Raw genomic sequence first — 72,089 nt, forward strand, 5'->3', positions numbered from 1 at the left:
AGTGATGGTTTTTGAGTGATGGTTTAACTACTGCCAACATGAAGAACTGTGTGGTCAATGTTGCATTGTCTAACTTAGCTTTGAAAATTCCAATTCTGTGGCTATAGAGGTGTGGGAAGTTTGATCAGCCATATAGCCAGCAACACTAAGTAGAGGGCTAAAAGTGTTAATGATGAAATGTGAATTGGCTGGTGACAGAGTTAATGTTTATCCAAATTCAGCATATAAATTTGACATGTGCTCAAATAGTGTTTAAGAACAAAGAGGATCTTAGAGAAGCCAACAGAGCCCCAATACTGTATGAAGAGGCAGTAACTCAGCTACTAGTCGCCCTAAAGCTCCCTGGTGCTTTGGCTGTGATTAGATGTCTTGATCACCAGAAAACAGACACATTAACACCTAAATGAAACAACATGTTAGAGCTTTACTATGCACTTCTTAAATTGATAGCTAGGTAAAGATAAGTAAAGCTTTCTCTTTATAACAGCATTTGAGACAAACATTTCAAAGTACTCCACAAAATAAAGCAATGAATTGGAATTTGTTAAGGAAGAGGTCAACTGGGTACAAATATTAACTTTAGTACTAAGGTGCATGTAGTTGGAATTAACAAGACTAAAACAACTAACATTGCATGGCATACTCACAAAGGTCCATAGATAAGTCCTCATAAAGGGCCTGTAGAGGTAACTGTGAACACAACTAATGCAGTCTGCAAAGCTATCTTTCTGCAGGTGGAGATGGCATCTGGATAACAGACGGAGATGCAGAGGTCCTGGAGCAGGTGCTGGTGATCTGATCACCAGCAAGGGGACAACGGAGTGAAACAGGCTGCTCCAGAAAGCTGAACCATGACCCATCCAGTAGCTGGTGAATCTGCTGCAGAGCCTACAGCCCAGGTGGAGCTGTACAGTGCCCAAACCAGCTTCCAAATGATGGATGTGCAAGATCAACTACTACCCATTGCCGACCCTGACTTTAATCAAGAGTAGGACCAAGTCGTCTCAAGTAAGCTATGCGAGATCCAGCAGTCAAGAAGTACCAAGAGAGACTTTTCTCGGACTCATAAATTGGTTGAAATATGGGACTGAAAAAGGGACACAAGTTGAGTAAAGTCTGAAGCTGACTGCAGAGAAATATCAGCCTTGAACTAACAAGGGACGTTTCAAAGCCCACACTGAGAAGTTGTTCAGAAGAAGAAGCTGCACCTGATCAAGATGAAATCCAAAATTGGGAAAATTGTTTAATTGTATTATTTTTAATGTCACTTATGGTGTTGTGTAATCCTCTACTGATGTGTTTTATGCCTTACTTTCACTTTCCTGTAATTAGGCAGGTTTTTAAGTTTCTTGAGTATTCTGTTAGGGATACTGTGTAGCATGATTTGCAAATTAAGAGGAATCACTTTGTCTTAAATTAATTGACTAAAAGAAATGGAATGTTGGGAAAATGTTGACTATGAGGTTTTTGGTGGAAGGAAGGGCCTATTCAACTGAGCAACAACTGTGTGGGATCTTTATACAAATTTTTATGTTCTATTTAGAGCTTGCTTTTACGTATGTTAGCAAAAAAACAGCGCACGCATTAGTTTTCACGTTTTTTGTTCTTCTTTAGTTATGGGGTCTTTTAGGTGGTACCTCCAGGTACCACAGGGGGGAATGTGGTGGATTTTTGTGTGATATGTATAACTATGTAACTATATACACTATATATCTATGTGCACTGAACATATATATTTTAATTTTCATGTAGAGTCTTAAGCACAAGACATCTTTGCTTCATCGAGGTTTATTAAGTTGGTACTGTAACAGGGCAGTTAATGCTGTTGAGAGTTCGCCTGAATAACTCACTCTCCAGCTCTGGTAACTAACCTCCTCCAATACACACTCAACGTCTTTCATGCAGCACAACCAAAACAGTAACATTGTAACAGAGATCCTGAACACATCACAATAAAATATCATACGATATAAACACACACACACACACACACACACACAATAAATGTTACATGGTAGCAGAGATACTGAAAACAACATAATGAGATCACTGTCATGTACACACACACACTATAAACCTACACTGGAGTGCTTATTTTTATGTAATGCATTTAACTCATATGTTTGATGTAGTTAGGCCAAGTATTTTTCACATTAATATCATAAGATTATCATAAAAACTATGCTATTTGCTGTACTAATGTGTGACCTTTGACCGTGTCATGACCTATTGTGATAAGCCAGAGCAAGGGGTACTCAGAGTCCTGACTGGCCTTTGGCCAAGACCTAGGCCGCTACCTGACCCCAGCAGCTGTGCTGGGCGTGTGGGAAAGTTACCCAGCAGCAGGGGGCGGGGATACTGGTCCCTATATTAGGGGACCAGAGGACGCCCCCAGGGCTCTTTTCCTCCTGCTGCTGCTACCTGTCCGTCTCTGTGTTGCTCTACTGTCTGTGCTTAAGGCTGTACACCCTGGGGTTTTGCTTTGCTTGCTTTCTGCTTTGTAATTTTCTTGCTAAATGTCTGTATGTATTTTTCCTGCTGTTCATATGATTCAGTGTATTAAACTCTGTTCCAAGAATTCTACTCTTTTACAGAGCATCTTTTTGAGTGTCTTGGTTTTAATTGGATTTGGATCTCCACATCGTTGGTGGGAGAAGGTTATCAGGATGGCTTCAAAATTTGCGACCACAGTCCACTCTGTGGAGGAACCATGAAGAATTAGTTCAACACAGGATAAAGATCCAAATAACTTCATCTGAATCAAGTTTGTCAAGTTTTAAACTCTCAGATTGTGAACATATCAGTAATTTTCAGTCTGTTTTCATGGACGTCCTTTCAGTGGTGATGTCAGGGATGATTTTGAAGAAGCTCATTAAACTGAACCATCAGCAGATCACTGCTCCAAAACCAGAACATGATCCGAGGTCTCTCCACCACCAGAACACCAGCTTTACTAACGTGGTAGATCAGTGTAGTACAGATCAATAACTGATGAGTCATTTTATCAAAATCACTGAGTGCTTCACATCTGACCCTCTGATGTTTCTGTGGACATTTTGCATATTTAATGAATGTGTGAAAGTTTTACATTCATTCTATGAATACAGTGAAATGTTGTGTTATAGTCATCATGTTTTTTCCAGCATCATAAATTCTTAAGTTCAGAAAATTAGATTCTTTTTTCACAGCTGAAAAACAACAACATTTATTCTCTATTGAAATCTGCATCGTCCACTCCAAAGGTCACAATCTGAAGGTAACATCTGGTTTTGTTCCCTGTGATTAACTCTGAGCATCAGTATGGTGGGATTTATCCACTACATCCACACCACTGTGGTTCAGTGTTGTCCTGATGGAGTAACAGCAGCCAGTATGATCCAGGCTTTAGCTGCTGGGTCTCTGTGTGACCTCTCAGACTGTTTAACAGATCAGACACAAAGAGAATCAGAGCAGCTCTTTAAAGACAAACATGAACCCACTCAGGTCACACTTTCCCCACAGATATGAGCATCACTGTCCTCAAACAGCAAATGACCAAGTCTAACATTTGGATCTTTTCTCTTTCATTGTTTTCTTTTTAATGAATCTTTGTAACAATCTGAGGATGTTTCAGGTCAGATTTATCCAGGAAGCACAAACATGTAAAGGAGTCATCACAGCTCTCTGACCTCGTTGGTCCAGGTTCACCACTGAAGAGTGGAGGGTCACCTTTGGACCGGTCACTCCTCACAGACGGACAGCTGGACCCTGCAGACTGTGACCTCTGACCTCTGCAGACACAAACATGATTGAAGCAGCTGTGATCACACAGACTGTAGATGATGCAGCTGTTTCCTGTCAGTAACATCCTCTTAGATTAGAGTTCAGCTTTTTACAGGAAAACTGGACAAAACTGATTTTGTTACAAATTCATTTTCATTTCCTCTCAGCTCACAAACACAGTCAGAAAATCAACCAGAATCAACACTGATTATAATGTCAGAGCAGAATTATTTCTGTTACTCAGTGAGTTCAGCTCTCTGACCTCGTTGTTCCAGGTTTACCACTCAAGTCTGGAGGTTCATCTTTGGACCGGTCACTCCTCACAGACGGACAGCTGGACCCTGCAGACTCTGCTCTGTCCTCCTCTTCCTCCATCATCATCTTCAGTCAGTCTGAGAGGTAAACCACAAACACTCAGTGAGTTCACATTAACAGGAGTAACTGAGTTACAGTCGCTGACCTCTGACCTGTCATGTAACCTAGAAACCAGGTCAATATGTCTGTAGGTTCAGTCATCCAGGTCATGTGATCTAAGGAGCTTGGAAAGAAAAGAGAGACTTCAAGTTTCTTGAAGACATTTCATCAGAGAAGCTTCGTCAGTTCTAAAACCAAACGGTGGAGAGTCCCAGATATTTAAACCTGAGACGGAAAGAAAGCATTGATCATTTGATGAGTCACATGATCAGTGGTGGGTCAACAATATAAACACTTATTTCAAGGAGGAAACTGAGAGCCTTTTCACCAGGAGCACAAACATCAGGAGCACAGACATCTGGAGCACAGACATCTGGAGCACAGACATCTGAAGCACAAACATCTGGAGCACAAACATCTGGAGCAGCATGTCGATGCTGTTGGTTGAGACCCTGAAGACTGAAGTCCAGGCAGCTCCAGCAATGATCCACTGATGTGTTTTTACTCCATGTATGAATGTTGTTATTGACAGAGATGAAGTTTGTGTGTCAGTGATGCAGTGACTGTTGTTGTTACCTGTACAGGCTGGTTAGACTCTATGAAACCGATCATACAGATCTCTGCATGTTAGAAGAGACTATTAAAGGTCATGAATGAGACAAAGGCAGGGAGGCGTCCTTTACAGCTCAACAGCAGAGAGAACAGCCAGCACCTCTACATTTATCACATCATACAGCACATGTATGATACTGACAGGGATGAGAAGAATTTAGTGATTCCATCATTGATATTACTTATTGATTCTCAGTAGCTTTGCTCTGACAGTCACCACCATCACTGAGCAGCATATCAAAGACATTTGTGCACATTAACTGCATGTTGTGGGTCAAATGTTTGTGCATGTTGGAGGCATTTCCTCTTTGTTGTGATCAGTGTTGGTCATTACTCAAAAAAGTCATTATTACACATATTTCACAGAACACTTTAATTAAAAGTAATGGAGTACGTTACCTAATTACTCCATGTAACAACATAAAGCTGAGGTACAGCCCCACACACCAACACAGATCCTGATGAGGTCACGTGATCTTTCCCTGAGTGTTTATGAACACAAAGATGAAACAGCACAAAGACACTTCAAAGTGATTCTACTGTAGAAACATGAACAGGTAGAAACCTGCAGCCTGACTGCTCATCACTGTGTTACCTGTTCAAGTTCAGCAGCAGCAGCTCACTTTATCACGGTCGGTGCTGATCTGGGGTCAGTGTTTACTCAGCTCTAACGTCACTCTGGGTTCTTGGCTAGCTTAGCGTTAGCATGCTGTCAGGTGTCTGGTGTGTAAATATTAATCACAGCGACAGTAAAGGAGGTAATGGGCTGTGACGTCATCACGTACGCTGCGTCCTCTGTGGACTGACTGAACTCACAAAGTACAAACTATAAGTACACAAACACGAACGTAGCTCAGAGTGAGGACACACTCGGCCTCGTTGGTCCAGCTGTGAGTCCGTTACCGTGAACTATGGAGCGGCAGATTTGTGCTGAACTAAGCTGCACACAGCTGATGTTAGCCAGGAAAACATTACACACTGACTTTAATACAAACACACACAGTTTGTTGTGTGAAGAAATCAAACATGAGCTGAACAAACAGTAAAGTTCCTAAAGACAAAATGTTAAAGGAGGAAACAAAGCAAACTTACAGTTTCGTCACACACCAACAACGAGCTCCACTGCACGAAGTTCAGGAAGTGAAAGTAAACCTTGAGCCTAATGCGGCGTTTGCGGACACTCGGGAGCATCGAAACACTGTGCTGCGCTCATATAAACCTCGGAAATTCCCAACCTCTGGCAGGCTGTGATTTATTCCTGCTGGTTTTCCTGTTTAAAACACAAACATCTGTCATCACTTTGTTGTTCTTCCTTCTGCAGCGTTTGAATATTTCAGCACTAAACTGATGTTTCTTCAAAGCTCGTTTCAACCTGTTGAAGTCATGAATGAAAGTGCAGACTGAGTGGAAGAGCCAAAGTGAATGTTTATGTTTTGTTTGTTATGGTGGCGCAGGTCTTTAGATTGTCCTGCACCTCAGGGGCCTGTTCTTCGTACCTCGCTAAGTAAGTTAGCCGGATTTGAATGTTGACGATTTCGCGTGATCTTGGATCGTTCGGTTCTCGGAAGCTCATCTGGGACTTGCTGTCATAGCAACAGAGCCGTAAGCGTAAACCTGCTCGGGAGCAGGTTTACTTTATGTAAACAGGATTAGATCGCGGCCACTCAGGTATGTCCGCTGCATTTATACGAAAGGAACAGTGATATTTCGCCACTGTTTTACCATAAATAAATATTATCAATGTAACTAAAGATAATGCAGTATTTGATGCTTTATTGATTTCATACAGATACATACAGGTCATTTCAGAAAAAAAGGGAAATGTATTATTAATCATTCTATTACATGTATTTCATCATTCCAGATGTAATTCATATTTTAGAGTAGTAATAGTAAATTACTACGTGCAATCAAGATCAGAGACCACGCTACAAAAGCGAAGGTGGAGTTGGGAAGTCTGTTGCAGCCATGTCCTGTCCGTTTGTACGCGAGCAACCCATTGCGGAAGGTGCAAGATTGATAAGGAGGGTTTACAGAATTCAGCGTAGATTGCGGGATAGACGGGATCCTTTAGCTCAGCGCGACAGTGTGCTCATAGAGAGATATCGATTCTCCCGTGAGGGTATTATTTACTTTTCTCTCTCTCTCTCTCTCTCGATATATATATATCTCCCAACTTACTGTGCATGCTTCAGTCACCCCTTGCATGGGAACAGGTAAAAGTGATGGAGTGTTATGTCAAACTACACACAAAACAACCCACAATGTCAATATATGGCACAGTACGTAAAGGGGTGTGACGAGGGGGTGCAGGACCACCACCTGTCTTTATGTGCTCTGCCCTTTTCTTGGTTGCTGTTATAAACAAACAAACAGATTATTTCAGGGTCTCTTGTCATAGACTAAAAGCAATATAAGTGATAAATATTACCATTCTGTAGAATATTCTTATATTTCACTTTTACTTGTTCCCATGTTCTAGTGGGTCCTGTTGTGGCTCTAATGTGGAAGAGGATATGGTGTAATATGATATAATGTGGTATAATATAATATCACATGATATAATGTAATATCATGGATCACTTACGAGTGTAATTTGTCAGCAACTTTCTGCCAGCCCTCTCTCCTTGCTTTTGCAGCCTTTGCAGTGTTCTCCTGCGTTTTAATCAAACTCTGAAACTCCTGATATCCCAAAATCAAGAGTTCTTGCTCTGCTGCCGAAAAATACTGAGCGCGCTCCTTCCACATCTTCGCCGACCAATCACAGGGTTGCCGATCAATGTTTCTACTATCGATGCGTAGCCCCTTTTAAGCCACCCAGTGATCTCAGATTACTTCATCCAGCTATACTAATCGTCAACAACAGGTGCGTTCGGAGAACCGGATTAGCGAGCTCACGGTTAGCGCGATGATTTGATCTTGGATGTGTCATTTGATCTTGGATGTAGTAAGCGAGGTACGAAGAACAGGCCCCAGGTAATTGCATGGGGGCGTGGTCACATGTTATTTACCCGATGCTGGTGCTCTCAACAGAGACGTTGGATGTGTGGGTTTTTGCATGTCATTTGACGTCACCTTTCAGTCCCGTTCTCAAATGATATAAGTTCATAGATGCGCTATTTGGTTTGAATGAAGCAAAAAGTTTGTTGTTTTTGTTTTGAAATAAATACACAAACACAAGTGCGGCTCAGGGGCCTGTTCTTCGTACCTCGCTTACTACATCCAAGATCAAATGACACATCCAAGATCAAATCATCGCGCTAACTTTGAGCTCGCTAATCCGGTTCTCCGAACGCACCTGTTGTTGACGATTAGTATAGCTGGATGAAGTAATCTGAGATCACTGGGTGGCTTAAAAGGGGCTACGCATCGATAGTAGAAACATTGATCGGCAACCCTGTGATTGGTCGGCAAAGATGTCGAAGGAGCGCGCGCAGTATCTCACGGCAGCAGAGCAAGAACTCTTGATTGAGGGATATCAGGAGTTTCAGAGTTTAATTAAAACGCAGGGGAACACTGCAAAGGCTGCAAAAGCAAGGAGAGAGGGCTGGCAGAAAGTTGCTGACAAATTAAACTCGTAAGTGATCCATGATATTACATTATATCATGTGATATTATATTATACCACATTATATTATATTACATCATATCCTCTTTTACATTAGAGCCACAACAGGACCAACTAGAACATGGGAAAAAGTAAAAGTGAAATATAAGAATGTGCTACAGAATGGTAATATTTATCACTTATATTGCTTTTAGTCTATGACAAGAGACCCTGGAATAATCTGTTTGTTTATAACAGCAACCAAGAAAAGGGCAGAGCAAATAAAGACAGGTGGTGGTCCTGCACCCCCTCGTCACACCCCTTTTTGTACTGTGACATTTATTGACATTGTGGGTTTTTATGTGTGTAGTTTGAATAACACTCCATCACTTTTACCTGTTCCCATGCAAGGAGTGACTGAAGCATGCACAGTAAGTCGGGAGTAAGTACAGTACAGTAAGTATATATATATATATATATAGAGAGAGAGAGAGAGAGAGAGAGAGAGGGAGAGAGAGAGAGAGAGAAAGGGGGAGGAAGAAAGTAAATAATACCCTCACGGGAGAATCGATATCTCTCTATGAGCACACCGTCGCGCTGAGCTAAAGGATCCTGTCTATCCCGCAATATACGCTAAATTCTGTAAACTCTCCTTATCAATCTTGCACCTTCCTTGCTCGCGTACAAACGGACAGGACATGGCTGCGACAGACTTCCCAAATCCACCTTCGCTTTTATAGCCGTGGTCTCTCATCTTGATTGCACGTAGTAATTTACTATTACTACTCTAAAATATGAATTACATCTGACATGATCTACTACATGTAATAGAATGGTTAATAGTACATTTCCCTTTTTTTCGGAAATGACCTGTATGTATCTGTATGCAATCAATAAAAGAATCAAATACATTATCTTTAGTTACATTGATAATATTTATTTATGGTAAAACAGTGGAGAAATATCGCTGTTGCTTTCGTATAACTGCAGCGGACATACCTGAGTGGCCGCGATCTAATCCTGTTTACATAAAGTAAACCTGCTCCCGAGCAGGCTTACTCTTACGGATCTGTTGCTATGACAGCAAGTCCCAGATGAGCTTCGGAGAACCGAACGATCCAAGATCACGCGAAATCGTCAACATTCAAATCCGGCTAACTTACTTAGCGAGGTACAAAGAACAGGCCCCAGTTTGGCTTATTGGAGACGAGTCACAGCTCAGACCAACTCAGCCAGCAGCAGCTTTATTTGTGGATGGAAGTCGCAACACTGAGAGTGGATCACATGATGTTTAAGGTGTGTCATGTGACATGTTCAGTATTGTCACATGTCTAGATTGTCCCTGATATCATAACTGCTCAAACGCTGATTATATTTGAAGAATTCTTACTGATGGCAGCAAAGTTTGAATGGAGCTCTCTGTCTGTGCTGATTTGTCGCCCTCTGGAGGTCAAAGCACAAACTGCATGATGTCACTGTAACCACCACAGTGACAGGAAGTGTTTTTAAATGATGAAACATGTCAGTGATGCTGATAGTGTGTTCATCACAGACGCTCAGGCTTCATGTTGACATGAATCAAAGTGAAAGCAGAGAAACTGGAATGAATCAGGTGTTGTAGAAGATGGAGAAACAGGTTGGAGAGAGGATGCTGCTCCTTCTTTGAGATCAAACATGTCGTGTTGTTCACGTGCTGTCAGCGTGACGCAAAGAAACCATGGAAACAAAGTGTGAGTGAAATCAGTCCAAAGTAACAGAGTGAAGAGCAGCAGATGAAGCACAGAGGACACAAAAAGGAAGGAAAGAAGGAAACAAGGTCCGTCTGTGTCCTTTCAAACAAACAAACATCAGCGTCCAGGACTGAAACATGAATCCACATATTTATACACATATTTATTTAATGAGAATAAAACAAGAATATTTATAATCCATCAACAATAATCAGGCCTGGGATCCTCCTGGTTACAAACAGGGTCCAGGACTGGGACTCTCAGGTGGATCCTGCAGGGTCTGGTTCAGGAAAAGGTGGAGACCAACAGAAACAGTTTTAGTAGAAAGGTATGATTTCATTTATTTGAAGAGATCAGAGCATTATTCTGATTATTAAGCTTAAGTCAAATATACTAATGTGCACGGCGCCGTGACACTTAATGATCTGTTATTGTACATTTGTCACATGTGTGTATTTGTTGTTGTGTTGTTGCTGCCATGATGCATCACATGGGACCATCACACTACCACCACCATATGTGACTGTTGCTATGAGGCTCCTTTTCATTGATGCTGTGTTAGTTTCAGATGTAACAGGACTCAAAGCTGTCAGAAAGCTTTTGTCTCATCAGTCCACAGAGTCTTTCCCAAACGGGATCATCAACATGTTGTTGGACAGTGTGAGACCATCCTTTGTGTTCTTCTTGGTCTGCAGTGGTTTTCTCCTTGGACTCCATGGATTCTCTTTCTTATTGTTCAATGATGACCTTAACTGAGGCCTGCAGCTCTTTCATGTTGTTCTGGGCTCTTTGTGAGCTCCTGGATGTCGATGTGCTCTTGGAGTCATGTTGGTGCCACTGGCTCCTGGGAAGGTTCCCACTGTTCCACACTTTCAGCATTTGTGTCTAATGGCTCTCACCGTGGTTCAACAGAGTCCCAAAGCCTTAGAAATGGCTGTGAACCCTGTGCAGACTGACAGCTGTGACTCTGTCAGCTGATTGTGTAGATGGTGGCATTATGTGTTGCTGTTTGACATCTTTCAGCCTCTTTCTCACACGGGTTCTGTAGAAGTTGATGAGTCTGTTGATCCAACAGGTCTTCTAGTAATCAGGCTGAGTGTGTTTGTCAAACTCAGCTTTAGAAACAAATGTGCTTCATCACAGTTCATTCATGATTGAAGCAGAGGGGCAGTTACTTTTGCACACAGTTCAGGTAGGTTGGGATAATCTTTGTGCCTTAATCAATGACATCATCATTTATTTACTTGTGTTATCTTTGTCTAACAGGAACATTTGTGTGATAAAAACAGTCAGAAATGACTGAGTGAAAAGACTTTTTCACACCACTGTGTGTGATCGTTGCCCCTGGGAGAGTTCACTTATCTGCAATGAGAGGTGTGATCAACACGAGTGTCACATGACTCACAGCTGTGCATGCAGTGGCAAAAGGCTGAGTGTGCCATCAGTCTGTACTCAGTCCTCACTCTGAGCCTCACATCTTCCTGCTGCTTCATGAGAGCAGAGCTGAACTTCCTGCTGTGGGAGAGACGAGAGGATCCTGGTGCAAGAAGCACAAATGATGCAGTTTGTTTCCTGTTTTCACTCAAAGTGTCTAAAACCAGATTTTCATCCTGCCTGTTATTAAACATGATTTATTCATCACACTTTCTTCAAACTGTGAAGAATCAAAGTTAAAGTTCAAAGTTGGTCCTTTTCATTGATGCTGTGAACATGAATGTGTGTGAAAGGTGTACTTGTGTGTTATCACAGCTTCTTACCTGCAGCTCACAGACAAACATGTATTGGGTCTCAGCCTGGTCACCTGACAGAAACATGGTAGAAAAACATGAAAGTGTCATTTCTCTGAGTCACTGATTGAAACATCAGCTTGTATGAACTGTTCAGTCTGATGGATCCTCTGAAGTGTATCAGTGAGCTGTTGGAGTAAAGCTTAGTTAGACTTGGACCTGGTTGGTAGTCGTCATAGATCTGGACCACGGCTGGCTTCAGGTCGTCCACTGGGAGCTCCTGGATGATCTCTGTGGTTGATCGTGTGTCCTTTGATAACTGGACGAGACAGAAACAATCGCAGACACAGTTTGTACCAAAGATCATCATCTGGTGTCCCCACTGTGGACTTCTCTGACCTCCTCTAAGGACACCAGAACAGGATCTTCCTTTGGTTCAACACGACTCACCAGGAGGCCACGTTTGAGCTGTGAGGAGATGACATCATCACACTGATCACATGACGTGTTGGTAGAGTCTGGCTGTGTCCGAATTCAGGGGAAGGATGCTTAAAATGCCATATTCGGAGGCAATGACGTCACAGCAACGCGATGAGGACTGTCCGAATTCAAAGAGTACTCAAAATGTGGCGACAAATGCGTCCTACTTTGCCCTGAATTCTAAGGATGGTCCGATGTATCCTTCATGTCCTACTATATCCCAGGAGTCATTGCGGGTCATAGAGGAGATTTGTTTCTGATAACAATGGTGGTCGAAGCAGGAGAGGAAAACACTTTCAAATGTAAGTATATGAAAATCTGGTTGTACAAAAGTTAAATTGTTATAGCGGTCGTTTTGTTAAGCTTTGGGCATCTGCATAGACATGTTTCTTTTCTTTAAAATAACCGTAAACCAGCTTGTATCGGGGGTCCCGCGATTTTTCATGTATTGCCGCTTACATACAGCTAATTTTGATTTTTTCGAATTGGTGATATGTTGTGGGGAACAAAGACCAAACGGCTTAATTTATTAAAACGAGGAGAAAACGATCACCTCTTCACTGGGGTGAAGAATTGGGCCGCTACGGCGTGGATATACAAGAATAAATCAATGTACACATCATATTCGTATGAGTACGGTCCTATTAACCTTCATGCTCTACAGCAGCGGTCCCCAACCTTTTTGCGCCACAGACCGGTTTATGTCAGACACGGAGCCTTTAAGGTATCGCGGATAAATACAACCACATAAAATGATCCGACCAAGACAAAAACTGTGGTATTTTGTAAATATAATAATAAACGTGAATGTACTGTGTAACTGTGTAACTTTATTAGCAGCGTCCTCCTGAAAATGCGCCAATATTGACAGTAACATCCTCCTCTCTGCCGCTTAATGCTCTCTGGTCGCTATGGTAACGTGTAAATATTTCTTTCAAAATAAGACACACAACTACAACACAGGAAAAGACCCAGGGAAACCGAGTTAACGATAAAACCCCTGAAAACCATAAATTTCACACCGGAGCCTTAACTCTCGTGGCCCGGTACCAAATGACTCACGGACCGCTGCTGTACAGAACCTGTGATGTCCAGACGGTGTTCCTCTGGTGTTCTGCTGTGACAACCTTTGGGCTTAGGGATTAACATAGTTGCCATGGTGTCCTTTCTTCTCTTATTTGTTGTGTGTGATCAGGACAATTCTGGAGAACATGGGCCTGCAGGGGAAAGTCACCCCCTTGCAGGCCAGAAGACATGAGATAACTTTAAAGAATACAAAGTACATATGTGTGTTATCAAGAAGATAATTCTTAAGAACACAAGTTAATAAATGTGCAATTACTAAGAGTTGTTGTGGTGTTTTTTTTTGCCTGCTGTCATTTTTGATTTCCTCTGCCTTTAGGATTGCAAGTATCCAGGCTCAGGAGAGGGGGTCAGTGGGAAGCCCACTGCTGCTACTTGGCCCTGGTTTGCCCTCATGGATGAGGTGATAGGACAGATGCCTTCCATTAAGCCTCCTGTCCTAATGTCCTCTCTCCCTGAGGACACTCCAGGGCCAAGCGCAGCAGTGGGTGACCAAAACGACAGCGATGACGAAGCGGCTCAGCCACCTACGACAGGGAGAAAGAGGAAAAGAGACAGGGATGATGAGCTGCTAGACCTCATCACAGAGGACATGAGGCAGCAAAGAGGGGCTGAGGAGAGGAGAGCAGGGAGAGGATGGACAGACTGTTTTCACTTCTAGAAAGATTAGTTCCCAAATGAGTTATGTATTGAGAAATGTATTTATTTGAATATATTTGTTACATTGTTATATGTGTTGCATTAGTTTAAAGGTTTTATGTTATTAATAAATTGATTCAAACAAACAGTAATTGTCACTGAACTCAATTTGATTTACAGGCATTTGTAACACGTATGAACACAACGCTAACTTTGAACAATATTACTTGGATATTTATTTGATAGCAATAAAGTAAATAACAATAACAATTAAACAATAATATTTCAAATACACAGTATGTAAAGATGAAAAAACAACATTTTCAGTTGTTCACACAGGATTAACCTGAGTGACCTGTTCCTGGACCGTTTCTTTAACAACTGTAATAGATTACAGGAAGTCTCTGGCAGTGTTGCTGAATCTGCCCGAGCAAGATCAGACATGGATGAGCTGCTGCAACTGAGACCTGCGCTTTGTCTTTTCTGGTCAGCGAGTGGAGAATCACACAGGGTGGTCTGCAAAGAGCTTTAGGATGCTTCCTCCCACTGTCCACTGCATCGTCCATCCACAGGGTTTGCAGGGCTCACTCATGGCTGCCACACCACTAAGATGTTTACAGAGATATGCAAGCAGGAGATGGTGGATGCTATATTATTAGTATTGTGGTGGACCACTAGAGGGCTCCACTCACACCCAGTGTTGAGGAAGTGTGTTCCTCTGTTTTGTGGCGCGATATGAGCAGTTGATGCGAGAGACTAATAAAGAAGGAGTGAGAACTGAGAGCTCTGTGTCGTTGATGCTTACCTCCACATTGGTGACCCCTGACTCGAGCATGCAACGGGCCGCAGATAACGCAGACTCCGCTATGGATGCATCAGCGGCCGCCGGTCCTCCGCCTCCTGTTGCAGCTACGCTCGCTGTGGCGCTGAAACTGCCGGACTTTTGGCTCCATGACCCCCCGTCATGGTTCGTACACGTGGAGGCTGAGTTCGCCCTTCGCGGCATCTCGGCTAACGACACGAAGTATCACCATGTGGTGGCCTCGCTCGACCCGCTGGCCACCCGTCGCAGTATAATACTTGTTACTCTGTAGCAGACAACAGTTTGATAAAGTGCTATGTAAAAAACAAACAAAAGATTAGATTCTATACATTTCAAAGATATTTAGTTTATATATTTTATATGATACAGTACATGTGTAAGAATGACCGATGTTGTGCCAAAAAATGATCGTCTGCCAAAAACTGATTTCCGGTTTTTGCCCTAAACTGATTGCTCGTATTTAACCTGCTATGAATAACTTGTTGGTCTATAATACGTGAAACATGTCAAATGTGTCCCTCATTAATGATATCAAGTCACTCTGAGCCACCAGCAACATTCCTGTAACAAGGTAGAAGCTGCAATCAGTTTTTGGCAGTGACTTTTATATATCCTTTATTTATCCAGTTCCCAAACAATCTTGTTGACATTAGAAATTTATTTTTTTAAGAGTAATCTGGCCAAGAGGACAGCAGACAGCGCAACAAATATATCAGTTGTACCTACATTATAACCAGAGTTATAAAGATACTTGAACAACAGGTAATTATTGTATATATAAAACCCCTTAGTAAACCATGTTCACCGAAGTCTATTTACCAACATACATAAAGATATTACACATATTGCACTCGGAAACATTGGAAATCAGTTTTGGCAGGCGAACACTTTTTTGGCACAACGCCAGCGATATTTCAATTATCCGTGTAATTAGCTAAGTAATTCCTAAATGCCTGTAGATTAATGTAAATTATTTTACCTGGATATGTTTGTCTCTGATGAGCCTAAGGTACAAAACGTGCGGGCGACGACGATAAGGTTTTTCTAGCTCCCCGAGAAATAAAATTGTCCAAACAACGGAGCAACATTTCTGGGTCCATTTTAAAGTTTTCGCGCTGTGGCGCTAGCGATCGGGAAAAACACGCAAGTAAGGGCGGAGTTGAAGGCTAGGAGGCTGTCCACAGCCCATCTGTTATGTTGGATACTCATTGTTTGTTCAATAAAGTTTCTATGGAGAAAAAAAGGGGGGCTGTCCACAGCCTCTCACTTCCTGACTACCCGTCTGTCTAAGGACACTACCTTGTGACGTAGGTAGGTAGTGTCCTTATGAGCATCCTTCCCCTGAATTCGGACACAGCCTCTGTCTAATTACTCACACTGTGGGGAACATCCAGGACCACCATGTTTGTAGTTTTCTCCTTCCCACTGTAGCTGTGTTTGAACAGTGTGTGCACACATGCTCTTCATCACCCACAGTGACTCCACGCTGGTACAGACTCTCCTCTAACCTGTCACATACTTACAGGGATGTATTTCCACAGTCAGTCTGGCTCTGGCAGACTCACCTGTGGGCTCCACCTCTGTGTGGACTTTCACACTGAGAGTGGGGACATCAGCAGGTGCTGGGATGTTGTAGGTGCACAAATCTGGGAAACAAACAGAACCAATCACAGCTCAGTGCAGCCTGCTGTCACTTTTCTACACCGTGACACTTTTATATTTATATCTCTATATTTATCTCTTTATCTTCATATTTTTCATCAATATCTGTGTTTCTCATTTTCTATCAGTGCCTGATGTTTGTTGTGTGTTTGCTGCTCCGACAGCTCAGTTTCCCTCTGGGATGAAGAAAGTTTCTCTGATTCTCATGTAGACACAAAGTGACTTTATTGATTTTTAATTTAGTGTAAACAGAATTGTACTGTGTGCAGTTCTTACTGTCAGCTCTAATGTTGTCTATGAAAACACATTTATTACATGTGAAAATGCTTCTTTAGCGTTTTATAAGTACAAAGAAACAAAGAAAGCCTGTTTGACACCAACCAGGACCTGGTCACATGATGCTGTCACTGAGCTGCACTGAAGCACATGCAGCTTCACCTCCAGCCTGTATTTTCCTGACACGTCCTGCAGCGCCTCCTCCTGGTGGAGCAGTTTGTTACCCTGATCAAATGTCAGCTGACTGCTGGAGCCTGAACTGTCCCTGTGCTCCACCCTTCAGGACTGAACACCAGAGTGGAGCAGAGAGCCTGAAGAGCCTCCACTGTGTCCTACAGGATGGATTCATGTTGACATGAAGTTCAAACTGCCTGTGTCACTTCAACACACTCTCACAAAGAGTTTCTAAGCTTCATTTCCTGGTTAAATAAAGGTTAAACAGGTTAAATATGTTTAACAGAGACGATCTCAGAGAAACAAAGTAGAGAAATCACAGGTAGAAACTTACAGACTGCAGCTGAGCTGTTATTTACAGGCTGTTACGTGTAGTTGGTGCACAGAAGGCTGTTCTGTTAAAACAACACATTTTTAGACCAAAGTCAATTTCATCTTGTAAATAAAGAATAAAAACATCCCTGCCTGCTAAAACAAGTCTGCATATCTGAGAGAAAAGCAACAACATGAAAGCTTCAGGATTATTTCTTCTGATTTGGTCCAAGACTGTAGATGAACTCAAAGATCAGCTTCATGCTGTTCGGGTGGTGTCATACCTGGGTGGAGGAGAAGCCTCCGTAATAGTTCTGCTGCCCAGTCAGCCACCTGATAATACCAGAGGCATATCCCAGATCCTCAGCAGTCGGGGAGGCGCTGAGTTTGGCCAACAGCACATAAGAACTGATCTCCACTGACAGGGAGGCTGATGTTTCTGCTGCTGTCTGAGACCAGCAGAGGAAACCTCCTACAAACACAATAACAGTCACAGTGATGCTAATAAAGCCTGAATGATGTCCTGCTAAAGGATGACTCACCTTCCCTCACTGCACCTGTGTCTAAGTGCTGCAGAAGGTGACGCGGGTCTCCACGTCTCCTGCAGGTGAACACAGAGGCCAGCAGAGCTTTAGCTGCTGCTCAGGTCACTGAGAGACTCCTGAGACAAGCCAGGCTCTGGATCATCACAGGATCCTTTAAAAGATCACAACAAACAACTTTAATGGACAAACAGAAATATTCTTTCATTAAACCCAGTGTGAGAACAAAAGCAGGCAGAGTTCCTGATTCAGTGACTCAAACAACAAAGACAAAACTCCAAAACACAAACTTAACAACGTGGTGTTTGCTGTACAGCGAGGAATGCCCAGACCTCTACATTGGAGAGACCAAACAGCCACTTCACAAGCGCACAACATAGAAGAGCCACCTCCACAGGACAAGACTCAGCTGTCCATCTGCATCTAAAGGGCACAATGAGCTCACCCGAAACCCTGGCTGATTAGGTCCCACACCCGTTTTTTTTTATTTTTTAAAGTATTTGTTTGAAATTAGTATTCATAAAAAACACATTATTTGTGCCTTTCTGAATACCGTATTCGGGTTCGGCTCTACTCCTAGTTGGGATTATTGTCCTTTGCTGATGCATGCATTGTACAGCCATGAGGAGCCTTAATAATGCAGCTGCATTATTTATCCACCATAACAGAGGTTAGTGTTCAGCTCTGTCACCACTCTGGCCACATGTTGCCACACTTGTACTTCCAGCTCTGAGCTGCTGCTGCTGAACACGTTACTTTTGTAATTATGTCTCCAAGCAGCATCACAGCTTTCAAAGAAGAAAAAAGCATTATTTCCTGATAATGTCTGATGTGCTTGTACAAGATGTAAAGACTGGTAGTTTGAGGAAATCCTTTCAGAAACATATTTGCTTGCACAGAGCAGTGAGCCTTCTTGGTTTCCTTGTAGATTAAAAACAGGATTGGAGTGATGAGGTACACGGTGCTGCACGGCTGTCTATGGGACGACCTGTACATCAGAACCACATCAGCCCAGACCCAGACATCTACCAGCACAAGTACAGAGCCTTTATCTCACATGTCTGAGCATTCGTTCACCTTCATCTGTTTGTTCTTATTGACGACTCTTCATCCAGTCCACCTCAAACACAGTGGGTGTGTTGATGAGAATGGGAGTTACCTTATGGAGCTGTTATTGCAGTAAAACTGTTTGTGTGTATTTCAGTCCATATGAATTCACTGAGCTCTGTGTGGAGATCCTTGTGTACATATTGAAACCTGTCTGTTCTCACTCAGCCAGGCTTTACAATCAGCTGTTTTTGTTTTTAATACGTGACCTTTGCTAAAGTTCATCCAAAGGTGCAAATGATGTGTGACAGGATGTAAAGATGTGTTTGCAGAGTTGTCTGTACTTTACTTTCTCAACCTTTGGAAACATCCTCTATAGACTTAACCCGTTTCATCTTTAAAACTTAGGCCTGGTTTCTTCGCCCCCTTTAACGGGTAGCGCACTGTGTTTGGGCAATTTACATAATATAGAAATCCTGCAACAATTCCTAAAGTCACTCTCATCACTTTTACGCTCCCATTATAACCTGTGTCTAACAAGCTTTTGATCTTCTTTGCAATGTAAACAACTAGGTGTCTTTGTGCTCTGTTCTTCTCCTTTCTCTGGTTGGTTCCATTCGGTCTCGGGCTTCCAGGATTCTCGCCACCCCTGTGGTCGCTGTGGTCAGCTTGGTCCTGGACATTGTTACTGACATAAAGCTGCTCTCTGCAGCCATGTTTGACCTTTGTAGGACTACAGTAATGGAGGATTTGGAGGCTGAACTCGGCTCTGTAACACTTTTTGTAGTGAACTGATGAAAGCTGTGTCTCAGATGGATGTTAGTCCAACACATCAGACACGACCTCTGCAGCTCTCAGTTGATGTGCACATGAATGATTTGTGTTTCCTCTGCAGGTAGAAAGTGTGTGTGAGCTGAATTGAGCAGCATGGATCAGTGTGAGGACAGAGAGGAGGGAGTCCCTCCCTCTAAAAGCACTCTGTGTGGGGAACATGAGAGCCAGACCAAAGCTCAGAGGTGAGATGACCATCTCTAACTGTCCATGACTCTTCTCCATGTCACAGCTCAGCACTCACATCACTGCTCCATCATTATTCACAGGAACCCACCTGGACCTCCACCCAGCTCTGTGTCCTGTAAGAGTGAAACGTCTAGAGGTTTCCTCATTGATTTTAAAGTGTCTGCTGCACAGAGGTGAGTAAGATGAACTCTCTGATTTAAATGATTTTGGTGTTTCCTGGTTTCTAAAATGCATCTCTGTAGGAGAGCAGTGTCTCCAAGCACACACAGGCTCAGCTGTAACTGTTATTTTATCTAGTTTAAGACACATTTGGACACAATTGGCTGTTTTTAACTATTTATTTTTATCAGAGGTGTAAATTTAGAGCTCACACATCTGGATCCTAAACTATGATAGAAACAGCTGCTAGCAGTGGCTAGTTTGACTTTAGCCTGGTGGCTAAGCTAGCAGAAACATGCCAGCTGTGCTCTGTGAGGATGATACGCTGCTCTAGAAAGCAAACAAAGGTTTGCAGAGCTTAAAGAAAAAAGCTTCATAGACGTGATGCACACACAGTCTAAAACATTGGCTCGCTCAGCACAGCCCTCCAGGACACAGCTGTGTGGCTCCGCCCACCTGTCCTCACCCTCCTCTTGCTCCACGCCACACAACAATGGTCCTGGGCTGAAGTGGTCGTCCCCAGTCAGAAGAAGGACTCAGAGCTGTTTCTGAACCACACCACAGGACATGTTTGCAGACTCCTTAGCCTTAGCACCTGACTCCAGATACAGAGCTGCTAACACAGGTTTTATTGACACTTTTAATCTGTTTGTAAAATCATTCCTCTCTTTTGGAAACCAACATCCCAACTGCTTAGGAAGTCAAATCCTAACAGCTTTTGTGCATTCACTTGATTTTGCATTAGATAATATGCAATGCATAGATATTAGTGTCACTGAGCACTGTTTTATGTCTGTTTGATGTCCCAGACAACAAGGAACGAGCCCAAACCTACATACACATGTACTTTTAACTACTCCAGTGCAGCTGAACTCACAGTATCGAGAACCACCGTCACTTGGACTCCTTCAACACAATACCTGGGGAGCCATGTTCTAACCTGAATTGAAATTAAAATAAATACATTAACAATTGATTCTGTTTTGCAGTGTGAGTCAGTAAGTGACTGGCTGCTCCAGCCAATAATGCGATTCACATTTGTATATGCGCAGCTAATCAACGTCGTTGACAGGCTATGACAGCGTCCTTATGTGCCAACACCGGTGTTTTAGCTAGCAAAGCGGCGTGGCTGATGTGGAGTGAAGCCACGTTAATGACAACGTTTACAATCATTGGAGATGTGAGCAGGACAGACGGAACAACTGACGGGAAAAGTGTGGACTTTATACCGGTTTTTAAATTGTGTTGATCGGCCACGTAAAACCAGAGTTATGATAAAAATATCTGCAATGTTTGTTTTTCCTGAATACTATCGTTGTTTATATTTACTGCGGGAAGAAACAGTAAAAACAGCGTTTTATAAGGAAAACGCTCGAAAGCACTCTCCGCCTGTGAGCAAAAACAAAACCAAAAAACCCCCCACCCTTTCCTATTGGTCGAAAAATGTACCATGTCGACCAATTAAAAAATGATATGGCAACATGGCATCTAGTTGTTTAGGAAGGGGGGAAGTTTTAGGAGTGACGGCGGTGTTCTGAGATGTGAGAGATTTGAGACGTTTAGCGTGTTTGGAGTCTAAAGTTAGTGTGTTGTTGTCAGGCGTGTCATGTGTGGAGGCGAGGAAGAGATGACCCAAACGCTGGACTCACGGTGCAGGATAATGGTGTTTTATTGTAGGTAGGCTGGATGAACAGAACATGAACTGAAATGACTGACTGGGTGACTGGACTGAACTGAACATACATGCGGAGAGACGACATCAACATCAATGACACAACACTGGACTGGTGGAACTGAGGAATATAAATACACATACAATAGTGATTAGAAACCGGTGAGTACACAGCTGAACATAATGAACTAATGATAAAAGGGAAGAGGACTGAACATAATGCACACAGACCAAGGCTAACACAATAAAACAAGAAGTGGAACAGGCAGAAGATAAACAGTGAACGTGAACTGAAAATACTGGGTCAACGACCCAGAAACCCTGACAGTTGTCTTGTGTAGTTAGTGTGTAGTGTAGTCAATAGTTTTGTTGTGTGTGTCAGAACAATGAGGCGACTGCTGAGTGTTACAGGTGTTACAGGAGTGATACATCTCCTGTTGTCAGGCCTGCAGGTATCAGGCTGTTGTTCTCCTTTATCTCATAGTGGACAGAAATTATTTTTTGGAGTCGCACAAATAATTTGTGTGACATCAGATTTGATGCAGAACAGCTGATTGTTCTGTAAATATTTAGCCATGACGTGTTTATTTAAAAAATGCCTTGGCTGCATTTTTATGTAAACAGCTGCAAAAAACTTTGTTTTACTTTTTTGAAGAAGTAACTATATAATTAATTGCCCAGCATTGGTCATTATTTACTAATTTTTGCAGACAGAGAGTTACAGGACTCTCTCCCAGACCACAGACTCAGACTCAGACTCATAATACAAGTCAGAGCTTTATATAAAATAAAAAGAAAGTTGTGTTTTCAAAATTGGATTTCAAGTTATTTTTCCTTCCAATAGTGTTAACATACTACACAGGTCATGAGTGGGATAAAGCAGTTAATTAAAAGTAGTCTAACATAAATGTAAATGCTGTAATTTGATTATTTTAATAAACCATGTAACTTGGATGGATTCGACGCTGGAGTGACCACAGTGCACATGTCTGATGTTGCTCACAGTGGTCCAAGGGACACTCAGGGAGTTTGTGTGTTCGCTCAGACACATGAAACATTAGAGGGAACATTGCTGAGGAGACTCTGACAGATTTAGGATTATTTAATGAAGCTTCTTCCCGAGTCCTGCAGGATGTTTATGAATCTGGACATTTTGTCTGTATTTAATTCATCACTTCTGACTGGTTCGGTCCCTGTTTATTTGGAATAAACAATAATAATATTCAACAAGAAACTGGATCAATTTGAATGATACTGAGATATTAGAAATGAGTGAAACTGCATTGATCAGAACTGCAGCTGAAGAAATATCGGTTAGCCTGGATCAGCTCCTTCAGGGAGAACTTGTTGCTGACACAGATCAGGATCAAACTAAATCTAAGTGGACGGGAGACAGATTTCTTTCTGTTTTTGTCTATCCTTGGATTGTGAGTCATAAATTAATCTGCTCTGGAAATTGTGTGTATATTTCTGTGTCTTCTATTTGCCATAAACCAACAGACTGAAGTGTTTGATGTTGTCACACTCGTCTTTTATTTGAAGGATTCCAGTTACAAACTGCTCCTGCAAATCTAGACTCTGGTCCCAGCTCTCTGTGAATGATTCACATATTTATCCCTGTTATATGTATTTATACATGTCTCTCGCTCACATTCTGCTGTGGCTGCTGTGGAAACTGAATCACCCGGAGGAACCCACCCGAGGGAGAAATCAAGTTTCACCTAATAGAATCTAAATCTATCTAATGATTGAGTCCATGTGTTTGGTATCTGAGCTGTAACCAGCTTCATCTGCAGCCTTCTCTTCCACTGACCCAGAGGAATTCCTTTATCCTATAAAACATGTGGAACATTTAAACTGGTGCTGCTCCCAGTAGGACCATCAATATTCCTGCACACTGTAAATGACTGGACTAGTTTGGAGTTTCCTTCTCCTCATGCTCAGCCTGCAAACCAGTTTTTCTTTGAGATGAAGGAGATATTTGAAATCTTCATCAGCTTCTATGGCCGCAGCAAATGAAAAGCACATTTTTCTAACAGGATCTGTGGAAGACCTGCTGAACCTGGTCTGCAGACGGTCCCATTCATTTTAAAGTGCAGCCTGTGTCTGCTGCAGAGCGCTGAGCTGTTAGTAACATGAACTCTTTAACTGCTTGATGTTGTTGGATAGAAACTGCAAACACGTCGTTCCCTCAATCCCAGTGAAACTGTCTCTTTAAAACAAGCCTTTGGTTTGGAAACAGCTGAAAATCCACTTCAGCAAACAGGAAGTGAAACATTTAAAAACATTTGATTCTAACATGAATTAAAGCAGAAACCGACTGAAATCCAACAAACAAAGTAACTCAGAATAGAAAGATAGTGTTGCTTTGTACAGAGGGTTAGGAGGAGGGGTTCAAAACTAAACATCATTTCACAGAGTTCACAAATAAACTCACGTTTTTATCTTTGAAGATCATCATAAAGTAGAATTGATGGTCCAGCAGACAACAGCAGGAGGTTTGAGCCCTTCTGATGCAGCAGAAACAGGATTTGGAGGAAGATGTTAATAGATTAGAAAGAATTGTAGACTGTGAATCAATGCAAGTCTTTCTAGATAGACAGATCTTTAATAATCCCTCAGGTAGGTTCCTCTGGGACAGTCACAGATAGAGACTCCAATTCTGACGTCCTTTGAAAGTTTTCATCACTCGTCATGTACACAGATGTTAATTCTACATATTCCTAGTACTGAACTCTAAATCAATATGAAGAAAATGCTCCTACTAATCTGCATATATGTTGATATCAAATCCTTTTCCAGCACATGGATAAATCTCTATAAATCTTTCAGTCTGATCAGAATGGGCACAGTGTTGTTATTGCAGCACTCCCTGATGTTTGAAAAGCTAAATGTCCATTTTAAAGTGCTCGTGTGTAGGATTGTGTTTCCTTCCTTTGTGCAGTTCTTACAGTAAACATGTTTGAATGTTTCCTGTTCCCCTGATGCTTCTTCCTGTTGGATAAAGTTGGTTTGAATAACATGTTCTTATAGGTTTCAATGAACTTCAAACTGGGATCCACTTACAAAACTGTCTCATTTTATTGGAACGATCCACATTTGCATCCATTCACGGTACATTTGACATCTGAACACGTTTGTACACATGATGAAAGCACAGATGGTGTTTGTGTGTCCTTCTTAAACTTAGTGTGAATGTTTCATCATGTAGAACTACTTAGAACAAAGTCTTTGGGAACATTTGGAGAACACGTTTAGGAAAGTAACATCCTGGTAGAACATTTTCTTAAAGCAAAGCAGAGCTGCAACATGACTGTGAGGATTCACAATAATAAAGTCAGAATACTTTATTATTATGAAGACTAAAGTGCACCTTAATGCTGCCAATGAATACACATGTTCTTTGTGAAAGCATGAGCACAGCTGACATGCACCACACTGACCCCACTCGCCCCATTTCTTCATCCACTTCTTGCTCTTGTGCTTGAAATGAGACGCAGACGCAGCAAAAGTCAGAGGCTCTAAAATCCACAAAAAGGGGGCTTGTTAGATCAGGATATTGATGTGATCCATAGAAAACATGGATAATACACCACTTTATTTGAAGACATCTGTAGCACTGCCTCAGGATGTTTCCACAGACTCACAAAGGTCAGCAGCACATGTAGTTGGGACGATTCTTCAGTCGCACAAACTACACAATGATTTTCCTCCAATTAGGACTTTTCACTTGCAGAAATGGTCCTGTGTGATTTCTAGGTTGTGAAGGGCCTTTCAGAAAGGTACGATTTAAACCAGCCAAGAGCACTACCCTTAATGCCTACCATAAGTTCTAGCCTTGTTAAAAGGATATTGTGGTCCACTAAATCAAACACTGAGGACAAATCCAATAAAACTTAAACCCCTGAGCGCCCTGAATCAGCGATTAAAAGGAAAACTGAAGACTCTCGACAATGTCGTTTCTATACTATGACGGCATTTGAACCCAGACTGCAATGTGATGCTCAGTGATGCTATTCGCATCTAGATAGGCCTGTAGTTGCAAAAGGATTATTTTCTCTAAAATTTTAGCCAAGAAAGAATGTTTGGAAATCGGCCTATAGTTTTGCAGGGTCATTTTGGTCAAGGCTACTTTCTTTAAGAACAGGTTGCACTACCGCATGTTTAAAAGTGGTTGGGACACAACCCGAAAGCAATGATAAGTTAATTAAGGATAGAATACTAGGCCCAATGACATTAAAACCCTCCTTGATGATGCGAGGTGAGAGGATGTCATGTACAGAGTTTGAATTTTTCAGATGCTCAGTTATCCCCTTCAGGGTAGAGAGTGACACCGGCTCAAACCGCTGGAAGGATGAGGTGTATCCCGAAGCAGAAATTTGATTAAACACAGGAGAAAGTGGAACTCTAAGAGAACGATTTGTTTTTCTGTAAAGTGTTTTAAAAAGTGTTCGCAGAGAGCCGAGGAAGCCACTCTCAGAACAACAGGGCGAGGATTAACCACTGAGTTAAAGGTTTTAAATAACATACGAGGATTATGACTATTAGCTGTAATAATAGCTGACATAAAAGCTGCTTTAGCCATCTTAACAGACTTCTGATATCTCAAACGGCTCATACATAGGATGTCAAAGGACAATCCCATTAAAAAAGAAATCAAACATTTGGATTTATTTTAATGAGCTCAGACTTGTTGAAAATGCAGAGGAGCTGGTTGTGAACTGAGCTTCAGAGAAACAACTCAGCACAGGGACACTGAGGCACCATGATCAACCATAAACCCAGGATAAAGAGTTTGAGTGAATGTGGTGTTGAAGGTGTGGAGGTGGATCAGAGTGTCAGAGGAGACTCTGAAAAAGGACAGAGTGCCAGCAGGACAGTCCACATACACTGCTACTCTGTTAGAGACAGAGGAGGAGGAGGAGGAGGAGGAGGAGGAGATGGGTGTTTCTCTGTTATTGTGCCAGATACAATGAGGACCAACATCAGTGCAGCTCAGACTCCAGGACTGATCATTGCGTCCAAACCAACAGTCATAACTGTCTCCTTTCCTTCTGATGCTTCTGTAACTCACTGATATACAAACCAGTCCTCTCCACTCGACCTCCCAGTAACAGCGACCAGTCAGACCATTTCTACACAGCAGCTGTTCATAAACATCAAATCTGTCTGGATGATCAGGATATGACTGAACCTCCTCCACATGTGTCACCTTCCTGTTGTTGTCAGACAGTTGGAGGTTTGTGTTCACTGTGTTTGTGTCGATTGTGAGTTGACAGGAATCTGATGGAGAGAACAAACACAATCCAGCTGCAGTTATTGATCCATCATCTGTTCATTGATTGACACTTTGATGATGACTCCTGACATGATGAAGATGGTTGAATGTGTGCTGCTTTGTTTTCATGAATCCCATTAAAAACACACTTACACTTCCTCAGACCTGGTCTCAACCATCGGACTCCAGCAGGCTCCACCCTGAAAGGAGGAGGGGTCAGAGCAGTCAGCATGCACACATGGACATTACATGGCTCTCATACACACACTGTTACACACTGAGCTCAAAGCTCGGCTCCACTGTTTTATTCAAAGAAATCTACATTTATTTATCAGCACATTTAAAAACAGCTTGAGCCAAAGTGCTGCACAGAGTAGAGATAAAATAGGAAACATACACAGTAATTACTATAAAGACTCGTCAGAATTGAAAGCTACAGAGTACAAATGTGTTTCCAACTGGGTTTTAAAAATGTCGAGTGTTGGTGACGACCTGATGTGAAGGGCGACTGTTCCAGAGTTTGGCTGCAGCCATCGATAAAGCTCACCTCTGTTTTTACGGCTAGTTCTGGTCAGAAGCTGCTTATCTGCAGACCTGAGGGCTCGACTTGGATTATATTTGTTAAAGAGAGATAAGATGGAGCCAATCCACTCAGAGATTTAAAGACAAACAACAACGTACTGGTAACCAGTGGAAAAAGCTGGGAAAAGCTGGTGATGGGTCATCTAGTACAGAGCCACCGCTGGAACAAGACAATTCTACTACAACAACAAAAAGCACCAAGCAGAGCTCTTTGACCTCATGCAGGAGATCAAACTATGATCTTGAGATCATAGTTTGAGAGAGAACTGTGACAGCGCCGTTCCTTCACTTGACCTCAGTCGCTCTCGTCTGCTCCCTCGTAACACTGCTCTTTATTGAGGTTACATGAATATGCATAAGTTCATTAACATGTGACGTCTTACACAGGTATGAACAAAGAGTTCCAGTCTGTGCATAGTGTAGGTAAATGGTAAATGGCCTGCATTTGTATAGCGCTTTTCTAGTCCATAGGACCCCAAAGCGCTTTACACTACATTCAGTCATTCACCCATTCACACACACATTCACACACTGGTGATAGCAAGCTACATTGTAGCCACAGCTGCCCTGGGGCGCACTGACAGAGGCGTGTGTGTGTGTGTGTGTGTGTGTGTGTGTGTGTTCCAGATGTGACCCTGTGACCCCAAAGCTGGTGCTAAGAGTCCAGCGGCCCCCCTAACAAAGGGCTCTTATACTTAACCAGATACACAGTAGGTGTCCTCCTAAACCATAAATCAGTAAGAGAAGGTACGACCTCTCTCATGACCCCAAGTTGTGTGTGCATGCCAGAGCACTCTGGAAGTCTTTACAGACTACTAAGGATCAAACCTCTATCATTATGCAATCGATTATAAAACTCTAAGCATATATGAGTAAATATTTCTAAGCATAAATGACAATCAACAATATAAACCTTACAGCTGGTTTTAATAACAGAATTTATTTGTTTCTCTAAATAATAAAGAGCTATTGAGAAACACTCCTAAATATTAAGTTCTGGACTTTTCCAGTGAGCCAAGGTCAACATTATCTGCTAATGCTAAAGAGGCTGCCGTTATTGACTAATGCTAATTTGATGCGAGTTAGTCATTTGCATTATAACGATGTGAGGAGTTAATGCGACGTATGCTGCCATTAGCGGCTAATTCTAATTAGGGGTGAATAATTATTACCAGCTAATGCTAATATCGTTTTCTCTTCCCTTTTAACAATGTGAGCAGCTAATGCTAGGTAGCCGGATGCTAGCAGCTAATGCTAATTTGACATGAATTAGCATTTTATTAGTGAGGAGGTAATGCTAAGTAGACTGCCATTAGCGGCTAAGGCTAATTTTAGGAGAATAGGAATTGGCAGCTAATGCTAATACCATATTTTCTAATTTGACATGAATAAGGATCATCCGTTTATGCTAACTCTTTCCCCTTGCATTATAACAATATGAGCAGCCAATGGTAAGAAGGCTGCTGTTATTAGCTAATGCTAATTTGATGCGAGTTAGCATTACCCGATAATGCTAACACTTTTCCCTTCCCTTTTAACAATTTGATCAGCTAGTGCCAGGTAGGCTGATGCTAACAGCTAATGCTAATTTAATGTGAATTAGCATTATCCGCTTATGCTAACAATGTTTTTCTTACTTTTTAACAGTACGGGTAGCTAATGTGAACACTTTTTTATTCAATTTTAACTTTTCCCCTGCGATGTGAAGAGAATGCTAAATAGGACCCCATTAGTGGCTAATTCTAATTTAAGATGAAAGAGCATTAGAAGCTAATGCTAATACCATATTTTCTTACTTTAAATCAATATCAGTAGTTGATGCTAGGTATGTAGCCACTATTCGCTAGTGCTATTTAGGTGGATTAGCATTATACACTAATGCGAACAATGTTTTTGCCAACTCTTTTCCCTTGCATTACAACAATATGAGCAGTTCATGCTAAGAAGGCTGCCATTATAAGGTAATGCTAATTTGATGGTTGTTAGCATTATGCGCTACTGCTAGTAATGTTTTATCTTATTTTTTATTACATTTCAACAATAGCAACAGCTAATGCTAACATTACTTTTATTTCAGTTAAGTGGCTAACGCTAATTTTAGGTGAATAAGCAACTAATGCTAATACCATATTCTCTTGATTTTCCAACAATGTGAACAGCTAATGCTAAGCAGTTTGCCGTTATTAGCTAATACTAATTTATCCGCTAATGTTAACAATTATTTTTCTTACATTTTAACAATATGAGTAGCTAATGCTTATACTATTTTTCCTTCCATTTTAACAATGTGATGTGTGTTACTGTTAATAACTATTGCTAATTTGATGTGAATTAGCATTATCAAATAATGCTAACTATTTTCCTTTACATTATAACGATGTGAGGAGTTAATGCTTAGTAGACTGCTATTACTAGCTAATGCTAATTGGATGTGAATTAATTAGCCGTTATTAACTCTAATTTAATGCTAAGTCTTTTCCCTTGCATTATAACAATGTGAGCAGCTAATGCTAAGAAGCATGCTGTTATTAGCTAATACTAAGGTGAATTAGCAATATGCGCTTATGCTAACAATGTTTTTTCTTACTTTTTAACAATATGCCATTAGTGGCTAATTCTAATTTGAGATGAAAAAGCATTAACAGCTAATGCTCATACTGTTTGCTTTGTAACAATCACAGCAGGTAATGATACGAAGTCTACCGTTATTAACTAATGCTAATTTGATGTGAATTACCATTATCCAGTAATGGCAACTCTATTCCCCTGCATTATAATGATGTGAGGAGTTAATGCTAAGTAGGCTGCCATTAGGGGCCAACTAATTTGGGGTGAATAATTATTAGCAGCTAATGCTAATACCGTTTTCTCTTTCCTTATAACAATATGAGCAGCTAATGCTAATTTGATGTAAATTAGCATTATATTAGAGAGGCGTTAATGCTAAGTAGGCTGCCATTAGCAGCTAAAGGTAACTTGAGGTGAATAAGCACTAGTAGCTAATGCTAATACCCTTTTCTCTTGTGTTATAATGATGTGACCTTAATGCTAAATAGGCTGCCATGAGTGACTCTTTTCCCTTGCATTATAACGATGTTAAGGGTTTATGCTGAGTAGGCTTCCATTAGCAGCTAAAGCTAATTTGAGGTGAATAAGCACTAGTAGCTAATGCTAATACCCTTTTCTCTTGTGTTATATAATGATGTGACCTTAATGCTAAGGTCACATCATCAGAGGCAATCATGGTCACACAAATTCTTAGCAGAGCAAAGTGGCCTACTTAGCAATAGCTGCTCAAGTTGTAGAAAGCAAAGGAAAACAGTATTAGCATTGGCTGCTAAATGTGCACTTGAAAACAAATTTATTGTGAATTAAGTTGTGAATGTAGAGTTTGTCATTATTTAAGCTTCCATTTCCAAATGTTGGCTGCTCTTTGTCACACACACAGACTGAAATGATTCACAGCCTTGTTTCATCCTTCTGTCACTGTGATTGTGGACATACAGCATGGGAAACATACACATGGCTGACACTTTATTAGGTACACAGTGGCATCTGTCTCAGGTACACTTGTGAGCTAAATGTTCCTGCAAACAGACTCCTTGGAGACCCCCTACATAAATATCCATGTACTATCCAGTTAGACTAGTGTGTCTGTCCCTGAAAATATTCCTGCATGTGTGATTGTTCGTGTCTCATCTGCAGGAAACAAACAGGAAGTGAGTGATGGACACAGGAAATGTTTCAAGCTCTTCCTCCTCTATCAGACATTCTCTCCATACCTGAGAGTGTCCAGTCTCCAGCCTGGATCCTTCAGTCCAGCATACAGCAGCTTCATTCCTGAGTCTTCTGGATGATTGTAGCTCAGGTCCAGCTCTCTCAGATGGGAGGGGTTGGAGCTCAGAGCTGAGGCCAGAGAAGTACAGCCTTCCTCTGTGATCAGACAGCCTGACAGACTGCAGACACACAAAACATCTGAAGATGTTTAACAGAGTAAGGTAACAGCCTCCAATATTAGCGAGAAAGCCCCAAACATCAGACAATTCACTGTGAGCAGCACTTGGTGATGGTGGGAAGGAAGAACTGCCTTTGACACAAAGATCCTCCCAGTGAAAACAGGCTCCAGGAGGAGCATCTACCATGACTGGTTGCAGGGTGAGGGGAAAGAGAAGAGATGAGCTCAGAGAGACAAGAACAAAACACAAACTAAGGAGAGAGAAGACAAAAGTTAAGGACATGCAGTAGTGACATATAAAAGCATCAGGAGTGAAAAGAGGGGAGTGGAGAAGAAAGCAGAGCATCATGGGAAGTCCACCAACAGCCTGACCCTCTGGAGTGCCTTTCTCTGTGCTGTGGTGCAGCTGGAGAACCACACACCGATGCAATATGTCAGCACACTTTCAATGGAGCAGCGGTAGAAGACGGTCAGCAGCTCCTTCTTCAGGTCCATTTTTCTGAGGATTCCCAGAAAGTGGAGACACTGTTCGGCCTTCTTTAAAACCGCAGAGGTGTTAGAGCTCCATTGGAGGTCTGTGTCTATGTGCACACCTAGAAACTTGAAACTGGAGACCCTTTCCACACACTCCCCGTTGATGCTGACAGGCTGCAGCTCAGACTTCCTCCTTCTGAAATCAAGTACCAGTTCTTTTGTCTTGGTGGTATTGAGGTCCAGGTTGTTATCTACACACCAATCTGACAGCCTCTGAACTTCAGCTCTGTACACTGTCTCATCTCCCCCAGAGATGAGCCCCACCACGGTGGTATCATCTGCAAACTTGATGACTGCGTTGTCTGGGTGGGTACTAACACAGTCATGTGTGTACAGAGTGTACAGTAGGGGACTCAGTACACAGCCTTGTGGGGAGCCGGTGTTAAGGCTGAGGGCTGAGGAAAGATGAGGCCCCACTCTAACTCTCTGTACACGGTCTGAGAGGAAGTCTCTGATCCAGTGGCAGGTGGTAGAAGGAAGTCCGATTTCCAGCAGTTTAACTATTAGTCTGTCCGGGAGTATCGTATTGAAAGCAGAGCTAAAGTCAACAAAGAGAAGCCTGGCGTAACAGCCCGGCACTTCCAGGTGAGAGATGGTGGTGTGGAGCGTTGTAGCAATGGCATCTTCAGTTGATCTGTTAGCTCTGTATGCGAACTGGAGCGGGTCGAGGTTGGGTGGCAAGCAGGACATGATGTGACGTCGGACCAGTTTCTCAAAGCACTTCATTATAACAGGTGTTAGAGCAACTGGTCGGTAGTCGTTGAGGCTGCTAATGTTAGTATGCTTTGGCAGTGGCTGACTTTAGGCACAGTGGGATGCAGGACTGGGACAGTGAAGTGTTGAAGACCCCAGCCAGCTGGTCTGCACACTCTTTAAGGACCCTTGCGGTTACCCCATCTGGTCCGGCGGCCTTCCTGGGGTTCACTGCCCTCAGTGTGCGCCTCACCTCATATTCCTGCACGCTGAGGCTTGGGCTGCTGCTGCTGCTGTCTGATGTTTTTGCTGCTGCTGCCTCTGGTCCCTTCGCCTCAAAGCGTGCGAAGAAGTGGTTCAGCTCCTCCGCAAGCGCCGCGTTACCCTCAGTCAACGTGGTATTGCAAGGTTTGTAGTTGGTTAAGTGCTGAACTCCCTGCCATACCTGTCGTGAGTTGTTGTTGCTGAAGTGGTCTTCGATCCTTCTCTTGTACACTGCCTTGGCTTCTCTGGTGCCTCTTTTCAGCTCAGATCTGGCTGCACTGTACTGCATACCATCACAGGATCTAAAAGCGGCATCACGTTGCTTCAGCAGGACCTGGACCTCTTTAGTCATCCAGGGTTTCTGGTTGGAATACACCCGGAGACGTTTGTCCACAGTGACACTGTTGACACAGAAGTTAATATATGAGAGCACTGATGTTGTGTGCTCTTCAAGGTCCTGATGTTCAAACACACTCCAGTCCATGTTTTCAAAACAGTCCTGCAGCTGATGTGATGCCCCTTCTGGCCAGGTTTTCACATTTTTTGTCACTGGGGGGGCTCTTCTCCTAACTGGAGTGTATGCAGGGATCAGCAGCATGGACATGTGGTCTGACAAACCTAGATGTGGAAGAGGGGTTGCTCTGTAGCCTTTTTGGATGTTGCTGTATGCTTTATCCAGTGTGTTTTTCCCCCTCGTTGCACATTTAATATGCTGTTCAAATCTGGGGAATACTGACCTTAAGTAGGCATGGTTGAAGTCCCCAGCTATAATGTGCACTGCGTTTGGGTAGGAATTCTGCTGATTGCTTATTGTCTTGTGCAGCTCCTCCATGGCCGAGTTAGCATTAGCATCGGGTCGTACATACACGGCCGTTACCATGACAACAGTAAACTCGCGAGGTATGTAGACGGGTCTGCACTTCACAGTCAAATATTCCAAATCCGGGGAACAATGGCTGTCTACAGTCTTTGTGTTTTTGCACCAGCTGTCATTGGTGTAGATGCATAAACCCCCTCCTTTGTTCTTACCGGAGTGGCCGTTCCTGTCGTGACGATGGACCGTGCAGCCTGCTAGCTCAATAGCCGAGTCCGGAATTGATGGCTGCAGCCAAGTCTCTGTGAGTAATATTATGCTACTGTCCCGTACACACTTGTTGACTGCAATCTGTAATCTCAGTTCGTCGATTTTGTTGGTTATGGACCTGACGTTGGAGAGGAAAATACTCGGAAGCGGTGGCTTAAATGGCTGTTTCTTTAGCCGTGCTAGTGGGACCGCCCTGCAGCCACGCTTTTGCCTCCTTTGTTTACGTTTCCTCTTTGTCTTGCCGCTGGGAAGAACCAACCACGGAGACCCTGGAGCTCTCATTATGTCCTCCGGAATGCTGTGAAAGTTGTGGTAGTCCGATGTAATGCTACTTGCACAGCGTAATCCCAAGCTCAGAAGGTCCTGACGACTGTAGTTGGACTCTACTCGACATATAATAATAAACAACACACTCATCCAAACAGATACACGTAGAAAAAGTAAAAAACAAAACACCGAACATGAGGAGCAGTGAGCCGCTGTGTCTGTGCGCGCCGCCATCTTGCAAGCAAATGTTGCACTTCTCATACTGCAGTACTATTAAAATAAGTACACAATACACTACTTTGGAACTCATGATTGAATGTTGCTGTAACATGTAAATGATTGTACAAGTGTGACTGATCCACTTTCTAATGTGTGTGTAGCCCACACTGTGTGTCACTGTGTCACAGGTGAGTCTGTGTATCCAGGTTCTATGAGGAGAACAGGATATAGTGACTGACTCCATCCTCCATTTAAATAACTCACACCAACAACTGAATAGCTTTGCTTTTGTGTAGCTGACACTTCATTTTAATGTCCTTCTATTCTGGTTCATCTGGTTTCAGTTTCTATAAGCACACAGGTTTCATCAGTGACTCTATGACCTCAGTAATCTTTGCTGGGCCTTAATGCTCTGAACAAAGCTGCACATCACAAGACTAAATAGAAATGAATAAGTCTTTCATTTCTCACTTCTGTTTGACATTATCCCAAGAATTACTGTCCATCCAGGCTCCTGAACATGAAGCTGATGAAGGTGGAGTATTGTGAGGGCTGATGGAGATGACGATGAGGAATCCAGGAGCAGCGGGTGGATGTCAGCATCAGCATGAAGGATCAGTGTGAGAATACATCATCATCCACAAAGAAAACCAGTCTGAGAGTCTGATGCTCTGGCTAGAAAGACGCAGTCCCAGCAGTTAGCTCGGTTGGGCAATCTCAGTCCACGAGGGCCGGTGTCCCTGCAGGTTTTAGATGTGTCCTCGAACCAACACAGCTGATTTAAATGGCTAAATTAGCTCCTCAACATGTCCAGAGGTCCAGAGGCCTGGTAACAAACTAATCATGTGATTCTGACAGTTGATGAAAGAAAAATGCTGGATCTCACCTGAGAGTTTCCAGTGTACAGTGTGGACTCTTCAGTCCTTCAGACAGAAGCTTCACGCCTGGATCCTTCAGGTTAATGTTACTCAGGTCCAGCTCTCTCAGATTAGAGGTCTGAGAGCTGAGAGCTGAGGACAGAGCTTCACAGCTTCTCTCTGACAGGTCACAGTGACTCAGTCTGAAAAATAACAGATAAACAATTACATTAAAAAAAAACCCCATACACTTATGTTGAAGTGTAACAAGATATTATTATATTTTGCAACATTTAATCTTAGTTTTTGTCAGAAAACTGAGCACTGATGCAGAGCAACATGTGGAGAGAATCAGAGGAGAAGAGATGAAGAGAGAACAGCAGTAAAACAACACTGAATTGTTCAGTGTGCTTTTGATATCAACAAAATGTCTCAAATTTCTTTATTTTGTATTTGTTTTAGTAGAATTGATGATTATCACTTAGATAACAACCAAAGGTCAGGTCTAAATTGCACTTTGGTAACAGTTACACACAGAAATATTTCACAAATGTGGACAATTTGTGCTCCAATTTATTCAGTATTGAACAAACTGAGTACCGATGACCACTTAATAGTTTTGATATTTTATTTGAGTTGTTCCCACCTTATTTGTGTTAACTAGAATAAACATTTAAAAACTAAAGGTATGATCACATATTTACTTACAGAGCTTTGTTTGAGGCTTTGACCACTGGCAGCAGCCTCAGAAGAATCTTTTTAAAGGCTCATGTTCTCACTTAGATCATTTATTTCTATTTACATTTCTTTCTGGAAAAAATGGGGATTACTTTGAAAACAGGAACTATTTTCCTCAAAAATCAGCCCTGGATTAGTGAATCACTCAAACATCTTCTCAGGCAGAAGAAGCTGTCTTGTTATGAGGGAGAGAAGAAAAAGATCGAGGCACAGAAACTTGTTGAAAGAGAGATAAAGCAGCTAAAATCAGGTCTAAAGTAAAGCAGAGGATGAGCTGAATAAAGGACACTCAAGGCTGGCTTGGAAAGGACTAGTCTGTGGTGGGGATGCAGAACAAGGACAAAAGATGAATGTGATGCTGAATCAGCAGAAGAGTAGGACTCATTTAATTTCAGCTTTGATATCATTGATTTCAATGAAGAGCTTTGTGATTTTAGGAAAGGGCTGGTAGCTCTGAGAGTGACACTGATGAGGTGTCTGTGAAGGTTTGCAGTCATCTAAAGAGCTTAGAAAAAAGGCATCTGGACTTGTTTAAGTTTCTTGAAGACGTTTCACCTCTCATCCAAGAAGCTTCTTTATTTCTAGGGTCAAATGGTAGAGAGTCCCAGATTTAAGCCCTGTGGGAGAGTCCGCCAAGGGGGTCATGATCCCCCCGTTGATCCTCTACCTAATCACACGAGCCAAGGTGTGAAAATGGGTGTAGGTCACAATCAGCAAAGCTCATTGTGAAACCTAGCCCCACCCTATCATGTGATTTCTTGAGGTTAGCCTCTGTACAAACAGACTTCAGCCATATGAGAGTGAGTGAGTGAATGAGAGCACACACAGGACACTCTGATCTCTGAATGTGTGTGACTCAGTGAAAAAGAGGATTGTACTGGATATACTGTGACTGACAAACAGAGTTTAAAGAGAAAGGTGTTTGGATTAAAATGGATTTTGCTAAAGTGAACGTGCTAATGAAATCTGAACTGACTGAAATGTGAAGTAAAGATAATTCAGATGTAAAAGAGAGAGAGGGGGTGATAATAAGGTGGGGCTGAAGATCAGTGAAGGGCATGTAAACACCTGATTGGCTGAGTAGAAACTTTAAGAAGATGTGACATTCATCAAGGAATCCTGCTCTCCGGATTATTTCCATGAACACTGAGCTGGAACACATCTACAGTGCTGGAAGTGCCCATCTCACCACCAACCTCTCTGTGCACATTCACTTTTTAACCCTTTGTCACGGCCTTTTATGTTCCAAACATGTTCCAAACACCAAAAAATTGCAAGAAAAGTCCGTGGGTGGCAACGGGAGGTTTGTTTTAGAACGCACTTCTGACTCCATGTTTTAAAAATCATATGCCATTTATTTCGTGGAAAATTATAAACAAAAATCAGCCAAATAACTTCTTAAAACTTAAAATTAAACGAAAGTTAACTTAATTTGCTTTAACAACCTCAAAAGTGGTCAAAAAATCATTTTCTAACCCTCCCGTCCTCCCATCTGACATTTGGCAAACAAAAAACAAAACATTTACCACACCCCTCCAGGGTGCTCTTAATCCCCTGATTAATGGGAGGGTCCATAAGCTAATAAACCAATGTCTTGATGCATTCTCAATCATCCAGGAAAGTAAATCTCCAAAAGTTGAATCTGTTCATCTGAACGTAGCGTTTGATGGGAGAAACGTTTCGTCACTCATCCAAGTGACTTCTTCAGTCTCAGCTGACTGCAGGTTTCCCCAAACCTTATAAACAGTACATTTGCATAATGACTGAACCCAGCCCACTGAAGGAACAATGGGCTGTGAGGTCAGTTCCTTAATCATAATTATGCAAATTCTCATGACCATTGATCAACAACCACTAACCAGATACTCATGTTTATGTGTATCTGGACAAGCAGGGAAGACATAGACATCAACTCTGTCAGGCTGCCTGAGTCCACTCACCCACATCAGTTCAGAACTCTGCATTATCTACTGAGAAAGACTCAGAGGATCAGGGATCAGAAGTTCTACAAAAAGCCGAACAAGACTACCTGTATAGAGGTCTGTGGGCCTACTGATCCACAGTGTCAGCACAACTTTCCCATCATATTCATCTCAGCACAACTAAAACATGTGACTGACCTCAGAGTTTCAAATCGACATCGTGGATTCTCCAGAAGAACACACAGCTGCTTCACTCCTGGATCCTGCAGGTTGTTGTAGTTTCCACTCAGGTCCAGCTCTCTGGGATACGAGGGGTTGGACTTCAGCGCTGCTGCCAGATAATCACAGCTGATCTCTGACAAACCACAGCGCCTCAATCTGTATAAAGAATGAAAGATGTAAGTTTATTAGACAAAGTGTGAGCTTGAAATCATTCAGTGTTTCATCATCTGTTCAGAGCTGAAGAAGGTTCAGAATGTAGAAGTTTAGAAAATGGAAACTCCAAACAGCTGAAGCCACCAGGAAGCAGCTTCAAACAAACACAACAAGAAAAAAAACTCTGTTTCACATTAAAGTCGTACATTTATCATAAAAACATGAAAAAGTCGTGTTTTTCCTTCAAGGAGCCACATGGCTTCACTTTTAAAGGTGAAATGTGAAAGAAATGGACATATTTGAAGTTCAACAACACCTTTTTCCAGTCACATTATTAAAGCAGACAAACTACAAGCTCAGTTTCATTCCAACAATCATCTTCTGACCCTTTATTATTATTGTTATTATTCAATATTTATGGATGATGTTGTAAATTAAGCTCAAATATGTGACAGACATTTCATCCCATTTCAGTTTGGCCTCATCCTGGGCCGGATTATCCAGCACACACTCTGACCACCGGCCCAGGGGCCACGCACAGCTGGGCTCCATCCAAGAGACAGGAAACACGATAATAAAGAGCACCATTTGATCTTCTTATATTTTAGCTTTTCAAGCCAAACAGTACAAAGATGAGCATACATATGTTTTCTGATAAAATGATGTGACAGTAAAGTGGTGGTGTTACAGCCTTTCTCCCCTCTGCTGCCGAGGCTGTTAGTCTCTCCCAAACTCAGCTACAGGACTTCCACATGAATTAAAGCAGCAGAAGTGGCTTTACAAATGAAAGAGGAAGAGAAGAAGAAGAGGAGAGGGAGGCCACCCTGACCATCACTCTAGCTGAAAACATCACACTTCCATTAAAGTTGGTGAGAAAATGTTGAGCAGGATGAGCTGGTGGCTAATCTGGAGGCTGTAGCAGCAGCTCACAGTCACAGTGGATTTCCACTCATGAAAAAGCTCTAGCTGCTTCATTTCTCATTTCATATCAGAGACTTTAAAGCTTCAGTGAAGCTGGACTGTGATGATTTCTTAGGAAAGGCTGGGGTTTTTGGTTTTGTCTTTGCTCACAGGCTTTCGAGCATTTTCCTTATAAAACTAATCCCATACGGGAGCAGCCAGTCACTGACTAACACAGAAAAACAGAATAGTTAAAGTATTAATTTTCATTTCAATTGAGATTTGTTTGTTTTTTTGTGTGTGCAAACACAGATTTTCTGAGACCGTGCCAGCAGTGCGCAATTGCGCACGCGCGCAGCTTAGAGGGAACATTGGGCACCACCACAGTTCACTTCAACAAAACTTTACTTCAGATTTGTTTTCATGATTTGATCCAGTGATGAGAGCTGTTTCCCCCATGTCCAGTCCTTGTACTAAGCTAGGCTAAACATGTCCAGTGCCTGTCTCTGTGCAGCTTTTAATCTGATGTTAATGAGGTAGAAATGGAGGAAGAAGAAAATGACTTCATCCATCAACATGCAGCTGCCAACCCAAATGGTGAGGTGGTGGTTAGTTATTACTGTTGTTTATGATCCCCTACATTATCCTACATTCAAATATATTCTCCAGCTACAATAGTGTTTGTGTTCCTAAAAGGATTTCATGAATGTGTTATTATTCATGTCACATCTGTATGAAACAAAGAGGAAGTGAGGTTTATCCTTCATGATCACAAACTGTTCCAGCATGTAAACCTGAGATCTGTGTGGAGCAGCTGACCTGTACGATGTGCTCAACACAAACATTATTTACCATCAGTTTCTGTGTGACTGAACCACGTGGGTGTTTAAACATCACTTTTAGTTTTAATAGCACATGGCAACATTGAGACGTGAATCTATACAGTAACACTTTGATTTGTTACAGTGAGGAGACTGTTGAAGGGAACGATGAGGGGAAACTAAGAGCAGCAACAGAAACCAGGAGACAAAGCTGAGGTCTGGGTTCCTCTATGCTACACACAGCCTCCTGCTCCTGGACTTTAGTAAACACATAAATAGCTCCAAGTACACTTACTTCAGAAACTCTATTAAACTCATTACAAGTTTACTTCAGGTTTAAATGACCCACAACATCAGCACACATGAGTAAACAAAGTAACCCACACAGCTACTGTTCAAGTGTTACGGCCTCTGGCCTCAGGTGGCCCCGCCTTCCTCTATGGAAATCACAGTGTTCTAGGACTCATGGGGGATTGGCTGGCCCCGGGACCTATGCCCGCCTCAACTACATGCAGATCAGAGTGTGCCAGACCACTCACACCATTGGCTGCTGCAGGAGCCTTGACTACAACGGACCAATGACACAGCTGCCTGCATTTACCGGGGAATACAAAAGGAGGTCCTTCACTCAGTGGCTGCTGCTTAGGACTGAACATGCAGTTTGCCCTTCGTGCCTCCCTTGTCAACCTTTTGTTGAACTTGCTCATATTGCTGAACTGTGTTACACCTTGGTGCATGTTTGAACTTAGCCTGATTAGAGCTTTGAGCTGCTAGCTGGCTGTGTGAGGAATATTGTGACGCTGGCCCGCCTTAGTTTACTCTTAGCTTTTATTTTGTGTGCCGCCAGCTTGCCTTAGTTAACCTTTAGCTTTTACTCTTGTCTTCTCTTTTGTCTTTATATAATAATTGTTTGCCCAGCGGTCTGTTGAACAGCCCTGTCGGTTTTCTGTTTAAAGTTTGTAATTAAAACCTTTCTTTACTCAGTTTTGTGTTCGGGGCTTGTGTATGTTACTCCTCCCCTGACGCCTAGCAGAGGGGGTCGTAACATCAAGTTATTCATCTTTAATACAAATATAGTACCTCATTATTATGAATCTCACAGCTACCTGCTAATTGAACTGAACAATAATTCTGTTTCACCATTAAAACAAAATATGTGACTGTAAAAAATTTTCAGACAGTAATTAAGAATCTCCTAAGCAATCCAAAGATAAAGAAAAGGTCACCTGCCAGTTCTATAAAGCTTGGTTTTTTATGCAATAATATCATTTAATGATCAGCAGTGGGGATGTTTGGATCCTGACCTGAGAGTTTCCAGTCTACAATGTGGACTCTGCAGTGCAGCAGACAGAGACTTCACTCCTGAATCCTGCAGGTCATTGTTACTCAGGTCCAGCTCTTTCAGACTAGCGGACTGGGAGTTGAGAACTGAGGACAGAGCATCACAGCTTTTCTCTGAGAGGTTACAGCCACTCAGTCTGGAAGAAAACAAACAAACAAATTAATTAAATCAGTCAAATTAAACATTTTTTTTAATGCCAGCATGCAATATAATTATTGGTTAACTAAATAGCTTCATTAAAACACAACTCTTCTTCTATATCAGCACTTACTCCTTGTAAGCTCCACCTGCTCCACCTTCTGAGTCAGAAGACATGAAAACAAACTGTAAATCTAGTAGAAACATGATTAGAAATCTTCTCACATCCATTTGTAAATTTAGAGCCTGATACTGAAATATAGCAGCACGGACATTCACAGCAGCAAAGGGTTCTTGCTGATCTGAGCTGGCTTGGCCAAGGCTTATTGAAGATTAAAGAAAGCGGAATCAGCTGTTCAAAACCCCACAAGGCTGCCTGCTGTGACTGAAACAATGGGACGGGTCATGACTTCTCAAAATGGGCTCACTGAACGCAGCACGGATAAGATCTTGAAGAAGCTCATGGCGGTCGTGAGTTCTCAGACTTTGCTCTTTGGGCGCAAAACTGATAACCTCTCGGAGAAGCTCGTGGCTCTCCAACGGGAGATTGAGAGACGAGTGACGGACTGTTAGATCAGCTGTGAAATTGACATGCAGTTGTTGGCACCAAAGAAAACCACCATCATTTCATGCGGCTAACATACCAGCGCCAGCTGTGGTCTCAAGGCTGGAGCTGAACATAACAAATCTCAACCTGATAACAGAGGGTGTTTAGACTGTTCCTTCCCATCCTAAGCATGGGTCAAGGGGACCAGCGCAAATGCTGCAGGCCCGGATGCGCTGTCTAGACCGGCTCCCTGTTGCTTGTCATGTGTTTCTATGGCGTATTAAGAGTTTTCATGTGCTCTGCGCTAAGATAATTTTTTTCTGTTCTCAAACTGATCTCCCTGTTGGAGCTCAGTCTGGGGGGAGTTCTTTTTTCTCCTCATCTTTCCTGATGTTGTGCATTTTCCGCTGTTCGGTTCCAGGTCGCTGCTCTAGCGGCTAACCGGCCAGCTACCTAGCCTGACCTGTCTCCCCAATGTGATGTTTGTGTATTGTATGTACGGTTGGCAAGGTCAGTATCCTAATTGCCCCTTGAAAATAAATACAGTGTTCTGAATCTGAATCTGAAAAGATTACAGAAGACGACTCTGTTCAGTAAATATTACGCTCATGCTGTCAAGAAAAACCAAAGGTAGGTAAAACTCTGGTTGTTGCAGCCATCCAGTATGTTATGCTTTGTACTGTTCTGCTGCAGTTTGTGACACCTGGTGGATGAGTTGTGAAGGATGATGAAACAAACACTTCAGTAAATGTTTTTCTTCTAAACTGGATGTAATTTTGGCAGCCGAGAGTTTTTCACAATCTATCCCAGCTGCAAATAGGAACACAACAAATAAATAACTTTACCCACTTGGATCCTTGTCATTCAAGATTGTGAAAAGATTCTCTACTCAGAGAATACTGCTGATTTTAGATGAGAGAGATGATTTGGAAGATGATGAAGGGGAAGAGTTTTCACAACTTGAGGCCTTTTGTCTTCACTGTATAGGACAGAGAAGACAGGAAGGGAGGGAGCAGTGAGGAGAATAACACACAGGAAATGGTCTTGGGCAGACTCAAACCAGGCCCTGGAGTCACGACTCTAACTTTCAGTACATGGGTCACCTGCTCAGCCAGGTAAGCTACAGCAGTGTGTGAGTTAATTTGAAGACAATGATGACTATAAGTCAGGTAAAAAAAATACTTATCATCAACCAACAAGGGGAAAACATTGAGCTTGAATGACCAAGCTTTGACCAAGGGTGGCTCACTCCTCGGTCTTCATGCCCAAGGAGTGAACCACCCTGCATGGCTATCAATGCGGTGCAACCAAGGCCATCATACAGTACAGGCCATCCAAGCTGATTTTGAACTTTCGTCCCAGATACCACCTTAAAAATCATCTAGATTAGGATATGTTGGCTGATCTGAATTGTGTTCTAGATCCAATCACACAAACAGAGAGTTGTTGTGTGTCCAAGGTGAACAGGAAGAATATATACATGCATAAAGTCAATAAAGTCAGAACGATTGCTTTAGACTGTAGTGCAGTTTATCATCAAAGACAAACAGGCACCATGCTGCCAATAAACGGCATGAAGTCTTACTTGAGTTTTTTCTGTTTTTTGTTCTTTTCTTTTTTTTTTTTTTTTTTTTTTTTTTTTTTCTTTAGTCATTAATAATGGTCTTTGGATAAATTAAAACAAGGTTGGGCAAAAACATTCTTGTATCCCTTACTAATCTGATGGGAGCAATTTCTTGCTTTTTTTTTTTTTTTTTTTTTTTTAACCTGTCCCGTTTGGTTCTTTTGCCATCAGAATTATTGTCTAAAGGCGAAGAAAGATGCCCAACGGATTTACTTTACCAAATGGACCATCCCAGCCTTGCCGTAATGGTCCATTTGATTCAACTTTTTATTGTTTATTTTTTTTTCACTTGCTGAATACGGGACAGACTTGACTGGAGGAGAGAATGTGGAGAAAGAAAGAGGGAAAGAAAAAAAACCTGAGAAGAGGGACGGGGAAAAAGGGCAAAAAACAAAAACCAACAGAATAAGCAGACAAAAAATACATATATCGATCACCTGGATCACCTGTTGAGAAAGAAAAAAGAAAGCAAGCAGAAGAAAACGAGAGTAATAAACAAGATCACAATGATATATGGGAATATGACAGTAAATACTAAATATTAAACATTATTGTGCAGCACGTGAGATCGACAGCGCACAGTGTGCTTTGAGGTAGGAGCCAAAAAGGGTGTAATTTGTGTGTGTGATCACCCGTGTGTACACCTGTGAGCATGAACGCGCTTGTTTTAAAAGGTTCCTTCATGTAATGATCTGCTAGAGGGTGTGGGGGGCCACTGCCCCGACCTCCAGGGCATGAAGCAGGTATGGAGGAGATCAAGACTCCAGACATCCAGAGGCCCCCAGAACACAAGAGACCAAGGAAGACCAACAGAGGGGCAGCTGCGCCACTATCCCAGAAAGAGCTGAGGAGAGTCCCAGATGAGGGGTCACTCAGCAGCCGCGGAGCAGAAGCCAGGGGGGGTTGCAGTGACGTGCCCGTGAGCTCCGCCGGCAGCCAGCTGTGCCTGAGTGGCCGAGCCCCGGGCCTTGAGGCCGAGGGCACCCCATCCCCAAAGTGGCCCGAGCGAGCCCCAGGCTCCAGGCCCCAATAAGCAGCCGCCAAGGAGTGAGCCGGTGGGTACCTGGGCGCCCACCCCCGGAGACAGAGAACCACCAACGCACCGATGTCTGAGGGCGTCCGCCACCGGCAGGGGAAGTGGTGGGGGGAGATGGGCCTCCAAACCTTGGAGGTCCTGAGATGTCCCCAGAGAGGTGGCGTCTGATACCCAACCTGACATATAGACACAGACAAACAGGCACACACAGATACAAACATCTATTCCCACCCTCATGCTCTCATATACAATTGCTCAACACTCACCCAACGTGGAGACAGACATAGAGAGACGCTGTACACACAATCACACTCCCCAAGCGTACTCTAAGCCCCGAGTCTAGGTACCCTTGCCCCTGGAGGGGGAAACTGCACCCAGACTCAGGTGGTGTAACCCTTTTCCCTGCGGTGGGGAGAAGCAGACCGCCCCGACTCCGCAGCAGCAGGGAGGCCCCATACACCAGACCCCAGTCGGACGGCCAACTCCTCCTCCTAGCCCCCCTGCTCCAGCAGGCCGCAGAGAACGGGGGTGTAGGAAGACACCAAACCTCCCTCCACCCGCTCATATGTACTGTTGATGTATGTGTGTTCTAAGGTGTATTTAAAACCCAGGAGGGCATGGGGCCACCTGCCAGAGCAGCAGGTAAGCATATAGCCCCTCCTGCTAGCCCTCAATGTCTACATGTATTTAAAATTGAGAGGTGGGCAATGACGCCAGGGGTGAGGTGTACACCCTGATGGTAGTTTGGAATCCGTGTAGCGTGCCCACCTCCAAGATCCTATATGTATGTGTAATGAGAGTGTGAGTAATGTGAATGTCTAAGTTGTGGGATAAAATTGAGGCAGAGGCAGCCAGAAGGGGACAGAGGGGGGGGATGTCTCCTCTGCACCCTGGTGACACACCCCTACCCCAAGGCCCTGCATGTGTGGGTGATTGTGGTGGAGCGGGAAGAGGGAGGCCGCTGGAGATGGGGAGGGAAGGAAGGGAGGGGCAAGTGACCCCTCCCTGGGCCAGCTCCCCCGCTGACCCCAGTAGGCACCCCCATGCTGTGCAACCCGCCAGGGAAAGGGGGCCCAGGCCCATCCGGACCGGGGCCCAGTGCAGCAGCGCCCCCCGTCCCCACAGAGCCCGGGACAATTCACCTGACCCCACCACAGAGAAAACTGCACCCCCCCCATCATCCACTCATCTTCCAGACTACACAAGACAATAGACGCCCAGGCTGAGATCTTCCTCCACCACTCCTGTATCTCCCCCTCCTGCAGAGAGAGTTCCTGAAGAGAGGAAAGCTCCTGCAAGATGTGACAACCTCCCCCACCAGTTGAAGAGCCCCCCAGGTGGCTCGATGCACCGGCGGCACCCCGCGCCAGGGCCGGGCCCCCATACACCCACCCGCCCACAACCTCGGCAACACACCAACCAGGACCCAAGCCCTTGAGGCCCGGCCAGGGCCCCAGCCCAGAGACGGAGCGCCCCCAGAACCTCACGCCCATCCCGGACCCACCCAGGGGCAGCCAGGCTACCAGGTCAGTAACCCACGTCCGTCAGCACAGACCCTCCCCTAGCCCCGCTGCACGCAGCCACGAGGAAACCGTCACCTAAGAGCCAACAGAGCCCCTAATTGGCCATGACCGCTACCCCGGGTTGAGCCCCCCAAGGAAGATGCTCCTGGGGAACCCCCCGACGCCCTAAGCCTGTCCCTACCCCCACACCAATCACAACAGTGAAGGTGGGACCAAACTATGGCCCCCCACCCCCACTAGGTGATGGAGCTGATCAAAGGAGCCCAGAGCAATTGATCTGATGTGGTGGCAGAGGCTGTGTCAAGACTAATGTAATCTAATAGATAATTTCTATATTGGTTAGAATTAAGATTATTTTTATTTTTCCAGTTCATGAGGACTGTTTTCTTGGTAGACGTAAAGCCCATCTTGAACATCCGATGACCTGTATAGTGCACTCTATGTAGTATTTTGTATTGAATTAATTGAAGACTGGGATTTCTAATTAAATGAAAGGTTTTTAAGCAAATCTGAGACCAGAAGTTTTGGTCTAAGTTAACTGATAAATCCGCTTCCCATTTTGCAATAGGAAGTGATATTGATTCATCTGTTTTAGAAAGCATTCTGTATATTTTGGATAGTAATTTGGGGGTTTTAAGAGTAAGAAATTGAACCACACTTGGTGGTGTTTGTAGTTCAACTTGACCCGGTTTAAATCTCTTTTTTACTATGGATTTAATTTGTTGATATTCTAAAAATCTTTTCTTGTTGATCCCATATTGTGTAACTAGTCTGTCAAATGAAATAAATTCTGTTCCTTCTAGTATATGTTCTAAATATTTGATTCCTTTACTACTCCAATCTGAAAAGTTTATCATATTATTGTTTTGTAATATGTCAGGGTTGTTCCAGATAGGTGTACGTTTGCATGGGATTAATGGAGACTCTGTCAACTTCAGAAACTCCCACCACGCTGTCAGAGAGGAGCTGATGTTGACGCTTTTGAAGCATTCATGTCGTTGGATGTTTGAGCTGATAAACGGTAGATCTGAAATCTCTAGATTATTGCAAAGTGCTTGTTCTACATCTAGCCAAGGTTCATCTAAGAGGGTATGTTTTTGCCATCCTGAGATAAACTGAAGCCTGTTGGCCAAGAAGTAGTGCTGAAAGTTAGGTAGTTCTAATCCTCCTTTATCCTTGGTCTTTTGTAGTGTTTTTAAGCTTATACGTGGGGGCTTATTTTTCCAAAGGAATTTGGACATATATGAATCTAGAGATCTGAACCAATCTTGCGGCGGTTTAGTTGGGATCATTGAGAATAAATAATTTATTTTTGGTAATACCATCATTTTTATAGCGGCAACCCTTCCCATGAGTGATATGGGTAGACATTTCCACCTAGCCAGATCACCTTCTACTTTCTTTAAAAGTGGGATATGGTTTAATTTAGTTAGATCTGCAAGCTTGGGAGAAACATTAATACCTAAATATTTTATATTTCCCGATTGCAGTGGAGTAGAAGAGGAATTATGGAAGGAGCAATTAATCGGAAGGACTGTAGATTTTGACCAGTTAATTGAGTAATCTGATATTCTTGCAAAAGAGTTTATCAGTTCGATCACCCCAGAGATATTGGTTTGTGAATTTTGGAGAAAGAGTAACACATCATCCGCATAAAGGCTGATTTTATGTTCCACGTTCTTGCATTTTATGCCCTTAATTACTGAATTCTGTCTAATTGCTGCTGCTAGTGGTTCGATAAAAATTGCAAACAGTGAAGGGGAGAGTGGGCATCCCTGCCTGGTGCCCCTCAGGAGACAGAAGCTGGAGGATGTCTGGTCATTTGTTCTGACACAAGCTGTTGGGGAATTATATAATATTTTTAACCAGTTGATGAAAGAAGATCCAAAACCAAATTTGTGTAAAGTTGCAAATAGAAATTTCCAGTTAACTCTGTCAAACGCTTTTTCTGCATCTAGAGAAAATATTGTAGTTTCAAGGTTTTTACTGTATGAGTAGTCTATCAAATTAAGTAATCTACGTGTATTTGTTGATGAGTGCCTACCTTTTATGAAACCAGTTTGGTCAGGATGAATTAAGAGGGGGGTTATTTTCTCTAGTCTCTTTGAGAGAGCTTTGCAAATTATTTTAAGGTCTACATTTATAAGGGATATTGGACGATAGCTTGAGGGATATACAGGGTCTTTGCCTGGTTTTAGCAGGAGATTAATGTTTGCAGAATTCATATTTGATGGAAGTCTGCCATTTTCTTTGATTTCCAACAACGTTCTGTAAAAAACTGGTGCTAGAATCGTCCAGAATTCTTTGTAGAATTCTGCAGGACAGCCGTCTGGACCTGGAGCCTTATTATTGGGCATATTTATCAGGGCTTCTTGGAGTTCACCTGGCGTCAGTGGCGAATCCAGTGCCATTGCTTGAGTGTCTAATAATTTTGGGAGAGTTATGTTGTCTAAAAACTGATCAATTTCCTTTTTAGATGGGTTTATTTGTGGTGAATACAACGTTTTATAGAAATCCCTGAAAATGTTGTTTATTTGTTTCGGTTCATATATTGTGTTCCCAGATGAATCTTGAACAGCACATATAGTTGTTTTTTCTTTATTTATTTTTAGCTGGTTTGCTAGAAATTGACCGGATTTATTACTATGTTCATAATTTTGTAAGCGTAGTCTTTGTACTAAGAATTTTGTTTTTTTATCAATTACCTCATTTAATTCTAGTTTTGTTTTGCGTATTTTGTTCAATGTTTCCTGATCTTGGTGGGACGCGTAGGCTTCTTCTAGTGATTTGATGGTTTTTTCTAATTCCTGAATATTTTTGTTTTCTTTTTTCTTTTTATGTGATGAGAAAGAAATTATTTTACCTCTCATCACGGCTTTCCCTGCTTCCCATAAAACAGAAGCTGATGTTCCGGGAGTGTCATTAAAGTCTAAATATGAAGTCCACTCTTTTTTAAAATATTTAATAAAGTCTTCATCTTTAAGCAGTGATGTATTAAATCTCCAGTTTTTACTTGGCGTAGTATTATTCTTGTGCATTAGTGTTAAAGATACAGGAGGATGATCGCTGACAGCTATAGGGTGAATCTCAGTGTCTGAAATGTCACTCAGCAGTGAGCTGCTGACCAAAAAATAATTTCTTTTCTTTTTTAAATCAAGATTAAGTTTTATAGCAACCACAGCAGAGATGACCAGGGAAGGTGTGCTTGAGGGGATATAGCTAAAACAGCTGGTTTCAGACTGAAGATGAACTGAGGTGCTGCACCCAAGTCTGTAACAACATTTTGACAACAGTGTGAAAGAAAAACTGGAAGAAAAGCAGGTTCAGGGAGGGACAAACATCTGCTGCAACCAGATTGGAGTGAGAGGAGAGAGCAGGCCAACAACAACAAAGAAACAACAAACAAACTGTGGAAGACCGAAGCAGAGTTTAGTTTAAAGTGTAACTAAGGATGTTTCTCTGGCTACCATGATTCACTGAGTAATTCAAATGCTTTCTTTAATGCAGGACCCACCATGCATGTAAAAGCAAGTGTTTCACCAACATTTGTGACTAAAAATAGACCTGCAGTAGAAATGTATCTAGGAGCATGCATGTGAATATAAAGTATCACAACATTAGGCACATGCAGCCTAAGTTTTTAAACAAAGACTGATAACAGAACAGCAGCAGTGATGATCAGAGTTTATTGTGAATTCAGCGTCTCGAGTACACCGAGTTCTGGAGGCATCAAAGAGGTTACAGTTGTATTGGAGAAATCCCAAAACTTTAGGATACAAATTCATACAAAGACAGAAAGCCTGGTGAAATAAATTACTGACACAGTTGGATGTTAAAGTAAAGACATGAGTACAAATGTACTCACAGAGCTTTGTTGGAGGCTTTGACCACTGGCAGCAGCCACAGAAGAGCCTCTTCTGAAGCAGAGTACTTCTTCAGGTCAAACACATCCAGATCTTTTTCTGATGACAGTAAGATGAAGACCAGAGCTGACCACTGAGCAGGAGACAGTTTATCTGTGGAGAGACTTCCTGATCTCAGGGACTGTTGGATCTCCACCACTAGAGAACGATCATTCAGTTCATTCAGACAGTGGAACAGATTGATGCTTTTCTCTGCAGACAGATTCTCACTGAGTTTCTCCTTGATGTACTGGACTGTTTCCTGATTGGTCTGTGAGCTACTTCCTGTCTGTGTCAGCAGACCTCGTAGGAGTGTCTGATTGGTCTGCAGTGAAAGACCCAGGAGGAAGCGGAGAAACAAGTCCAGGTGTCCATTTGGACTCTGTAAGGCCTTGTTCACAGCACTCCGGTGGAGAGATTGAAGTTTTGGTTTGTTAAATAATTTAGATTTCTTGGAGGTTGTTTGTTCCTCTTCCAGCAGATTGAGTCCAGAGTTGATGAAGGTCAGATGGACATGAAGAGCAGCCAGAAACTCCTGAACACTCAGATGGATGAAGCAGAACACCTTGTCCTGGTACAGTCCTCTCTCCTCTTTAAAGATCTGTGTGAACACTCCTGAGTACACTGAGGCTGCTCTGATATCGATGCCACACTCTGTCAGGTCTGATTCATAGAAGATCAGGTTTCCTTTCTGCAGCTGATCAAAAGCCAGTTTTCCCAGAGACTCCATCATCTTCCTGCTCTCTGGACTCCAGTGTGGATCTGTCTCAGCTCCTCCATCATACTTGACCTTCTTCACTTTGGCCTGAACCACCAGGAAGTGGATGTACATCTCAGTCAGGGTCTTGGGCAGCTGTCCTCCCTCTCTGGTTTCCAGCACATCCTCCAGAACTGTAGCAGTGATCCAGCAGAAGACTGGGATGTGGCACATGATGTGGAGGCTTCGTGATGTCTTGATGTGGGAGATGATCCTGCTGGCCTGCTCCTCATCTCTGAATCTCTTCCTGAAGTACTTCTTCTTCTGTGGATCAGTGAACCCTCTGACCTCTGTCACCATGCCAACACAGTCAGGAGGGATCTGATTGGCTGCTGCAGGTCGTGTGGTTATCCAGAGGCGAGCAGAGGGAAGCAGGTTCCCCCTGATGAGGTTTATCAGCAGCACATCCACTGAGGTGGACTTTCTAGGGTCAGTCAGGATTGTAGTTTTGTGGAAGTCCAGAGGAAGTCGACACTCATCCAGACCATCAAAGATGAACACAACCTGGAAGTCTTCAAAGCTGCAGATTCCTGCTTCTTTGGTTTCAGTAAAGAAGTGATGAACAAGTTCCACCAAGCTGAACTTTTCCTCTTTCAGCACATTCAGCTCTCTGAAAGTGAATGGAAATATGAACTGGATGTCCTGGTTGGCTTTGTCTTCAGCCCAGTCCAGGGTGTATTTCTGTGTTAAGACTGTTTTCCCAATGCCAGCCACTCCCTTTGTCAGCACTGTTCTGATTGGTTCATCTCTTCCAGGTGAGGCTTTAAAGATGTCTTCTTGTCTGATTGTTGTTTCTGGTCTGTCTGGTTTCCTGGATGCTGTTTCAATCTGTCTGACCTCATGTTCATCATTGACCTCTGCAATCCCTCCCTCTGTGATGTAGAGCTCTGTGTAGATCTGATTCAGAAGGGTTGGGTTTCCTGCTTTAGCGATCCCCTCAAACACACACTGGAACTTCTTCTTCAGGGTGGATTTAAGGTTATGCTGACAAATGGCAGCAATGTGCTCTGAAAGAGAAGAAATATATAGAATATCATTTGAAAGTGGAAATAAACACTTAATTCCAAAATGAATCTTTAAAACATGTTGCTCCATCTCATCAGACATGAGAAAATATTCATTTATCCAGCAGCTTAAATCTTTAGATAAATCCTCTTACTGTTCTGCAGACAGTCAACCAGCTCCTCCTGCTTCATTCTCCTCAGGAAGTCCACTGTGATCTTCACAAATGCCTCTCTGCTGCTGCTCCTCTGACTCTCTAAGCATTCTGGGTAATCTGGACTCAGAACCTTCTGGATCTTCTTCAGCTCGTTCTTCACAAAAGTGATGATGTTGTCCTCCAGCAGCTGGAACAGAATATTTATGAATGAGCCAATCAGACTGAAATCATGGAGCCAAACATCAGATCCATGTTGGACACACTGACACTGGTCTACAAAGAGCAGCATGGAGATGATTGTGAACAGAATAGATGTAACAGTAGTTGTTGTACATGTACAGACCATAAATATGGAGTCCAGCTGTGTTTGATGCTGCTGGGCAGACTGACCACTGGGAACCTCTGAGCTCTGCTGGTCCACTCTGTGGAGGAACCATGAAGGATTAGATCAAGCACAGGATAGAGATCCAGCAGTTTCTGCTCAAATAACTTCATCTGAATCAAGTCTGTCCAATTTTAATCTCTCAGATTGTGAACATATCAGTAATTTTCAGTCTGTTTTTATGGACGTCCTTTTCAGTGGTGATGTCAGGGATGATTTTGAAGAAGCTCATTAAACTGAACCATCAGCAGATCACTGCTCCAAAACCAGAACATGATCCGAGGTCTCCCTCCACCACCAGAACACCAGCTTTACTAACGTGGTAGATCAGTGTAGTACAGATCAATAACTGATGAGTCATTTGATCAAAATCACTGAGTGCTTCACATCTGACCCTCTGATGTTTCTGTGGACATTTTGCATATTTAATGAATGTCTGACAGTTTTACATTCATTCTATGAATACAGTGGAAATGTTGTGTTATTGTCTCCATGTTTTTTCCAGCATCATAAATTCTTAAGTTCAGAAAATTAGATTCTTTTTTCCCAGCTGAAGAACAAAATTTATTCTCTATTGAAATCTGCATCGTCCACCAGAGAACAACAGCCTGATACCTGCAGGCCTGACAACAGCAGATGTATCACTCCTGTAACACCTGTAAGATTCAGCAGTCGCCTCATTGTTCTGATACACACAACAAAACTATTGACTACACTACACACTAACACACTCCAAACACACCACACGTCTCAAATCTCTCACATCTCAAAACACCGCCATCACTCCTAAAACTTCCCCCTCCCTAAACATCTAAATGCCATATCACCATATCATTTTTTGATTGGTCGACATGGTACATTTTTCCAAAAGGTGGGGTTATTTGGTTTTGTTTTTGCTCACAGGCTTTCGACCGTTTTCCTTATAAAACGGAGTTTTTACCATTTCTTCCCACAGTAAATATAAACAACGACAGTATTCAGGAAGAAAACCAAACATTGCAGATATTTTTATCATAACTCTGGTTTTACGTGGCCTATCAACACAATTTAAAAACTGGTATAAAGTCCACACTTTTTCCGTCAGTTGTTCCGTCTGTCCTGCTCACATCTCCAATGGTTGTACACGTTGTCATTAACATGGCTTCACTCCACATCAGTCACGCCGCTTTGCTCGCTAAAACACCGGTGTCGGCACATAAGGACGCTGTCATAGCCTGTCAACGACGTTGATTAGCTGCGTATATACGAATGTGAATCGCATCATTGGCTGGACTATGGGATAAGGTGGCATCTTCTAATCCCATACGGGAGCAGCCAGTCACTTACTGACTAACACTGCGAAACAGAATTGTTAACGTATTTACTTTAATTTTAATTGAGATTTGATTTTTTTTTATGCGCAACACAGATTTTCTGTGCGTAGAGACCGTGCCATCAGTGCGCAATTGCGCACGTGTGCAGCTTAGAGGGAACCTAACCTTTTCGGGTTGAGGATGGAGTCAAGCTCAACTCCCAGTCCTACTGCCAGTTTCTGGAAGACACCTTCTTCAAGCAGTGGTACAGGAAGAAGTCTGCATCCTTCAAGAAAAACATGATTTTCATGCAGGACAATGCTCCATCACACGCGTCCAAGTACTCCACAGCGTGGCTGGCAAGAAAGGGTATAAAAGAAGAAAAACTAATGACATGGCCTCCTTGTTCACCTGATCTGAACCCCATTGAGAACCTGTGGTCCATCATCAAATGTGAGATTTACAAGGAGGGAAAACAGTACACCTCTCTGAACAGTGTCTGGGAGGCTGTGGTTGCTGCTGCACGCAATGTTGATGGTGAACAGATCAAAACACTGACAGAATCCATGGATGGCAGGCTTTTGAGTGTCCTTGCAAAGAAAGGTGGCTATATTGGTCGCTGATTTGTTTTTGTTTTGTTTTTGAATGTCAGAAATGTATATTTGTGAATGTGGAGATGTTATATTGGTTTCACTGGTAAAAATAAATAATTGAAATGGGTATATATTTGTTTTTTGTTATGTTGCCTAATAATTATGCACAGTAATAGTCACCTGCACACACAGATATCCCCCTAAAATAGCTAAAACTGAAAACAAACTAAAAACTACTTCCAAAAACATTCAGCTTTGATATTAATGAGTTTTTTGGGTTCATTGAGAACATGGTTGTTGTTCAATAATAAGATCAGTCCTCAAAAATACAACTTGCCTAATAATTCTGCACTCCCTGTAAATCTGAGCATCAGTATGGTGGGATTTATCCACTACATCCACACCACTGTGGTTCAGTGTTGTCCTGATGGAGTGACAGCAGCCAGTATGATCCAGGCTTTAGCTGCTGGGTCTCTGTGTGACCTCTCAGACTGTTTAACAGATCAGACACAAAGAGAATCAGAGCAGCTCTTTAAAGACAAACATGAACCCACTCAGGTCACACTTTCCCCACAGATATGAGCATCACTGTCCTCAAACAGCAAATGACCAAGTCTAACATTTGGATCTTTTCTCTTTCATTGTTTTCTTTTTAATGAATCTTTGTAACAATCTGAGGATGTTTCAGGTCAGATTTATCCAGGAAACACAAACATGTGAAGGAGTCATCACAGCTCTCTGACCTCGTTGGTCCAGGTTCACCACTGAAGAGTGGAGGGTCACCTTTGGACCGGTCACTCCTCACAGACGGACAGCTGGACCCTGCAGACTGTGACCTCTGACCTCTGCAGACACAAACATGATTGAAGTAGCTGTGATCACACAGACTGCAGATAATGCAGCTGTTTCCTGTCAGTAACATCCTCTTAGATTAGAGTTCAGCGTTTTACAGGAAAACTGGAGAAAACTGATTTTTGTTACAAATTCATTCATTTTCATTTCCTCTCAGCTCACAAACACAGTCAGAAAATCAACCAGAATCAACACTGATTATAATGTCAGTGCAGAATTATTTCTGTTACTCAGTGAGTTCAGCTCTCTGACCTCGTTGGTCCAGGTTTACCACTCAAGTCTGGAGGTTCATCTTTGGACCGGTCACTCCTCACAGACGGACAGCTGGACCCTGCAGACTCTGCTCTGTCCTCCTCTTCCTCCATCATCATCTTCAGTCAGTCTGAGAGTTAAACCACAAACACTCAGTGAGTTCACATTAACAGGAGTAACTGAGTTACAGTCGCTGACCTCTGACCTGTCATGTAACCTAGAAACCAGGTCACATGATTCACATCAGCTCACACACACTTTCTACCTTCACCTGCAGAGGAAACAAATCATTCATGTGCACATCAACTGAAATCTTCCTTTCCATCATGTGTGCTGTCCAAATATCAGCTGCTTCTTTCCTGCTTCATCTCAGTGTCAGCTGAATGCAGTCAGACAGCAGTGTGAGGCAGAGGAAGCTGCCATCAGCTGCTCTACTATCAGTCCACTAGATGGAGCCGTGAAGCACACACGATGCATTCACTGACACACACTGATTCACTATTAATAAGAAAAATTAGAAGTGACAGTTTGTTTCTGTACTTGTGTTGATATGGACGTTGTGTAATGTTTCCTCTGTCAGTGCGCCCCAGGGTGGCTGTAGCTACAATGTAGCTGCCATCACCAGTGTGTGAATGGGTGGATGACTGGATGTGTAAAGCGCTTTGGGGTCCTTAGGGACTAGTAAATGGCCTGTATTTGTAAATACAAATACAGGCCATTTACCATTATCTAATTAAGTCAGTCTAAATATCAAACCCAACAACCTTTGTATTGTTGTGATAACTACTTCCTGTTGAAGCAGATCCAATATTTGTAACGAAGGATTTTTAAGCAGATAAAGTCAGCATGTTTAATTCAGTTCTACACTACATCTGCACTGTAATTATAAAGACCCCCGACCTCCAACAGCTGTTGACACAGTAACTGCTTATGGTCAAACAGATGTGTCCACCTCGCAGCAGTTACTGTGGAACAGCAGCTGAGCTCATTCTGCAGTCAGTGTGTCAGTGAGAGCAGCAGCTCCTCTCCACCTCCTCCACAGACTGATGGATGCAGGAAAATCACTCTGGATTCTAATGATGAACAGATCAGTCCTGAGTTTGATGACATGGAGCTGACACATGTCACATTTACTGAATCCTGAAATCACATGAATGAAGAATTCCACTAACAACTGTTCCTTCATCTCTAATATCTCACAAAAGTGACAGCCCCCTTACATTTTTGTAAATATTTTATTCTATCTTTCCATGGGGATACATTGAGGACATGACACTTTGATACAATGTAGAGTCAGTGTACAGCTTGTATAACAGTGTAAATTTGATGTCCCCTCAAAATAACTCAACACACAGCCATTAATATCTGAACTGCTGGCAATAAAAGTGAGTACACCCCTAAGTGAAAATGTCCAAATTGTGCCCAATTAGTCATTTTCCCTCGCTGGGGTCATGTGACTCGTTAGTATTACAAGGTCTCAGGGGCAAATGGGAAACAGGTGTTTTGAATTTGGTGTTATTGCTCTCACCCTCTCTCATAGTGGTCACTGGAAGTTTAACGTGGCACATCATGGTAAAGAATTCTCTGAGGATCTGAAAAAGAGACTTGTTACTCTACATAAAGACGGCCTAGGCTATGACAATATTGCCAACACCCTAAAACGGAGCTGCAGCACAGTGGCCAAGACCATACAGCAGTTTAACCCTTTAAGACCTACCATAGAATCAAGTCTGCCAGAGCTTATCTTTATATTTTTACATGCTGTAGTGCGATTTTTGGGAGCATTTCGAGTTGCTATACATCAATACAACCATTATAGCCCAAATTTTAATCATGCGTATGCATTAAGTGCATAGTAATTACATAAATTGCAAAAAAAGTGCAATAAAGTACAAAAAAATTGAAATTCATTTTTGTTGTTTTTACATACATTTCTAGTTAGAGAAATTTAAGAGGGTTATCCCTCAAAACTGTAAATACAAAAAATTTGCAAAAAATCGTTTCCCACCATAGGAAATTTATTTTAAGTGTCTTCATAGTTTTATTTTTGAAATACACCAATTTTTATATACTGCAGAAAAAACATAAATAATAATGGATTGCATTTATACAGCGCTTTTCTAGCCACCCAAAGCACTTTACAATTCCACTATTCACTCACATTCACACACTGGTGGAGACAAGCTACAGTTGTAGCCACAGCTGCCCTGGGGCAGACTGACAGAAGCGAGGCTGCCATATCGCACTATCGGCCGCTCTAACCATCACCAGTAGGCGGTAGGTAGGGTAAAGTGTCTTACCCAAGGACACAACGACCAGCACAGAGAGAGCTGGGGATCGAACCCGCGATCTTCCGGTTACAGATGAGCTTCCCAAACCCCTAAACCACGGTCGCCCAACCACGATTGCCAAATAAATATTACAATGCAAATTTGCCAAAAAAAACAGCACATGCATTTAAATAAACTCGTTCCAGCAGCGCAATTTGAGTTCTAAACATCCCAGGAACTATACAGAAAAGCATAAAGTCAAACACGACCATATGCCACACAGTGCATCACATGGCTGTCGTCCCACAAGGAAGCCTCCTCTAAAGATAATGCACAAGAAAGCCCACAAACGGTTTGCTGAGGACAAGCAGACTAAGGACATGAATTACCTGGGCTGATAAGACCAAGATAAACTTATTTGGTTCAGATGGTGTCAGGGATGTGTAGCGGCAACCGGGTGAGGAGTACCAAGACAAGTGCCTCTTGCCTACAGTCTAGCATGGTGGTGGGTTGTCATTGTTTGGGGCTGCATGAGTGCTGCTGGCACTAAGGAAGTATAATTAACTGAGGTAACCATGAATGGCAACATGTACTGTGATGTACTGAATCAGAGCAGGATCCCCTCCATTCGGAAACTGGGCCACAGGACAGTTTTCCAACATGATAACAGCCCAAACACACCTCAATAAAGACCAGTGCCATGCTAAATAAACTGAGGGTAAAGATACTTGATTGGCCAAGCATGACCTAAACCCTATTGAGCATCTGTGGGGCATCCTCAAATGGAAGGTAGAGGTGTGCAAGTCTCTAACATCCACCAGCTCCAAGATGTTATCATAGAGTGGAAGCAGCTTCCAGTGGAACCCTGTGAACTCCATGCCCAACAGAGTTAAGGCAGTATTGGAAAATAATGGTGGCCACACAAAATATTGACAGTTTGGACATTTTCACAAATTGGATTTAACTGTGTGTGTGTCACACCTTTATCTGTTACTCAAAAAAAAAAAAAAAAAAAAACGCCGTCTGACTGCTCAGACTGAGTCAGGGTCAAGTTCACATGCTGATTTGCTCTGTTCTTCTTCTTGCTTTTGTTAAAAGTAATGCAGTACATTGCTTAGTTACTCACTAGATTAAGTAGTGTGTTGGACTCCCTGTTATATTCTGTTCCTCAAACCAAGGGTCTATGAACCAACTGTTCTTAGACATTTTCAGATCTGGGCGCTAAAAATTTGCTTATTGGCTCTCAGCTATGGTTAAGCAAGATGTCTTTGGTGAATTGAGGCTGTTTTATACATGCTAAAGACACTGACTTATTCTTCACTCAGATATGCTGTGACATTCAAATGTTAAAATGTTTTTATTCTTGACTACAGGAATGATTTTATATGATTCAAAGTTCAAAACAATCTTTTCTATCCTCTCTTTCATTTGGCCCAGTTCATCCTGTCTGGAAGCCTTTTGAAGTCTCCTCTAAGTCCGGCCTTTCCACTGAATCTGCTGATGGAGACACCATGTCCTCCACCTGCAGCTATGGAGGTTCAGAGAAATAAATGTAACCTAGAGGGGTGTGTGTGTGTGTGTGTGTGTACACTTGTTTTCATGACATCTGAGGACAATTTTATGATAACACACTCACAAAATGAGGACGCTCGGAAAAATGAGGACATTTTTGAGGTCCTCATTTTTCCGAGCCTTCTAAAGTGCTCTAGAGGCCCCCAACATGCTCCCAAACCAAAAATCTCGAATGTCCTGAAATATCACAATTTTATGAAAAAGCGTGTTTAGCGTTTTTGCTCACTTTCAGTTTCGCCGCCTGCTGGCCAGTTTTGGAACAAAACACTTTTAACACAATTTCAGTGAAGTCACTCTGCGAGTCCTCATTTTGTAGGTGTGTCAGACACAATAACACATTTGACCCAGGTTATAATGACGTCACTCTGCGAGTCCTCATTTTGTAGGTGTGTCAGACACAATAACACATTTGACCCAGGTTATACCCTTCTTGGGCTTAAGCAAGGGTAACAACAGTTAAATCAGGCAAATCCTGACAAAAATGAAGGTCTTTAGATTCAGTTATCAGTGCCTGCACATCTTGGGGTTTTGTTGTTGACAAAATGTCTCAAAATATAAAGTTTCAACATTTGTGTAATTATATTACTATTATTTAATGAGTCTTACTTCTCAAGATCAATGCACAAATTGTCTGACCTTCACTAAGCAGAATGATGTGTGTGCAGATTTTGACCCTTGAAGAGTTCATATTAATCTGCATTAATATAATTGCATCTGCAATCTGCAGTTGAACTTAGAGATTCCTGCCGCTGTCATGTGATTCAGTATGATCATCAGGCTCAGTCTAGACTCTGAATTCCAAGATGGCAGCAGCATGTCTCCTTGTTGAATGTCTGCTTTGAATTTTGGGGTATTTTCTTTTTTTCTTCTATCTTAAATGGATTTTAGTTTTTTCTAACAAGCTTTTTAAGAGTATTTTAAACTATTCTGTAAATTCTTGGAAAATGTTTTTTTGGGGACCTCTGCTACCACCAGAAGTTGTCTGCACCACACCAGGGCCTGTGCTGTTTTCTGGGGCCATCTCACTGCACCAGGGCCTAGCTGGACCCATAGGCACCACACCAGGGCCTGTACTGCTGTGTAATCAATTATTGTAAATGTACATGTTATCAGGAAATGATCAGACAGCAGAGGGTTTTCAGGAAACACTGTTAAATGTTCAGTTGCTATTTCATATGTTAAAACAAGATCTAGAGTGCGATTAAAGTGGTGGGTGGGTTCTTTTACATTTTGAGAGAAGCCAATTGAGTCTAATAACAGATTAAATGCCATGTTGACACTGTCATCTACATGGATGTTAAAAATCACCTACAATAATTATTTTATCTGAGCACTAAATCAGATAAAAAGTCTGAGAAATCAGAGAGAAACTCTGTGTAAGGCCCAGGTGGACGATAGATGATAACAAGTAAGACTGGTTTCTGAGTTTTACAGCTGGGGTGGACAAGGCTAAGCATCAGGCTTTCAAATGAATTAAAAGTATGTCTGGGTCTTTGGTTGATTAATAGACTGGTGTGAAAAATTGCTGCCACACCGCCCCCTCCGCCTGTGCTTCGTGATTTCTGGTAGTTAGAATTACTCCGAAGTGTTGATTCATTTAAACTAACATAATCATCCTGCTGCAACCAGGTTTCTGTAAGGCAGAGTAAATTGATTTGTTGGTCAATTATTAAGTCATGTACTAACAGAGACTTGGAGGAGAGTGATCTAATATTTAATAATCCACACTGTTTTACTCTTTGGTTCAGATGTGGATACTGTATTCCTTCTTTTTGATTTTTTATGTTTAAATTGTTCGTTGCTGGTTTTTAGTTTGTTTTTTGTCTGTTTGGGAGCTGACACAGTCTCAATGGAGGTTTTTGGGGGGGTAGCAGGAGGAGAGAAGCTGCAGAGAGGCGTGTAAGACTGCAACTCTGCTTCCTGGTCCCAACTCTGGATAGTCAGATTTTGGGGGGTTTAATAAATTTGTCCATATTTCTAGAAATGAGAGCTGCTCCATCCAAAGTGGGATGGATGCCATCTCTCCTAACAAGACCAGGTTTCCTCCAGAAGGTTTGCCAATTATCTATGAAGCCCACATCGTTTCTGGGACACCACTCAGACAGCCAGCAATTTAAGGAGAACATGCGGCTAAACATGTCACTCCTGGTCTGATTGGGGAGGGGACCAAAGAAAACTACAGAGTCCCACATTGTTTTGGCAAAGTTACACACTGATTCGATATTGATTTCAGTGATCTCCGATTGGCGTAACCGGGTGTCATTACTGCCGATGTGAATTATGATTTTACTGAATTTACGTTTACCCTTATGTGGTGGCGCGAATGAGGAATAACCGGGGACGGTAACTAAGATGTTGATCTTTCCTGGGGGAGGGAGTTACACCCCAGGAAAGATATCTCTAGCCAATGTAAGTGTTACACTGGCAACCAAAGCCCACAGACTCGTTATTAACGGCAAAGGTGAGGCAGGTGAATTTTACAAATCAAGGTTTATTAAGAAGAACTACTAAAAACACAGAGTTATAAAATCAAAAAGGCACCTAAGGTAGCAGGGTTGAGACGGCAAAACAGTTAATTAAAACGACCAGACTCCCTACCACGATGCTACCCTAAAAACAATCACAACATGATAAAAGAGCAACTAAACAAAATGGTGGAGACTGGCCACTTGAGGAGGCAACCTACAGGGAGGAGTGCCCGAGGGTGCCACCAATTACTCACCCGTGTGATTTCACTGCAGACCTCACTCACACTAAACTCTAAATGGTGCAATCTACCTATGTATGCCCGGTGTGTACACTCGCATGCATCGAGGAGGGGATTCCACCTCACGTGCCTAACCCCTCAACAAGCGGCCGCACCTCCACTAAAGCAATAAAAGAAAGCATAAAACATTAAACAGATTAGTAAAAGCTCTACATAAATCAAATACACCTCAAATTACTGTTCGTTATAAAAGCATTGCATAACAAACAAAACAGCATATGACAAGACAGCAGTAGTATAGTGCAAGCCTGCAACAAAAGAGGGAAACAGTTGTCAAAGTCCACCCTACTATGCCACGTTATGATGAACACAAGAGACCCACTTACCACTCTCTAAAGGGCAATACTAAACTGAGTAACTTTCCTGGAGAGATCTGCAGCGCTTAACTGCCTAATGCTCGTAGCCACCTTGGATGGACAAGACTGCCAAATGACTCCTTCTGGTAGTGAAGCGCAGCTGTTTCTTATAAGCCTGCTAATTGTCAACTGGGAAGGTGTGGATGTTAGTGGTGCGTTTGTGGACATCATGTAAAATCCTACCCCAGAATCTACTTCACTACACATCTTTCCTGTCAGGTCAGGAAAGATGCCCGGGTCAGGATATAATTTGCAACTTCCAAAAGAGCATGCCGACCATTGTAATTTTTAACAGTTTGACTGTAAGTGATGGGAGTGTACGGGCCGGCCTCATGTCTTGTTCATATTACCATGGCATTAATTACATAATCTCCAAGTAGGGATGGTGCATTTAGATTCTTACACTGAATCTGCACAGACTTCGGTGAGTGAGAGGCTGAGTTGCAGGCTGACAGGAAACACAGGCTTGTGCAGGGCATGCTTTGCAAAAGCGAAACCGAAAGCAGAGCCTGAGTGCAAGTATTTTGAGCAGGTTATTTTATTATGCATCTTTGATTAAGCTTTGATTAAGTTTTAAGCAGTTGTATGAGATTGAAAGATTTGCTTTATATATTTTACATATAAGTCAAGATCGGCACACACAGGATGGCCTTAGCCTGGTTGCTTAAGCTGAGGTCAATCAAAGTGCAGTGTGAGGATCACACATGTACAGACATATACACATACACACACACATAAGTTTCAGTACATGCTGGCCTTCTGTCTGGTGGAAAGGTTACGAGGCTTAGCTGATGAAGTGAAGGGTGAAATAAAGGGCAGCAGAAGCTGACACACATACACATACATAGAAGTAGACTCATTTAGTAGGTAAGAGTTTAATTGTGTTTTGCTTGCGACTGCAAAGTTGTGCATGAGTGACAGTTTGTGCAGAACGTGGACCTGATGTTCCAGAAGATAAGCCTGGGCAGGATGGTGACAGGAAGCACCTGGGGTCGAGCCGAAGACAATGTTCTTTTTAAACTGTGTCAAAAGTTAACTGAACGGTTGTGGTTTTGGTTTGACGTATGCTGCATTAATCTGCCTGACAACAGGAGAGGGGCTGTACTGTTTTACCCCTATAGAAACCTTTGTGTTGATGTTTGCAAGTCAGTCCAACACTGAATCTGCTCTGTGTTGGGGCTCCACATGTGTATACATTAAAATGTCGTCTAATTGCACCCGGCAGGATCAGTGGTCATTATTTTGGTCTTCCTCCTCAATTTCTGAACCCTTAACATTTTAACCTAACGGTCCAACCGATCAAGTCCCAGACTTTTTTGCGTCCACTTCACCAGACCAGACTCTAATTGATCTAAAAACAATACAGCTTTAGTTCACTCACACTTTTAAACAAAGCTCTTTTGTCATTCAGTACCCGTCTCACACATTGCCTTTTCTCGTTTTTCTTTCTCACTCACACTACTAAACAACCTCCTTAATGTTATTATTACCTCTTTACTTATTTAGTACCAATCACACCGAGTCACTCAAATCAGATACTAACAGCATTCACACAGTTAAAATCACTTAGAATACGCTCTCCTACGAGTATTTTAGACATGCTTTTCAAAAATCAGAAAAAGCAAGTCACAGAACAAACTAAAATCTCTACTCATTCCCACAACACACACCTGAAATAAAACACACCTGCATTTGTGTCTCACGATAGGTTACTACTTTAAAGTACTATATTGGTCTTAGGTACTGTACAATGCACTCAACCTATATATATATATCTATCAAAACTCTGTCAACTCCTATACCTCCACAGTAATAAATTCACACTCTATTTATACACTTCTGGTGAGCAAAACCAGCATCTCAGTCACAGGTATTTAGCAAAATCTTCGAACAATAGTTATCAAGCTAGATAACACACGAAACCGAAGTCTGTGCAGATTCAGTGTAAGAATCTAAATGCACTATCCCTACTTGGAGATTATGTAATTAATGCCATGGTAATATGAACAAGACATGAGGCCGGCCCGTACACTCCCGTCACTTACAGTCAAACTGTTAAAAATTAAAATGGTCGGCATGCTCTTTTGGAAGTTGCAAATTATATCCTGACCAGGGCATCTTTCCTGACCTGACATTAGCCAGCAGTTTTAAATATCCTTCAATGTCGCCTGCTCTGGCCCCTGGAAGACAATTGACTATGGTTGCCGGTGTCTCTAGCTTCACATGTCTGAGAACAGAATCACCAATTACCAGAGTTTGACCCCCGACGGGTGTGTCGCCGAGTGGGAAAAACGGTTAGACACATGTATGAATTTGAGGAATGGAACCAAAATGCAGACACAAAGGAACGTGAAAGAAAATTTTAATATTAACAGAAAGCAAGCTGTTTATTAAGGCTGGTAAAATAGGCAGAACCAGCTTCCAGTTTGGATTTGGGAGACAGACACTAGCTCTACTTTCAAGATTAGGCTTAAAACTTTCCTTTTTGCTAAAGCATATAGTTAGGGCAGGATCAAGTGACCCTGGATCCTCCCTTACTTGTGCTGCAGTGGACGTAGGCTGCCGGGGGATTCCCATGATGCACTGAGTTTTTTCCTTTCCAGTCACCTTTCTCACTCACTATGTGTTAATAGATCTCTCTGCATCGAATCATACAATATAAAGTGCCTTGAGGCGATTGTTGTTGTGATTTGGTGCTATATAAATAAAATTGAATTTAATTGAATTAAAAGATTACAAAACAAAAGGCAGAAGTGAAGCTAAACAATAACCTAACCTGGGGACAAACCATGAAATCTGACATGGATACAAACATACCTGGAACATGGAAACGTGGCACCAAAGACAACAGATGACCTGACACTGAACAAATGAGGACAGGATCAATTTTATTGGAATTCCACATGAAAGATCAATACAAAGTGGTGAACACGTGAGAAGTGGAACGAAAATCATACATGATTCCAAACATTTTTTACAAATAAATAACTGAAAAGTGGGGTGTGCGTAATTATTCAGCCCCCTGAGTCAATACTTTGTAGAACCACCAATTGGATTTCCATTAAAATTGATTCATGTTTGTGGCAGTAATGTGACAAAATGTGGAAAAGGGGGACGAATACTTTTGCAAGCCATTGTAAGTACACAGAAAGATAATGAAGGGATGAGGAATAGCTGGGACAAATCAGACCTAACAAGACAAGGGGAAACAAAACTAGACTCACTGCATATAGGACAAGGACTTTCACAATAAAACAGACATCACAAGGGTAATCTAATAAACAAATGAACTTAGCTAGCCTAAAGAACTTATAAATAAACATCGACATCCAAACAAACTAAAACTTAAAATGCTGGGTCAACAGACCCAGGAAAGTGACAGTAAAATCATTTATTATACACATTATACTTATTTTCTTAAATTGCTTATCTATTATCTGTATTTTCACCTGAGGGTCAAGGGGTGCTGCTCTTCTTTTCATGACAAATTAGGACATGTTTATGATCACACACTGACAATATCAGGCCAATTTTGGCATTACTCCATCAGTGAACAGCCCATGCCCATGCTAACTTAAACTAGACCAGCAAGCTAACCACATGTGTATTAAGTGTTACTTAAGAATAGGGACCAAACAAATTAACGGAACGAAATTAACTGTAACAGCAGTTTGCAAAACATTGTGACAGTTCTCAAGGGTTCCTACCTCAAATACAATGAGTGTTGCTGTGTTTTTGTTGTTAAATGGACGAGGAGAGCCCGTGGCTGGTGAGAGGATGCGGCATTTCGTCAGTGGAGCATAGAACGACGTCTGTGATTGGTCAACAAGTGAGTAAAGCTGCATCTGATTGTTCGAAAGCCTCAACCAAAGAGCTGCTGGTCACGGCAAGATACAAACTCGCCGGAGCTCTGAGTGAACGGCACATGCGGGACCTTCAGCACTCAGCAGAGATTTATCTTGAGGTATGTATTTACCTTTGATATCCATGACTCGACGCACATTTAGCAAGGTAAAGTTGTATGTAGTGATGGCCAAATGAAGCTTTCTGAAGCACTGAAGCTTGTATTGAAAAACGGTTCATTACTCAAAGCTTTTCAACACAGTCCTCTCTGGTGACATCTGGTGGCCAAAAATATGAAGAGCAGCTTGAATCCACAAAACAAAACCGACTGCTTCATAATGATTGCTCACTCTACAGAGCCGAATTCTGTCTGATATTGGGTCACCGTTGTGTTGCTTTAAACGTGTATTTTTTGGGGTGACAAAAATGTGGTTTATTTGTTTAATAAATAATTTTTGACCAGTACACCTTCCTTGTTTAAACATGCACCATGGTTTGGTCTTTCTTTGCTTGTGACTTCTTGATGTTGGTAAATACAATAATTGAAAAATACCACGTTACATATAATATCCATATAATAATGTACAACACATTATGGAGTATGCATCTGCTGTGAGGTCCTGCCTCCATGTACTTGTGCAGTTAATCGCTAGATGGGTATATTTATAAATAATATTATATTAGGGAAATTTTCCTATATATATTTTTGACCTGGGGGTAGAATTGATTGTGAAATGGAAAGGGAAATGCTCGTGAACTTGCAAATTAAAAACATGATGCATTTAAGGTAACACTTTTTCATTTTTATTTAAGAGAATTTGTTCCACTGTGTGATGGCCGAAACTGTTCCTTTTCGTGGAGATAATTTCTTCTGCCTTAAGGAAAATCTCTTCACATGGCACAGAAGAGGCTCCACAAACTATCAGCTAAAGAGAATAAATAAATTAAATTGCGGCACATTTTGTAGACTAACATTTTAAGATTATTTTTTTGTAAAGAAAATATATCTTTTTATAATATTAAATGTTACAAGTCAAATGGAAGTTATTTAATGATATTTATATAATGACAAGAAGATTTTTGACATTTCAAGTTTTTCCTGTTTTCAGATAAAATAAAGACGCACAAAACAAAAGCAAACAGCCAGAACACAAAGCTGGACAACCCACCCGATTGACCAGAATCAACTCAAAATACTCCCACACAACAGAACAAAATCTCTCAGTAGAATGATCAGTGATTCGCTATCTGTCACCATCAAAACACTCCACATCCTGCAAATGATTCACTTCGTTCCATTTGAATCAGGTACTGAAGCAGTTACGTGCGTAATGAAGCTTCGGACGTCACTGGTCACGTGACTTTTGCCAAACGAAGCAAGCCTCGACACAGTGCTTCTGAACCAGTGTGTTGTTTATTTCGACACACGCTCTGGAGCGTCAGCTTCAAGCGGGCCATCACTAGTTGTATGTTTAACAAGCTAATTAACGCTAGTTAAACGGAATTAAAACAATACACAATCGATTTGAACAAACTGTGTGATGAATGATGATAAATGTTAAAAAATTACTTAAGATTTATCTTCAACAATAGATATTAGACTTTAAATTTAACTGTTTTTAAATTCCCACTGGAGTTAAAGGGACCTGTGGCCTTGCATGTGCTCTGCATCTTCAACTGCAGAGACAGTCAGTCTACGCTCTTTTTAAGTGTAGCTAACTGCAACACACATTTTTTTTTCAACACAAGATATGTTTGGGGGGATTTAAATGTTAACATTAATGTTTTCGTATTTAGCACAAACCAATACGTCTGGGTCTCTGGCCCAGCGTTTCTGAGGTTATTCTAAGGTTTTTGAGTTTCTTAAGTTTAGTGGCGGGTTAGTTGAGTTTGGCTTAACGTTATTAACATTGTTTTAAGGAGTTTATGTTAGGGCTGTATATTACAACGTTTGTATTTTCATGCCATTTTTCCTGTTTTATTTTGAAAGAGTCCGTTGTGTTCAGTTCATTAATCTCACTTCCCTGTTGTGTCAATAGAATCATTTGTGCCAGCTACTTCCCTGCTCTCCTTCCATCCTGTCTCAACCTCCAACAGGAAAGTAGAAGTCCTCATATGCTAGGACCAGTGATTGTAGTGTGTGTTACACTGTCCTCATATTGTTTTAAGCTGTGAAGGACATGAGTGTGTTTCTGTTGCCTTCCTCATGTGGTAGGACCAACAACTCTAGTGTGTGTTACACTGTCCTCATATTGTTGGTAGCAGAACTGTACAGTGTTAAGTTTCTATAGAATCTGGTATAAGGAAGTCAGATCCTTCTGTAATAATGTTCACTGATACAAATATGATCTGTAGTTGATCATCTAGTCGGGATTTATACTAGAGAATGTTTCTGACGTTATATTGTTGTCTTTTGTTGCAGACACCAAGTGCTGAGGTCCTGTCTCAGCCTCATACAGACCAATTGGTGAGTGACATACCCACTTCATTCTTCCAACAGGTTACACATCATTTTATTGTATATGGTATCAAGTATATGTGTCAGTTGGGCCTAGTGCATAAATGAATTGCACTTTAATTGTATTAAAACAATCGGTTTGAGTTAAAGTTTCCCAAAATCAACATTAGCTTTACTTGTTTGTGAAGATCTTAGGAGAAAGAAATTGGCGTACCATTTGTTAGTCCTAACTTTCCCTTTAAAGCATCATCTTGATCCTTATTCCTACTAAATTTGATATTTTTGTGTTTTTGTGTTACCATTGTCCTCACATTGTTTTAAGCTGTGAAGGACATGAATGTGTTTTTGTAGCCTTTCTCAATTGGTAGAACCAACAACTCTAGTTTGTGTTACATTGAAACTGAACAGCAGGGATGGCTGTCATGATGATAATAATACTCTATCCAATTTCAAACAATCACACTCTAATGAGTATTATTAGTAGATTATGTTCACATGTAAAATATTCATATCAAATGGTAAATGGCCTGTATTTGTATAGCGCTTTACATATTCATTCATCCACCCATTCACACACTGGTGATGGCAAGCTACATTGTAGCCACAGCCACCCTGGGGCGCACTGACAGAAGCGAGACTGCTGGACACTGGCGCCACCGGGCCCTCTGACCACCACCAGTAGGCAATGGGTGAAGTGTCTTGCCCAAGGACACAACGACCGAGACTGTCGGAGCCGGGGCTCGAACTGGCAACCTTCCGATTACAACTCTTGAGCCACGATCGCCCCTTAATTTATAATTACACACTGCCCAAACCTGACTTTGCCCACAATGCAGAGAAAAAAGCAAGCAGACCTATTGCATGCATTGATTCTCATATTTCACTGTTACTTTTCAAAGGCTCAAGGACCAAGTATTTTGGGGATTCAAGCCACACGCTTTACTCAGCTGCCCTGAACAACATGAAGGGCACCTCTGCCTCAGTCACCCTGGACAACAAAAACATTAGCAACACTTCACCAAGAAGGGGCAAAGGCACCCAAATACAAAATGTTTTAGGTGAATGTACTTGTGATCAAAGGACAAGTTTATTGTTTTCAGACATGACACTATTGAGAATTTTTAATCATAAATCATTTCATCTTATTTGATTCCCAGCAGAACACAGCACTTCAAATGGTTCATTCCAAGCATCCTTAAAGGAGCGATAAGCAATATCTTTTCACTGCTAGGTGTGCTGTTTTGCACTGCCTGTAAACCAAACCAAAGTCTATGGCTGGAGATCAACACAGAGAGAGGGATTGTGACTTCATGCTGTACTCCAGATGTAATTACACCTGTAGTTCTTCACATAGCCATTTTTAATTCCTTCAACCTAAAGTATGATGAATTGTGCTCATTGCTCCTTTAAAGTGCTCCAGTAGAAAGCAAGGTTTAAGAACATTTTGCATTCACATTATAAACTAGAATATTTTCTATCTTTTCTTGCATTCACATTAAGATATTTTCTTTTGTTTCCATTTATGACAGCTGGGAAAGTGAGAAGCAAGTGGACAAATGATGAAGTAAAGGTTGCTGCAAAGTACCAGGTAAAAAGGAATGTGACTGCTGCTTCCAAGCAGAGCCGGCAGCTCGGAAAGGCAGAGACTGGGTTGCCATAAAGTACTACATCCACAACAGGATCATAGCATTAAAAGAAAGATGCAAGAAAAAAGAAACAAGCAAGAGAGATACTTTGTTGCTTCCACAGTTATGTAAGTATTGTAGTTTTCTGTATTGCATTGTTCTTACTCATAAATCTGTGGTTTATGCTGGGTGCTTTTTGCAATTAAATGATAAGAAAGGCAGATAATGTTCCACGTTTTTATTCACATGAACATTCACTACAAAATGAATTAATGCATTACAATATTAAGACTTAAAAAGTAGACTGACCACATTTGACCTATGTCTTTTTTTAAGTTTTAAGTTTTAAGATTTACTGTTTTATTAACACATAAATGTCTGATATTTCTGTCAGAAGTTACCCGACTGGTGAGCATTACTATTGTGCATCCATGCCTGTAATAATGTAATCTCAAAAGGAGCCAAGCTAAAAATACAGAACCTACCCTTACCTGGTCCTTATAAGTCATGTATACTTGAAAATTGTGTTTCCATGGGCTTCACAATTCACCTAAACATGAATGTGACCTTATGGTACTCATAAGTCACATAAACCTGACAGTGTCCTCACAAGTAGCATTAAATTCAGGTTTGACCAAAATTTCACCCTAGCCAAAATCTCAACAGATGGGCGTGTTCCTGGAAGCATGGGTCAAACTTTGTGTGATTCCCATGCCTCTAGGACCTTCAGAAAGGCACGTTCCCATTTGTCCCATTTTTGTCATAGGTCCTGATATTTCACGAAAACACGTATGTGTGTGTGTGTGTGTGTGTGTGTGTGTGTGTATGTATGTAAGAAAGAAAGAAAAACAGATTTTCTCTTTACAAATATCAGAGTCTACAAGAGAACAAAGATCCCAGCAGGATGTCTCTGTTTGGGAAATACTGCAGTCATTCCCCTGAACCTTGTTAGTGACCTAATCAGTGCTTTTTCCATGAATTCTACAGATGCTACCATGAAAACATGTTACGCTTGTGTTTCAAGATGACTCACATGTTGACGTTAGATACAGAAGAACTGAGAACATAAAGGGAGCTGCTTATTGAGGGAAACCCAAAAAAGCAGAACACAAACAGCTCTGTCCTCTGTTCATGAGGAGAAAAAAAGGCCCTAAAGTTCCTAAAGACAAACTTTTATAGGAGGAAACAAAGCAAACTTACAGCCATCCTGGAAGGAAGCGGGAGGGGGGGGGGGGGGGGGGGGGCAGATTTTCAGAAGAGTTTCTGACGATTTAACTTCGTGATGTCAGATTTAATCTCGTCTCATTTCTGTTTTTCCACTGAGCAGGTTCAGCTTTTATTAAAATAATATATGTTTGTGTGTTTCTCTAAATTCTTAATTATCAGTAATGTTCCCTGAAAAATCAACATTTCTTGGTTCTGATACAAGAATCTTGTTTTCATGGCCTCCATTCAAAGTGACCCAAAGTGTTTCTAATCTCTGGAGAACCGAGGTTTTACTGGTGCTCCTGAATGAAGCATAAGCAGGAATTTTCCACTCTGAGTTTCATATGACATGAACACAAATGGATGACGTGTCTGTGTCAGTCTTTTTCTTTTGAAACAAACTTTATTGAGACCTATGAACAG

General features: G+C 42.0%; 1 protein-coding gene, 1 long non-coding RNA gene and 1 pseudogene across 2 annotated transcripts; all 3 read right to left on the reverse strand.

Annotated features, from left to right (window-relative positions):
- Positions 1-3,158: 3,158 nt before the first annotated feature.
- On the reverse strand, positions 3,159-4,338 carry LOC134624217 (uncharacterized). Its single transcript, XR_010093483.1, has 3 exons — positions 4,230-4,338; positions 4,025-4,154; positions 3,159-3,770 (listed from the first exon to the last, which is right to left on the reverse strand). It is a non-coding gene; the product is annotated as an uncharacterized LOC134624217 (long non-coding RNA).
- Positions 4,339-16,181: 11,843 nt separating this feature from the next.
- LOC134620534 (murinoglobulin-2-like) lies at positions 16,182-17,928 on the reverse strand (annotated as a pseudogene).
- An 8,494-nt stretch (positions 17,929-26,422) lies between these two features.
- Positions 26,423-55,695, reverse strand: LOC134620545 (protein NLRC3-like). Its single transcript, XM_063466749.1, has 9 exons — positions 55,570-55,695; positions 55,209-55,310; positions 52,542-52,620; positions 52,199-52,385; positions 50,246-52,046; positions 41,475-41,648; positions 35,444-35,617; positions 27,113-27,159; positions 26,423-26,964 (listed from the first exon to the last, which is right to left on the reverse strand). The coding sequence occupies exons 1-9, from the start codon at positions 55,686-55,688 to the stop codon at positions 26,423-26,425; spliced, it is 3,225 nt and encodes a 1,074-aa protein (XP_063322819.1). The 5' UTR covers positions 55,689-55,695.
- Between the last annotated feature and the right edge of the window lie 16,394 nt (positions 55,696-72,089).

Source organism: Pelmatolapia mariae, linkage group LG3_W, assembly GCF_036321145.2.
Source record: "Pelmatolapia mariae isolate MD_Pm_ZW linkage group LG3_W, Pm_UMD_F_2, whole genome shotgun sequence".
NCBI lineage: Eukaryota > Metazoa > Chordata > Actinopteri > Cichliformes > Cichlidae > Pelmatolapia > Pelmatolapia mariae.

What these genes read in the sequence shown, in the direction of transcription:
- LOC134620545 (XM_063466749.1), bottom strand. Translation starts at nt 55,688, where the DNA reads ATGATGATGGAGGAAGAGGAGGACAGAGCAGAGTCTGCAGGGTCCAGC. An exon ending in GGTAAACCTGGACCAACGAG is followed by an intron (nt 55,311 to 55,569) that starts GTCAGAGAGCTG and finishes TTGTGTCTGCAG; the next exon opens with AGGTCAGAGGTCACAGTCTG. An exon ending in TGTACACTGGAAACTCTCAG is followed by an intron (nt 27,160 to 35,443) that starts GTGAGATCCAGC and finishes TCCTCCTTTCAG; the next exon opens with GGTGGAGCCTGCTGGAGTCC.